Raw genomic sequence first — 72,089 nt, forward strand, 5'->3', positions numbered from 1 at the left:
CTATACTTAATGAAGATGGTGTTGCCATCTTATTGAAGACTATACCTTCAAAATTTGATGTCCATCCACATGTCAAGGTGCACCCCTACATCAAAGGGGTCCTGGAGTATATTTAGGAGAAGCATCTAGCTCATCTACATCATTACTGATGTCATCCAGGACTATATCCAAAGGCTATATAAAGCCCATGTAGCACTCACACTAGGAATGAAGCAATGAAGTTATTTCTCATATTATGAATGGCTCAAATCTCTTCCCACCTTGATTTCTTTCATGGTATCAGAGCATTAGGGTCCTAGAATTCTCAAAGGTCTGGTGCTGGTGGGTGCTTTTTGAAGGGAAGGGAAGGTGCACCACCAACGTAGTGCCATTAATAGCATAGTCAAAGAGAGAAAGCTGGATGCTCATTGTACAAAAGAGGCACATGCTCCTCCATTACTGACTTGCAAAACAAGCATAGAGCAGTGTGAGACGTTGTGAGCAAGGAGAAGAAGTAGCTCCTACAATAGCAGCTCGGGTAGAGCTCGCAGCCATACAACAACGATTCAGCCAAGCGAGGGCTCTGAAGATCAGCGAGACAGAATCTTTGAAATAGTGAGCGGCAGCTCAAGGTAGCAGATGCAACATCAAGACGAGAGAGAGAGCACCGAGAGAACACCACCATCATCACCAATGTCACCACCATCACCGCACTTTGCTGCCACATGTTTGCAAACAAAGTTTTTTTTAAAAAAGGAGACGAGGATTATTTTCTTGCTTTTAAAAGGTTCCAACCTTTATCTTACTAAGGCTTAGTTCACATACACACTGAAATCGAAACCCTTTTGTAAGAATGCATTCACACCCAATCTTATCTTATCTGAGGGGCTTCTTTCCCTCGCCGCCACTTTCGTGAAGGCTCTCGAGCATTTAAAAGTTTGCTCCCGTCAAGTTTTTATTTATATTTTTATTTCATCATTGCATTGAGATTGAGCATATTCATTGCAAGAAAAGGACTACACATCATTGTCAACAGTTTAGACTGCCTCTGAAAATGTCTCGGAGGTAAGACCTACCCAAAATTAGTACACAAATGTTGTCTACCCTTATCCACCCATGTCACCAGCCCAAGCCTTGTTGTGGAATGCACTTGTTGTCTGGAGAGCTTTGTTAAAAATGTGGCTCTACCTTGTGTGCATACCCATTTGTTTTCCATACCCTAGATGTACGAGAAGAGTACACACACACCCCTTTTGTTGTTGTTAGGGGGGCTCTATCTCATCGTATTAGGGAAAGATTGTTATCAGGCCAAGCCTAGTTGTCGGGTGTAGTTGTTGTGGGCAACTTATGTCATTATCAAAGTTTAGTTAAGGGGGGTGTTAGAAGTAAGCCCAATTTGTTGTGTATGTGTGGGAACTAGCCCTAAATAGGTCGTGAACACTTCTGTGTTTATGTGTTTGTGAACCACCTCTTAGAGGGGCCACAATAATATCTAGATATTTGTGTATGAGTGACCTAAGTAATGATGTCATGGGAGAAATAAATCTAGTCGTATCCAATGTACCTTGTAAGGCTATATATCTAGCCTTTGTTTAATGAAAAAATAACTTGCATCTTTTATCTATCATGTGTATTGCAATCTTATCACAATGTAGCCCTTTGTGGTCCTCCTATTCTCCCTCTCTCTCAATTTCTTTCTTTGAGCTTCCATAGCTACTGCTCTCCGAACCAACAGTAGTTTATGACTATAAGGCGCAAGACTTGACGACACATACTTTGACAAGGCTAAGGTAAGCTCTTAACTTGAACATCTTTAGAGCACTTGGCAAAAGCACAAACCAACTTGTAGCAAATTTGTTTCTCTCATAGTACTATTAGAGCTATGCCTTTTAAAATATAATCACAATGATACTACAAAGAATCCAAATTTAAGTGTGCTATTAATAATATCTACTTAATCTCAAGGATATTCAAGATGCGCTTATCGAAATTGATGACATAAACAAGGATAAAGAGATGCATTGTGCCACAAGAAACTCGTGACATATTCATGTCTCAAGGATATACACAATATGCTTATATGACATAGCCAAGAATAAAAAGATGGCACAAGAAATTCTAAACATAGTTTAAAGAGATAGTACCTAGACTTTGTTAGTTCTATTCCAATACAAGAAAAGTTTCCTTCATTTGATGGCTTATCCTCACTCGTCCACACTGGAATTTGAAACAAGGGTCATTGGAGACCCCTACATAACAAGGGTGTCATTGGAGACCCCTACATAACAAGGGGTAGTTGGGGTGAGAGATAGAGAGAACTCCCTTCTATGCGTTTGTACCACTCGAGCTTTAAAGGTTGCATAGAGGGACGTTTTTCAATGCAATTCTTATCATTCAACTTAGCCACCCAATCACTATTTAAAGTTTAAACCCTCGAGTAGTTTTGCACCCCCCCACAATGCACCCAATCATTAGTAATGGCCGGCATCAATTCCAAGGATGTCCTTATAACCATCATGTAAAATATTTATAAAACTACACTAAATTAGTCAATGCCAAGGAAAACAAAAACATCCTTTAGTCTAATTTTCACTAAACTATTTGTAATTTTGCTTGGCCTTGAATTTAAAGAAGGAATTTTCGTTATCAAATCTATTAGCCTATACATTTTTCCAATAAACATTGAAAGTTATCCATTTTTTCCACTAGTTAGAAAAAAAGTTTATTGTGCTGATAGTGCACAAAATGTCGAGGTTATCTAGAACTTGGAAGTTGGAAATTTCTAGAAGGACTTGTAAAGTAGGACATAGAGTTTGTTGATTTGATTTTGTAACTTAGTGAGGGACTGGTTATAAAGTTTTTCTAGAAATATATATATATATATATAATTACTGTTCCAAAAAAAACTTGGAAGCTAGCAACATTGTTGATTTTTTCCTCCCGAGTTTTGCCCCACCTTGGACTTCAAAATTTTAAAACTTAAACGTAGCCTTGTCCACATTTATAAATGTGGATTTTCTTTTTTTTAAAGGTTAAAATGAAATTTGAAGCTCCGCATCACACCTAGATGTTAGTATCTACAAGTTGGCCCTTTAATTGTATATAATATAATGAATTCAATATGGATGCATTGATATAGAACTTGCCAAGGTTGAATTTTTATGAGGGTAGCTAGGTTGGTAGAGTAGCTTGTACTCTTCAAGCTGAGGTAGTTATGTGTCATTGTTTACATCAAAATGGGAGGACCATTCAACCTAATGGCTTTACATATAATAGGAACAAGCATATGTCGACCATAATGTGAAAATGAATATTATACGACCATTCAAGTCCCGCCGTTGGTTGTATATGCCCTTGTGTTGCATTCTACCAATGTTAATCTTTCTCTCTCTCTCTCTCTCTCTCTCTCTCTCTCTCTCTCTCTCTCTCTCTCTCTCTCTCTCTCTCTCTCTCTAAAAAAATCAATTAATAAATCACAAATGGTGCCTCCATTATCAATGTTGAATGCACTACTCACATTTAGCATTTTACTACCTTCATACCCAACGATAACCTATAGCACATATATATTTGTCATGTCTTATTATTGCCTCCTTTGATCATTCTACTCGTACACACTTTTAAAACCAATATTGAGTAGCCATCGTCCTCGATACAAGATGAGTACACTTGCCATGGTACACATCAGATGTTTGATGCTACCTTTGAAATTTTTTATCGATAAAATATGAAACACTAACTTTATCAAAAGTTAAGGGATAATATTTTAGTAAAAAATAAGAGGCAATTCAAGAATTTATTTGTGCAATGAGCATTAAGTTAGGTATTTACTTCTTCAATTACATCCACCTCAAAAAAAATAGGAATATGTCAAAAGAACTGGAAATATCACACGAGTAATTCATCAAAACCTAGTAGCAATATGCACACTTTAACAAAAATATGGTTACATGAAGAAATCACATTGTGTGGACATATTTTACTTTAATCATAGTAGAATCTTATCTATGGGTCATCAAAGGGCATGATTTACAGTTGCATTCTTGCTCGACCATTCATCTCTGACATTTTTCAAGAAGCCCTAACCTTTATACATGGAAGGGATATCACTTTCCTTTTACACCTATGCTTATATATTTACTACTCGCATTTACACTTTATTATGTTGTTGTTGAACTTGTTATTGAGATTATAGGTCTTCTTAGATGGGCTTCGCTTATTTAGCTAACCAGCCCCAATGGAAGAAGGGATCACGGTTAACCTTAACAAAATTTAAGAATAAATAATGATACACATCAACATAGATTTTGGCCATCTTTTTTTCTTCATATTGGTCTCCAACTTTTAAAGCAACCCCCCCCCCCCAAAAAAAAAACTTTTGGTTGGCACTAACCATGGTTAACCTTGCACTATTTCAAGTGCAAGGTTAATGTCTTGTAACCCACCACAACTCTTACAATTTTCACGATATGTCAATTTCATCCCTTGTCATTATTGAGGGTTCTTATTCACCCTTCCAAAACTAAATTATTTTTTCACACTCAAAGGCATGCTACCCTCTCCAATATTGATGTGATTATTTTATCTTCTTCTCTGCCTCAAAGCTTTGAGACTCTAAAGGATTGTTGTCTTGCAATCCTCTTTGTTCCTCCATCCTTGTCATCTCCTTAAGCATCCTAGTATTCTTATTTATTTGTTCAAAGATCTTAAAATTTATAGTTGTGAACAATTTCTCATTTTTGTATCAGGGCAAGATTCAACATAGAATGGATGCCAGCCAAATGCTATGCAATCATGCACTTGTTGAAATATACAAGTGAACAGGGTGTGTGCGGGAATAAGCCCTTAGCAAGAGACTGTAAAAGAGAATCTGTAAATGAGAGAGAAGCTGTGAAAAGATGAGAAGTATCTACTGGGAGAGAATAAGGGTAGCATGAGAAGATTTAGGATGTGCGAAAATATTCTGGGAAGATGTGGAGAGAGAATCAAGCAAAAGAGGTGGAGTGAATCAAGGAGAGATCAGTGGGATTAGATGCTTGGATGATGTAAACTCTATAAATTGAGGCATTGGCCTAATGAGAATTTGGTGGTTTTTTATTATCCATGCCTACATTAAGCTATCAGTTAATTGCTCACTAATCTCATCTTAATCATCATCTAATCTCTTTGTTAATAATGTTGATTCTTGCATTTGATCTACCATAGCTCATCACATTGCTGCAAATTTAACATGGTATCAGAGCCTAGATTAGAATCCATCAAATTTATGAGACCATTATCTTGCTAATCACCTAGTTAATTAGAATTAGTAGATAATCAAATTTTTAGTCATTTTTCAACAAGCTTCCTATACCCACAGCTGGTGGAGGGGATTGATCTCCCTCCAGGCTCAACATTATGCAATAACCTCTTAGCCACACATAGCTACACTCCATATGCTTCAGCCCATCAAGACGAATCGCAAAACCACCCAGAGAAGCTGCAGATTTTTACGTTTTTTCAAGCGCCGTTTTTGTGGAAGCAAAAGTGAGATCCCCTCTCCACTAAAAGCAATTGGTCTAATTCCTCTTGGCCCAAGGGTTTTCAAGGGTGCTCTACAAGCTGGTGAAGATAGTTTTTGATTTCATCAAGTCTACCAGTGAGATCCAAGCTCTACATCAAATCTGTAGGTGACTTTGGTAAAATAGAGATTAAGCATTCAATGTTTGGTCAAATCTTGTATTTCTTGGCTTAATCCTCTACTAGACTAACTGCTATTGATGGCTTTGAAAGGAGTTGAGCTCATTTGAATTCTAAGGCCCCAGATCTGGACTCCTCGCATACTCTGTTTTCTACACGCAAAACAGAGGATTATTTTGCTAATCAATGATTAATCAATACTAATCACTATATTTTAATTGAGGGTTCAAATTGACCATTGGGTATCTGATACAGATCCTTATAACTTCAAATTGCAATTCGGAGATGGTTTGATACTCCAACCATTCAGTACAAATTTGTTACCCTTGGCTTTATGTAATATGAATTTATGCTGATAAATATGTTGTATTCATCACCTAAGAGTCACCTAAACACTAGATTGAGTTATAAAAGGGTAGACATTGCCCTTGAATCTTGAAATTGGATCAAGAGGTAAGACCCCCTTCACATCATTCATGAGCACGGCATAAGAGATAGCCAAATTTAATGGGGAGCAGTTTTATACATGGCAAACAAAAACCATGTATTTGCTCATGAGGAAAAATCTGTGGGGGCTAGTTGAGGGAAGAGATGAATGCCCAGAGGTGAGTAGGGAAAATGAGTGGAAGAACAGGAATGAGAAAGCATTAGGACTCATCGCACTCAGTTTAAATGATGAAATCATTCATCACATCATAGGGATACAATGGGCAAAAGATGCATGGGTTGAACTCAAAAAATTATTTGGCACTCAAGCAAAAAATTCAAAGATAAATCTGTTAATACAATTCTACAAACTTGATATGAAGGAAAGTGAACCTTTAATCACACACTTGAACAAATACACAACAACTGGCAGCCATTGGCAAAAAGGTAGAAGATGATGAGGCACTAGCAATGCTTCTGAAGAGTGTGAACAAAGGCAAATATGAAAACATTGTAGCAACCTTAAAGAATGTACCTGAATTGAAGCTGCATGAGATAGAAGGAGCTCTACTAGAGCAAGAGACCAAGGTCAAAGAGAAGAAATGGCTAGACTCAACAACTGGAGAGGAAAATGCATTCTTCACCGGAGGAGGATTCTCACGAGGACAAGGATGAGGAAGAGGCAGAGTAGGAGGAAGGACCTTCACTTGCCAAAACTGTGGGAAGCTAGGACACATGGCAAGATACTGCTACAGCAAACCCAGTGGAGAAGGAACGACATCAGTAAACTTCATGGAGAAGTGGAGTCAGATCATCTTTTCTGAGAGAGAGAGAGAGAGAGAGAGAGAGAGAGAGAGAGAGAGAAACCCCACAACCCAATGTAACGTGCCCCAACAAAGTAAAACCACCTCTGAGCCACCGATGATATAGGCCATGTGGTAGATGTATGTGTGAGCACTTTAGTCAAGGTCACGGGCACTTGTAGCAGCCTTGGACACATAGAGACAGAGAGTGTGTGTCAAGGACTATTAGTTTAGGGACTTGAGGCACTAGTCACGGGCTACCAAGTAAGAGGGAAACTTGGTATAGGGTCCAAGTGTGCTAGGATTATTCACTTGAGGGGAGGTGTTGAAATATACAAGTGAATAGGGTGTGTGCGGGAACAAGCCCTTAGCAAGAGGCTCTAAAAGGGAATATGTAAATGAGAGAGAAGCTGTGAAAAGGTGAGAAGTATCTACTGGGAGAGAATAAAGGGTAGCATGAGAAGATTTAGGATGTGTGGAGATATTCTGGGAAGAGGTGGAGAGAATCAAGGAGATATCAGTGGGATTAGATAAAGAGGGGGAGAGAATCAAGCAAAAGAGGTGGAGTGAATCAAGGAGAGATCAGTGGGATTAAATGAAGAGGTGGAGAGAATCAAGCAAAAGAGGTGGAGTGAATCAAGGAGAGATCAGTGGGATTAGATGCTTGGATGTAAACTCTATAAATTGAGGCATTGGCCTAATGAGAATTTGCTGGTTTTTTATTATCCATGCCTACATTAAGCTATCAAATTGCTCACTTATCTTGTCTTAATCATTATCTAATCTCTTTGTTAATGATGTTGATTCTTGCATTTGATCTACCACAGCTCATCACATTGCTACAAATTTAACAGCACTTTGCATGATAAGTCAAAGGAGTATGAAAACATTGGAGCCTTAAACTCCTTGATTGGATTCACAATGCGAGTTATACAACCATCACAACTTCACCTTGAACCTCATAACATTAAGTCACAAAGGAGAGGATTGGTCCGATAATATTGAAAAGGCTACATCATGGAGTTTATATAGAAGGGTATTTTATACGTGTAATGTAACTAGGTATGGACATGCTTATGATGCCAAGGACATGAAGTTGGATCCCTTTTTGCCACCCTCATTTGATGCATTGACTACCAATTACGTTATCAACTTGATGCCTATCACTCCAGTAAAAAGTCAATGGTGTACATTATCAACTCATTTAATGCATCGATTAGTCACTGCCTAAAAATGGTAATTTCAAGATGGAAGCAAACAACAGCCAATGCTATGATCAAATAGGCACCAATGGGTCAATTTCATCAATAAGCAATCTAGTGATAGGACAATTGTTGACCAAAAAAAAAAAAAGTAAGAATAACAGCTTGGTGACAATGGTGGAAGTGATGCATGCAAGGCTAAAGAAACAACAACACATAAGTTTTGGTAAATTTTTATTTAAAAAATGTATGGATAAATTTAACAAACAAAGAAAAAACAACATATAATTTTTCGTAATTTTTTTATTTAAACAATGTATCGATATCTATGAATTGATGTGCAAGCGCCCAAGATGGTTGCACATTGTGGAAGGTTCCTTCAAGAGTGTCAAAGTCAAACACTAAATGTTAATTAGAAGGTCAAATGAGAAAAACATGACATTCCAATGTCTAAGGATGGAAGTTTAAGAATGTCCACGAAGAACCCACTTCCCACAAAACATCATTGTGATTATCAATTGTAGAAATAGGCACCCACGATATAATTTTGGTATTTCTTGATTTGTGCCTAAGATGAGGTATTAGTGGTAAGAGATAAAATGCCCCTCTTGGATCCATTGCAGGGTGGAAAATGAAGCTCTCAGTGAAGTGGCAATGGAGCTCTCCATGAATTGGCAAGCAGAATGTTCGCCCACAAGTCGTGGTGTCAAAGAGGGTTGCCAAATTGGTGGGTACTACACTTGGGTTATAAGGCTTGGCAGAGGTTCCTAAAACAGAGAAGTCTTGGCAAAGGTTCTCATGAATTGGAGTTAAGTTGGTAGAGAAGTCTTCCTGTTGGAGAAGTGCACACACACGGGCACATAAGATTGTCTCTAAAACAATCTTATGATCTTAACTCCTCATGAAGTTGAATGCCAAGTAAATATCAAAGAAATCATTAAGAGAGGAAAAAAAAGTAGTTAAGTTGAAGAAGTTTTTATGTTAAGAAGTGCACACACACGAGAACACCTTTTGCCCATCGCCCATGCACATCACTTGTATATTTCACTACATCACAATGTTTTCACTTCTCATGTTTCATGGTACACACAACGCTTGCACCTATAACTAACATCATCAATGCCAACCCTCTAGGTGCATCTTTGGATGGGAGAAGGTCCGACGTGGACACAAGCCTATCCCATGGTACGATCCATCACCTAGAGAACCCTTGACCTTGTAGGTACCTCCAAAGTATTTGGTTCCAACTTAACATAAATAAAACTCATTCTGGCCATCATATTTTCCAACTTTGGTTCGAACTTAACATAAATAAAACTTGGCTTGGCCAACATATTTTCCACCAAGAAGCCCAATGTCTAAGCATCACACTATGAGATCGAGGGTATAATACCCTATCAAGCCAAGAAGCTTGGGGGACTTCCATCTACCCATGCCCATCATCCCATGGAGTCCTAGAGCCACCATCATTCCACCACTCACATGGTGTGGACTACATCTACCACAACTACCTAATCTTAAAGAGTCCATGCTACGTCCATAACCAAATGGAAGCTACATGAGAAGAGCCTCTACATCGCCTATTACTTTCCATGCTACCTCACCAAGTTGTGTGCCACCATCAGGCCTACCCAAAGCTTCCCATCCCTTTGCCTTGCATCTGGCCGAATCAATCCCAAACTATGCCAATTAACCTCAATCCGCTAACTTCATGGCATGTCCTAGACCATCCACACCTTCCACCCCTAGTAAACCATGGACTTGAGTGATGTAAAGATGCGGTCACCATTAGGAAGGGGGTATGTTAAAACCACTCTATAGTTTAACATGGTTTTTCTCGCATGGTATGCTACCATAAGGCACTTTACCATCTTACCCATGCAAATAGGCACCTTTCTCTTGTAAGATGGTGTTAGAACATATAAAAGTAGCCTCACCCTATGCTTAAACAATTTCACTGCCAACTTGCGTGTGCTGCCTTGGGTGATGCAAGGATGCAATCACCAATGGGAGTATGTTAACCACTCCGTAGGTTAACATGGCTTTGCTAGCCTAACCTATCTCATAAGATACTTCCCCTGTTACCCATGCAAATGGGCACCTATCTCTTGTAAGACGGCATTGAAACATATAAAGTGGCCTTACCTTATGTTTAATGTCAAATAGGAAAACTATACAGACTTAGTAACAGAGACCGGACCATTTTTAAGTTTGTTTCGATCTCTGTTATATGGTATATGTATACTATGCATATACATAGTTAGTTAAGACTAATAATAAAGACCAAACCATTTTTAAGTTTAATTAGCATAGTGTGAAAACTAGTCATTTGTATATGTCATTTTTTATAATAACTACACAATCATTCCCTTACCAATAGATTTCTTGTGAGCTCTCCTTTTTTCCTTCTTTTTTCTTTTCTTGCTTGCATGCTATTGAAACATGATTTCTTTTAATGGATGCATGCTAGTCTATAGGTGTGATTGTAGGTTTCCCTATTCCATTAGCAGCTTCTTTTCTCGCCTTTTTGTGAAGGACCATCTCTTCTTGCTTTTGTCTGATCTCCCTTCACCCTTTTTCAAGAATCATTCTGGTGTGATAGCGGAGTGAGGACACGACAGGACAAGCTAGCACACCCACAATGGGAAGTTGCATTTATGGCTCGCAGCAGCAGCAGGTAAGACCCAAAGACACATGCTTCAAAAAGGTTAAGGTAAGCTCTTGACTTAAACAAGGTAGTTCACATTCATTTCTCTCTTTTCAATGTCTAAAAATGTTAGTATTAAGGCTAGAGAAATTAAGAAGTCATTAAAGGTAGAAATGGTTAGTGGATGTGTGGAGTTCTCTAAGTTAGATTAGATTCCATTTCTCCTTGTGTGATGTCTACCCCACCTCTTTAAGATCTCAAGGTTATTCCCTTGGGAATCTTTCATGGCATTTTAGGTATGGATTAACTTGGTAGGAATGATGTTAACATTCATTATAAGATGGGTCATGTATCTTTCCTAGATACATCTATTGCCATATACATAGGCAGTGATGTGTGTGAACACACTTAGGACCGTCGGGGTACTTTTTCCCTCTTTAGGAGGTTTTTTCCCCTGGTTTGTATATACGCCCATTCTTCTAGGGCTAACTTATCTTTTGGACATTGACACAATCTAATACACTTTGTGTTGTGTGCATTCTTGCTTCTTCTTCTCCAAGCTTTGTGTGCTTTCCTGCAACCCTAATTCCAACAATTGGTATCAGAGCAGGCATCGACTCCTAGGGCTACGCCGCTAGCACCCTCCGACTCACGTTCTCCGATTGAGGTGAGCTTTCACGAGCGCTTGCAGGTCCCTATACTCTACAAATAAGCCCGTAGGACAATGCGTTCTCAGAATTTGCATCTGAGGTCGTTTCGGGCTCCGTTTTTGCATTTCAAGTTTTGCACAGGTGTTTTTGTCATTTTCTGCAGAAATTTCGACAGTGCAGTTTTCTGTAAAACAGGCATACGTGTTCTATATTGTGGACCGTGCTACATAGCACAAGTTGTCTCTCAGCAAAATGGTGTTGCTGAGAGAAAAAACAGGTCACTTATGGAGATGGCACGATGTATGGTCAAGAGCCAAGCTTTGCTACATGCCTTTTGGCTTGAGGCTGTCATGTGTGCTGCATATGTACTCAACAGGTGTCCCACTAAGGCCTTGTAGTCTATTACTCCATATGAAGCTTGGCATGGCAGGAAGCCTTCTATTGGTCACTTGCGTGTCTTTGGTTGCTTGGCCTATGCTTTAGTGCCTGTGCAACAACGTAGAAAATTGGATGATAAGACTGTCAAATGCATTTTTGTTGGTTACAGTGCTGAGAGCAAGGGTTACAGATTGTATCATCCATAGTCAAAGCGTATCTTGATTAGTTGAGATGTTGTTTCTGTGGAAGATGCTGTGCAGCCTTTGTTATCATGTACCAAAGAGACAAGTGTGAGCTCACGAGATGTATTTGATACGCTGTTGCCTCTATTTACAGGTGGGAATTCAAATGTAAGTTCTACTGAGGCAAATATTCAGCCTATGTAGATTTCAAACGATATCATAGATCAACCTATTTCTGATGCAGATTTACAGGATGTAATTCATGAGGATAGAGATGAAAATGAGCAGGCTAGAGGTATGCCTAAATGGCTAGTGCAAACCTTGCGTGATAGTAAGATTGATGCACCTATGACTAGTCGTACTCGTTCAGGTTTTCAGCATGCCTCTTATACATCAGATTGTTATGCTTTGGCTGTGTCTAGTATGTGTGAAGAGGAAGAACCTCTTTCATTTGATGAGGTACAAAATTCAGAAAATTGGTTGGCTACAATGCAAAGTGAATATGATGCTATAATCAAGAATGGTACATGGTCTTTGTGTGATTAAAAGGCCATTGGATGTAAGTGGGTTTTTAAATTGAAACGAAAGCCAGATGGCAGTGTTGATCGCTATAAGGCTAGACTTGTTGCAAAGGGTTATGCTCAAGAAAAGGGCATTGATTTTGATGAGACCTTTGCTCCCACTTGTCGTATGACTACCATTCGTAGCATTTGTGCATTGGCAGCTCATAATGGTTGGAATGTACATCAGTTGGACATAAAGACTACATTCTTGAATGGAGATTTGCATGAGGAGGTGTATGTATCGCAGCCTCGTGGTTTTGTTCAAAAAGGGCAGGAAAACAAAGTGTGCAGGTTGAAAAAGGCTTTATATGGTTTAAAGCAAGCTCCATGAGCTTGGTATGAAAAGATACATGCATATTTGACTGCACATGGTTTTCAAAATAGTCCAACAGAAAGCACTTTGTATGTTAAACGTGTGGATGATGTACATCTAATCATTGCTCTCTATGTCGATGACATGCTGCTCACCGGACCAAATGAAAGTCATATTGCTGATTTTAAGGCTGATTTGAATGCCTCTTTTGAGATGTCAGATTTGGGGCATTTGCATCATTATTTGGGGATACAATTTGAGCAATTGTGATGGAGGTATTGCTTTGTATCAGACAAAGTATATTGAGACATTATTGTGGAGATTCGGCCTTGAAGACTGCCAGCCTATTGCTACTCCAATGGAGACAGGTTTGAAGTTGAGTCTTCATGATGCTGGAGATCACTTTGATGTCACACTCTATCACACAGCTATTGGTTGCCTCATTTATGTATGCATTACGAGGCCGGACATTCAGTTTGCAGTCTCACAGGTGAGCAGGTTTATGCATAGCCCAGGGTCTCAACATTGGAAGGCAGTTAAATGCATCTTTCGCTACTTGAGTGGCACCATACATCTTGGGTTGTTTTATCCCAAGGGGGGATTGTTGCCGCCAAATTTGCATGCTTTTTCGGACTCAGATTGGGCTGGTTGCTATGACACAAGAGTGTCCACAAGTGGTTTTTGTTTCATGCTCGGTAGCTCATGCATATCTTGGTTGAGCAAGAAGCAACCTGCTGCCACTTCTAGTTGTGAAGCTGAGTACACGACAGCTTTCACAGCTACGGTTGAGTGTGTGTGGCTCAGACGGCTTATGGGGCTGACTTGGGTGTTGGCTGCCACCTCTATCTTCACTGATAGTCAGAGTGCATTGGCAGTTGAGAGAAACCTAGTTTTTCATGCTCGCACAAAGCACATTGAGGTGCACTATCACTATGTCAGGGAGAGACTCTCAGTAGGAGAGATCGGCTTGGCCTATGTGCCAACACAGGACAACCTCGCCGATCTTTTCACAAAGACGCTTCCTCGTGACAAGTTCGAAGCTTTCCGCAAAGATTTGGGCTTGCTCCCCTTTGTGGACTGATCTACTTCGGGCATGGCACTCCCCTATACATGAGTGCCAGCTCTCGTTCACACCATCACTCCCAGGGGGGATTTGTTGCCATATACATAGGCAGTGATGTGTGTGAACACACTTAGGACCGCCGGGGCACTTTTTCCCTCTTTAGGAGGTTTTTTCCCCCGGCTTGTATATACGCCCATCCTTCTAGGGCTAACTTATCTTTTGTACATTGACACAATCTAATACACTTTGTATTGTATGCATTCTTGCTTCTTCTTCTCCAAGCTTTGTGTGCTTTCCTGCAACCCTAATTCCAACAGCATCCTCTAGTAGAGTGTAAGGAAATGTGGTTCATGGTAAGGCCATGGTGTGGGAAGCTTCCCATCTGGACAAAGACCTTGAAAAAAAATTAGCCTTGTATGTTATGAAACTGAATAAAGTCGACAATGGTTCTTCAAAATGGGAACCTCAATGGCTTAGTGAGTATGTGGACCTATTTCTAGAAGAGCTTGCTGAATTTCTACCTCTTATAGAGAAGTTGATCATGAGATAAAGCTAGAGCCTAGTTCTCAACTAGTGGTGAGGAGATCTTACAAAATGTCAGCCCTAGAGGTAATTGAAATGAAGGAGAAACTCTCTCAACTGATTAATCAAGGGGATATTAAACCTAGTGTATCGCCCTATTACAAAGCATCCGTTCTCTTTTAGAAGAAAAGAGATACCCCTTATGGCTCTAAATGGACTACAAAGGCCTTTATCAATGCATCCTATTCCCCTCATATCAATGAGCTTTTTGACATGTTGCATGGTGCCAATTATTTCACCAAGATACACTTGAAATCAAGGTACTATGAAATTAGGATATAAGATCAGAACATTCCAAAAATTGTTTTCAATTCTTGGTATTGTCATTATGAATTCAAGGTAATGCCTTTTGGGTTAAATAATGCTCCAATTACTTTTAATAGATTAATATCTAGTATCTTTTGAGAGAGCAATTCTATGCTTTTGTGCTCATATTCTTTGATGATATCCTGGTGAGCATGAGATGCATGTGAGGAAGATTTTGGACACTCTAAGGCTACATAAGTTGTACTCAAGGAAGAGTAAATGTACCTTCTTCACAAACAACATTGAGTATCTTGGTCATGTAATTCAAGGGAAGGGTTTTTCATGTCTTTCAAGAACCTCCTTGCACTCTAGCAAGGAACCATAATACTAGTGGTTAGACCACTTATCTTGGATCATGAAAGTTCCTATTATAGAGAGGCTAAAGAGGGTAAGAGATGTGCCAATCCCTCTTGTTTGATCCATTTCTCTAGAGAGGCTAAGAGATGTGTCGATCCCTCTTGTTTGATCCATTTCTCTACTCTCTATAATTAACTAAAGTAATCCAATGGTTAAGCTAGAAATATTGAACTACCTTCTTCTCTAATCATGCTCAATCACACTCTCACTCAAGTAAGCAAGCATGCATAATTAACACACTCTATACACAAACACAAGAATGCACTCTACAAAGCAATCAAGCAAGAAGGTAAGATTAAGAAATCTTTACACTTGAGAAAAGATAGGATTCCCCCATTTACATTATCAAAAGTTATATATATTAACGGGCTTTTCCAGATTCCCAATTTAAGTGGGTGCCCAATTCCTATCTCTATCCATATATACAAGGCTTATGGCTATATTGAGGTATGCATCCAAACATCAAGCCTACAATGCCATACATTCACATTTTCTCCTTCACAGCATCCATGGAAAGCTTCAAAACTAGAATTTTCTCTTGCTTGGCATAGCCACTTCTTTGCTTTAGTCTCTCTGAAAGTACATGCAATCTACAGAGGAGGACTACCAATAGGGCCAAGCTCTCAGATCTCGTTGATTTGGTGTGCTCCACAGCTTCCAGCTTCTCTCCACACAGCTTCTTGCTTCTTTGTGGTTTCTTCTTCCCTTTTTCTCACAAACCCTAATGAGAGAAACCTAGGCTCTAATACCATGAACAGAGAATTGAGAATAGAGAATAACACAGGAGACACACCTAATGATTCACTTCTCTCATTCCACCAACACACAAGTAGAGAATCTCCATAGCTTTCCATTATTGTTCTCCACAAAACATAGCACTACATAATGATAAGTTCAAACTAAAATAAACCTAATGCTAATGTCCACACACTTGGCTAGTTAGGCACGATCATTATTTTCCACACACACTGCTAGGCTGTCCACTCACTAATGATATTCACCACTTCCGATGAGCTTATATTCTCAAAATTTTGAGAACTTCCTCTACTCTCTAATCAACTGAGTAATCCATTAAAAAGGTAATGGTTAAGCTAGAAAGCCTGAACCACCTTCTTCTCTCCAATCATGCTTAATCACACATATGAAAATATTGGGGAAGGAGAGAGAGTTAGGGCTCATACAAGCACACACACACACACTCACACAATAGTGGATAACACACACACAAAGGTGGAAGGCTGAAATCTCCTTCTTGTTCTCTCTTAAAAGAAGTTTACAAAAGATAAGTGAAACCCCAGCATAAGTATAAGTACTAGAGTAATATATACAAGCGATCCATAATGTGAACATGCTAAATAGGTGAGTTGGAAAGATAAGTATGCCGTAACTTGGTGGGTGTACTATATATAGGTGTAGTCTAGTTATAGAATCGCTTGCGAAGATTCGTCGTGTTGGCTACCAAACATGCCAGTGATGTAAATGTGGAACGGTAACTCAGGCACGTCGTGAGTGTCAGCTCTGGTTGAGCTTGACATCTCAACACTCCCCCTCAAGCTCAAATCCATCTCCAAGACTCCAAGCATGTTACAGAATCTATGAAGCTTCTCAATTCCCAAGGCCTTGGTGAAAATGTTAGCAACCTGCTCCTTTGTGTGCTAACGTACACGAGATCAATATCTCCTTCCAAGACCTTCTCTCCGATGAAGTGATAGTGGACCTATGTGTGTTTGGTCCAATTGTATGATACTAAGGTTGTCACAATAAATGACAACATGTTTGTCCACATGGAGCCTGAAATCTCCAAGTAGCTTTTGTAACCAAGCGATATGACATGCTACCATTGTAGCACCCCGGTACTTTGCCTCTAACAAGGCAACTACTGGCTAATTCTTATACTGCTCCAAGTAGCACCACCACTCCCAAAGGAAAACATAAATTTGGTATTAGATCTTCTATCCAAGATGCTACTACCCTAATCTTCATCAAAGTATCCATACACCTACAACTCTATACCATCCTCATAGAAGAGACCATAATCCTCTCTATATCTCACGTAACGTAGTGTATGCCTCACACCATCTAAATGCGGTTTTTGAGAGGAGCTTGCATAAACTCGGCTTGCCATTCTGATCTAGTGGTATAGAAATGGGCTTACAGCCAGCTAACCATACCATGTTTGGACAACATGTCCAATGCATACTAACTCTATGATAGCCATATTCTCTCAAGCATCTTGATGACCTCAATGCCAAGAAAGTATCTTAGCTCACCCAAATCCTTCATGTCAAACTTCTTCTTAAGGAGACCCTTCACATGCTTAACTTCCTGCTCATTATCACACCCAACAATCAAGTCATCCACATAAATGGTAATGATGATAATCCCCTTATCACTCTTTCGCATATAGAGTGAATGATATGCATCTTCCATATGAAAGTCAATGGTGACAAAATACTCTATGATTTTGTCATGCTTTGCGGCGCCTATTTCAGACTATACAAGGCTTTACGTAGCCTACACACATAATCTGGGTGACTCAAATTCACATAACCATGTGGCTAGTCCACATACACTTCTTCTTGTAACTCACCATCCAAGAATACATTGTTTACATCTATCCCAACCTTTTGATGTAGGCACTACAATTAAAGCTCTCATGTTTGCCATCATAGCAATGGGATTGAATGTTTCCTCATAATCAATGTCGTAGGTCCGAGCATAACCTTTAACAACCAATCTAGCTTTTTACCTGCTAATGTTTCCATCTAAGTTGTGCTTCCATCTGGGTTGTGCTTCACTTTTTACACCCACTTACAATTCTTTATCTATGGTTATATCCCAATTTGCATGCCCACCAACATCCTACATAACCTTTGCCATGTATGCATAATGGTGAACTACATAATCATCATACATCAATCTCTGAACATGGTTTTTCACCCTATTTGACCTGCATGGTCCTAGATATATCCTTGGTGTCCTCGTAGCTACCTTAGCCTTCTTTACACCGGGTATCCTAATAGCTGGAATCCCAACTTCTCGTCAAGGATCTGCTGAGCTACTAGACTCTCTATCAACAAATGAATACCCTGTTAAAATCTTAGGCATACCAAGGGGCTCATCAACCTTCTCTTTGCCTTTATGCAATGCACCTACTAAATTTGTAAGACTGACATGATGAAACCTAGTAGTCCATGATCTATCAATAGACCCACTCCTAGAGGACTCTCTCGGTCCACTCAACGGTTTTGATTGTTGATCTCCATTATGTGCACCCACCTGCTCTTATGCATCACCCCAATTGAGTCTTCAGTATTACGAGCTGCTCATTTTATCAAATATGACATCCTTGCTCACCCTCATCTCTCATATGACAGGGTTATAACATCTGTACCCCTTTTGCTCAAGGGAATAACTAATAAAAACACATCTTTTAGCCTTCAAATCTAGCTTTGTGTAGCTTATCAAGAATATGTACATATGCAATGCATCCAAAAAATTTTAGGCAGTAGGGAGTAGGGTGTGATGACTCCACTTGTCCTACTACCTCTTCAAGGCCCACCAACTAAGAGGAATAATTGATCACTTCTACCAGTTCTTACGAGATGAGGGAGAGGGGAGGCCAATGTGCTAAGAGATGAGGTATAGTCCACCATGAGAGTTTCTGCCCAATCTAGCAAATTCACCAAGTTTTCTCTATCATTAGCCTTTGTTTGAGTGGGGAGCTCAATGATCTCCACCCTATTACATTCTATATTAGTGAAGGAATATAACCAATTCCATAAGGGCTCAGCATCTTCTCCTTGAAGACCAAAGAGGTCCCATGTGTCATCTAAAAACACATCACCCCATTCTCCTTGAAATAAGTCCTTACCCATGTAGGCGATAACTGTGTCATGTAAAGGGAAGCTTCACCAAATCCTTCATATGACCCCTTTTCTAATGATAAGGGCACTTATCTATCTCCCATTCGGACCTACAAGCTGCCCCATCCCCATCAATCCTAGATTACCTAAGCCAATCGATGCCATGGAAAATTAGCAGTGTAGGCATACTTGGTTGGTGGGAGGTCCAACACCACAAAAGCCATGTAAAAGGTTAGCCCACCAAGTGATGACCGGAACATTGCTTACCAACCAAAGATGCATGACTTCCCTTTGATCAATCACTCTGATGGCAAAGGGAGTAGGGTTGGAGATACGTATACCTAGAGTTCTACGAGTGGCTTTAGGAATGATGTTCACTCCAAAGTTGCCATCCACTATGACATTAGAAATTTGGGTGCCACTTATTGTCACTATCACTCTCCGGGCTATGAAGCACACTCTCTGTGACCTGGTCTTGCCCACCACTAAGAGAAGGCCATGGGACATGCCTACCACTACATGTCGATCTTCCGACCTATGCTTGGCCCAGAGTAGACCACTGTTGCAAAATCCCTTGGAGTGTCTCGATAGCTTGTGGGCTTAAGCTACATAATTGAGAAAGAGTTAGCCCCACCTTCATGCCAGCCATAATTGTCTCCCATCCTTACAAGGAGGATCCACCATGGAAGAGGAAGTTCCATTAGCTCTAGGAGTGGGAATAATATATTAGTTGTCGGACTCCATTGTTGGCAGGGTATGAATAAACAAGCAACCACCTAGAGCATGGTCAGACAAGATAAGAGAGTGTCCTATCACTATTGGATTCTGTTACAAAATATGGTGTCGCATATTTATGTAATTGAGGGGGAGTGTTGGAAGTATAATTTGGTTAATATTAATTGAGGGGGAGTGTTGGAAGTATAATTTGGTTAATATTAATTGTGTAGGATATACACATAGATAGATGCTATCTTGGAAAGGTGACAACTCATGGATAAGGATGCCATATGTCAAAGAGTATTAGCTAGAGGCTATCTATATGAGAAGCCTCTCATTGTATGGTTGTAAGAATATTGCAATACATTTGGTTGAATGTGCTCATTGTTGGTGTCCACATCGTTTAGTCATGGATTCTCTTGATTGTTTTGATCCTCCCTAATCTAATCTCTCTCATTATGTGCAACACTCTACCAAGCCTATTCTTGGCACCTTAGATTCTCAACATGGTATGAGATCCATGCTAGGTTCATAGGATTTGGTAGAGAGTTTAAAGTATATTTTCATAGTGGTTTATTTGATTAGGGTTTTATGCATTTTGTTCTTTAATTTTTAGAAAATTAGCACACTCATTATCTTAGGGAGAGATTATTTATGAGATTACCTTGTTTAATGGTTTAATGGAAGGAGTGGAGGTCTCGCATGTTTGTCTTTTTTATCTCCACATTTTGCACAGCCTTCTATTTTTAGCCTTCCTTAATTCATGAAATTTCTATCATGGTATCAGAGCCTTTCTTTTTTCGTATGATTGCATGAGGTGGTCGCTTGTTGCTCTGTGCGGTGCAGAAGCCGTTGCATAAGGTAGAGGAGGCCTTTTTTTGAAAGTTGGGCAAGTAAGATGCGGATGTTTTCTTTGAAGGCGATGCATCAGAGTTTGAGTCTCATAAGTAGACGAGCACCGTGTATCCTATCAAATCTGCAGAAGAGCCAACCGAAAGTGCCTAATCGCAAGCAGCTGGGCTATGTTTCATTTAACCTTAGGCAAAGGCTTTGTAAAGACTTTGACTAAGGCTCCATCAGCTAATCCATTCGTGTAGAAGCTACTATGTATCAGACGTGTATCAGAGTCTGTTGCCTAAGTCAGAACTCGTGGAAACTTGTAGAAGAAGACGCGGCCAGCTCGGTGATTCAAGGGTCTGCAGCTTGGCGAACCTTAGTTCTGTTCCACGAACTTTAGGCCTGTTTAGCTCCACGTATTCTCTCTATCCTGAATCCCTCCATTCTTTCTTGGTGAGAGACAAAGATAATATGAGCCTTGTTTTTCTCATGATTTGAGCCAAGAGGGAGGAACTTTTCTTAAGCCCCTCAACAAAGTGGTGATTAAGCCCCTGTTTCATCAACTTGCAATAAATGTAAGCAAACCGGGCATATTCCATCTAAGTGTCCGAATGCTACATCAACCTCTATTAGCTCAGAAGTCAATTATGCAACTAAGCGTACATAAGATTCTCTATTTTGAGAGTCTCTATTCTGAATCACCACTCTAAACCAACCTTGTAAGCCTATCTCTATAAAGGCATTCCCACTCATAGATTAAGGGGGATGTGCTAATTAAGTTTGCTCATGAAAGATGAGCAAAATAGTATGTTGGAATACTAAATAAATCTTTTAGCCTCACATTAGGATTTATTAAAAACTTATGCTAATGTTAAATTTCTCTTATCAAACTTCTTCAAAGGGGTGAGAATTAAAAAGAATAGATGAAAAGACTAATAATAATTGGATGAATGCTCACTCTAAATAGAAATTTAGTGAATCTTTAGCCTCAGTATATTACCTTGATACCGAAGGAATATTCTTAAGAGCTTTAGGATGATACAAGATGTATGTGCTTTTTAAAAGAATCCCTAACTTCTTTAAGTCATGGCTTGTCCCAAGAGGTGTGGTAAATTCATTTAAGTCATGCCTTGTCCCTGAGAGGGTGGTAAATTCATTTAAAAAAGGCAAGAAAATCTCAAAAAAACATATGTTGGAATACTAAATAAATCTTTTAGCCTCACATTAGGATTTATTAAAAACTTATGCTAATGTTAAATTTCTCTTATCAAACTTCTTCAAAGGGGTGAGAATTAAAAAGAATAGATGAAAAGACTAATAATAATTGGATGAATGCTCACTCTATTAGTGAATCTTTAGCCTCAGGATTTATTAAAAGCTTATGCTAATGTTAAATTTCTCTGGTCAACAAACTTCTTCAAAGTGGTGAGTATTAAGAAGAATGGATGAAAAGTCTAACAATGATTGGATGAATGCTCACCCTATCAATTTGAAGATAGTTAAAGATTGTTATGTTATCAGAGCAAATTTATCCCATAATGCACAACTTATATGAGAAGGTAATGCCTGCTTTTGCTGGCCAACCCCAAATGGAGACCTATCTACCATGCTTTATACATTAAAGTTATTGTGATCATCTTGTTTGTATGGCAACATATTTCTAAAAGCTAGAAACCTTCAATCCTCATTCCATGCACCTTATGGGTTGTTAAATTGATAGCTAGCTCCTTAACACAAGAATCAATATGATGCATAGTGTGCTATATGTTTTGTTTGTGGGTGTGCCACAAACTTATTGAGGTAACTCTATAGTTTGTAATGGTGATGAAAGATATGATCGTACCTAAATAGTACATTGTGTGTTTGTTGGTAAGCATTAAAGGATCCAAGTGGGACATATGAATTAAAGGATCCAAGTGGGACATATGAATTAAAGGATCCAAGTGGGACATAGTACATTGTGTGTTTGTTGGTAAGCATTAAAGGATCCAAGTGGGACATATGAATAAATTACCTTCAAACATTATCTTTAGTTCCTATTTCTTCTTAGATGCAAGTTAAAGTATCTCTCCACCTATCCTATAATCAATTACACACACCTACCAAGCACATACCTCAAACCAAAGATGTAACTTTTGAGATTTGGGTCAACCCAACACAATCAAGATTCTTTTTAATTCAAAATTTCATAAAGTTTCAACTTCTAAATTTAAACTTGGAATCATCACGTGCATCAAACCACTACTAAATACCCAAATATTTTACACCTTGATACTCAATTATAAAATTATTATTTACAAAACCTGTATTCTCTCATACATAAAAAAGCATCTATATTTTGTGGATATGAAAATCATAGGCATAATGTTTTGTTGCCTCCAAATCTGTGAAATTTCTACTCACTTGTTTGTCTTGCTCCATTATCAAAGAGAAGGAATGGATAATATAGATTGTTTTACTTCAAAATTTCATAAAGTTTTAACTTCTAAATTTTAATTTGGAATCATCATGTGCATCAAACCACTACCAAATAACCAAACATTTTACACCTTGATAATCAATTATAAATTTATTATTACAAAACCTATATTCTTTCATACATAAAAAGCATTTGTATTTTGGGGATATAAAAAGCATAGTCACCATGTTTTGTTGCCTCCAAATCTGTGAAACTTCTACTCACTTATTCATCTCACTCCATTATCAAAGAGCAAGGAATGGCTAATATAACACATGCAAGCATAGTTATGGGTCTAGCGATTCAACATAATTCATGGATTAATTTGCTTCACAAAGGAGCAATTAGCAATTCAAAAGCAATGACAATACACTTTTGGATGACAAAGACTCACAAGATTTTAGAACTTCATTTGTATATTTCCCCCCTTAAAACATTCCCCTTAGGCTTTAAAAGCAATGACGATTGCCCAAAAATGATGAATGAAGGCAATGGATTTTTTCTTTGGAAGTACCCCTCCCAAAATCTCTAGCCAGAGGTTGCGACCCTCCCCCCTTTTACTACCCATTTCCCCACACCTCTCTCTTCTTTAAGGATCATATCTCACTTTTTATTATATATATATATTTTTCTAAGAAAACCCATATTTTTGGCAACCATTCAACCCTCATTTGCCCTAATTGATCACATTTTAAGTGAATACCATAGGTAATAGGAATGGAAATCTTAGCTAAAATTCCCTCCTTTTATTTGAGCCATATTAAAAAAAACAAGCGGGAGGTTAAGGATCAAAGCATGTAAAGGTGAATAAAAAATATTCCAATAACTAGCTCCTATACAATATACCTACTAAAGTGTGATTAGAAGCATGAGTCGAAAGGTGAGTAGTCGGCACATAAGTGGTTGTTACATAGAGTTAAAGTCATTTATTATGTATGTCCTCCCTTTGTTTTGATTTCCTTGGTCTTGTTATGACACTATTTCAATAAAGTGAGGCACATAAATTGTTTTTCATTTTGATATGCTCGAACCTTGTCCATGACACTTCTAGCCCTTACACTTTTGCAAGTTGAAACAATTTGAGGCCTTTGGCAGGAAGACATGGTGTAGGCTTAGACATCCGAAATAAAAAAGAAGTTAAGAGAGCTAGCACATCTTTAGCCCATAAAAGAAATTTGTTTGGAAGGAACAAGTTTGAAGCTAATGGAAAAAAACATGTAATTCTAGAGTGGTGTTGAGCTTTGTCATAACATGCCATTTTTCTCCTTTTCAAAAATGCGAGCAAGTGTCTAGCATTGGCTCTAGTTGTGGAAATTGTAATTCCCCATTGCAAGAGAATAGCAATGCAAGGAGAAAGTGATAGAAATTTCATGAATTAAGGAAGGCTAAAAATAGAAGGCTGTGCAAAACCGTGGAGAGAAAAAAGACAAACATGCATACAAGAATAAATCTTGATTATTACGTTGTTCAAATACAATGGGCTCCTCTTACTTACTTTAGAAATGAAGCCTCATGCCCTTATATAGGCAAGTTGTGCATGGGTTAGGTGTCCCAAGCTAAGTTTACACACTCCTTATCTAGACCCTATTCACATGCCATATATTTTTTAACACCCCCCCTCAATGCTAGCCATGTCAATACTCATGGTATAAACTGGGTGGCATTGGCTGACATGATAAGATCCCCCTTACAAGAATAAGATCCCCCTCAATGCTAGCCATGTCAATACTCATGTTATAAACTGGGTGGCATTGGCTGACATGATAAGATCCCCCTTACAAGAATAAATCTTGATTATTACGTTGTTCAAATACAACGGGCTCCTCTTACTTACTTTAGAAATGAAGCCTCATGCCCTTATATAGGCAAGTTGTGCATGGGTTAGGTGTCCCAAGCTAAGTTTACACACACTCCTTATCTAGACCCTGCTCACATGCCATATATTTTTTAACAGAAAGTGCCATGTTTGAGATGTCATGAATGTGGAGCATGGCTACATCATTGTGGAGGGAGGACATGGGCTTGTAATGGGATATATGGGATGGAGCCTAGAACGGTTTTGAAGATTAGGGGTCAGCATTGTTCCAACCACCATATTGAAGAGTGACACATTGAGATATTGAAGAGTGGAGCTTTGCATCCTATTTGAAGAGTGACCTATATGTACTATAACGAAAGCGCTTGCACCATTCGAGAGTGGCCCACTGACATGTATGTACCACCATGTTTTTTTTCTCTCGGTGAGATGATGTGAGTCTAAAGGCTGGGCTAAGCTTTGTATTCAAGACTTGCATATAGGCAACATGGGTACACCACCATGGTGGCAAGTAACCATGGCAAGTACTTCTACAACCATGTTCAAGAGTGAACCATTCATTGACTTATGCACACCATACCAAGGCTGTAGTACCATTGGATAGGTGAGGGAAGAGGTTGGTAGTGAAAGGTTGGGAGGGGATTGTCTCAAATATGAGTCCCAATGAAGGGGAAGCAAAAGTCTGTGAGAAAAGGAGAAAAACCCTCCACACCTCTCTTCGTCTTTTCTTCTTCATCTTCTCTTCACTCAAATAAGAAGAAGAAAATCAGCTCTACTACAGAAGCACCCAGCCGAAGGAAAGCTTTATAGCCTCTTTGGCCATGGAGTCCCTCTGCCCCGTCATCGCTGTTGTGGCAGCTCCAAGTAACCCTCTTCCCCCCCTCTTTTTTATTCTTAAAACTGATTCAAAAAATCGCTTGTTTTAAGTTGGAAAACTTTGTCTGCCTAGTCGACCTCTCAGAGACAATGGACTACTGCAGATAACCCTAAGCAAACCCTTAAAGACCCATTTGATCCCCCTTCAAAGAATATCAACTGAGATTAATGGGCAAGTGTTATCTTGTTCTATTTGAGGGAAAAACCCAGCAAAAGCCTGCAGAAATTTCCTTCAATACGTTCATTTCTCAGAGAAACCATACAGAAAAGAGTAGCAATTTCATTTCCTCCCCCCCCGCCCCTCCTCCCGGCGTTTTTGCTATTGAATTTTGGGGTTGCGATTAATAGTTAGCAGAAAAAGAGAAAAGGGATTCCCGCATGCACAAAATGCAACAAGATGACTGCTATTCCTCTCCACTTGTAAACGTATAAAGGTTTTCTGTGCGATTTTGAGGTTTTCTTAATTTTAATATTTTAGGTGTTCTGTAAAATAACCATCTAAGGGAAAAATCGATCAGAAAAGAAATGCAGAATTGCATGCATTCAACAGTTTGGGGTTTTGGAACAAGAAAACCCTAGAAATGGAGAGGATCAGTATTCGCGTCTCTCTGTTTTTTGTACTTGCAGACAATTCATCTCTATGCTCAATGCCTGGGTTGTCCGTCAGATCCGCTTTCAACACTGGCTCACCTTTGCAGCAGCGACCCCCTTTCCACCTGCAGTCTGCCATTTGCAGATCCGCTAAGACCAACCATGCTGCTGCTGTTTCTACTTCCGAGAGTAAGTTCCTAATCGTCTCGTTCATTACATCGCCCTCGCTCCGTTCCCAAGCATGCATGTCCGCCGCCTCTTGAGCTATGTCAGTGCCCTTAATTATAAGTGCACTCATTTTTGGACTGGTCTGCATTTTGAGCAGAAATAAGTGAAGTAGAAAAGGAGCCAGAATCGAAGGAGAACAATACCTTGCTTTCCCCCAGTTCTTTTGAGGTAAGCTTCTATGCTTACATGCATTGTCGAGATCATAAATCTCTATATCTAGGATAGACTATAACTATTCACACACTTTGCCAGGTTCAATCCTTACTCATGGAGGTCTGTGATGAGACAAGTATTGCAGAGCTGGAGCTCAAGGTTGGGACTTGAAGTACTCAGTTCTCCACAAAGTTTGTTTGGCCAAACATTCCAAGCATACAGGTTTGCATGTTAATACTCTGTGTGATCTGGCGTGTCTAGGTGGGTTCTTTCAAGCTGCATATGAAGAGGGACGTTGGGAAATTAAAGGGGTCGGCTTCAGCTGTGCCTGTGGCGCCACCTGTACCTAGCAAGCCTATGGTGGAGTCAGTGGCACCAGTGACCTCAGCTCCAATTGCTGCTCCACCAGCGCCAAAGTCCCCCTTGGTATCAGCTGCAGCACTACTAGCAAGTCCTGCCTCAAAATGGGGCTCAAGGTTTGGGCTTTTGGAAGCGGCAGCAGATGAAGGGCTGCTTTTTGTGACCTCCCCCAAGGTAGCTTCTTTGCCAGAGTCATTACCGTTCCGGAATTCTAGATAATTATGGTTTGTTTATTGCGAGATTTATGGGGTGGGAATGTCGCTGCAACATGCCAAATCAATCGGGTGGGGAATTTTTTGTGCTACCTCAGTCTTGTGATTGCGAGCACTGACGCAGTAAGTTTGTGTCCAGGTGGGCTTGTTCTGGAGGTCCCGCATGGTGAAAGGAAAAAGTGGTCGCCCATTGTGCGAGGAGGTACGGATTCAGTACATGTAAAGCACGTATGGCATTAGTATGTGCCTTCTATACTGCGAAAAGTTGGCCCAATGTAGAGTAGTATTCATGTGCTATGTGTGCATGTGTGCCCATGTTGAGATTCTTGAGTTCTTTTAATGCAGTGATGATATCTTTGCACTTGCAGGGTCAAATTGTTAAAAAAGGTCAAGTGGTCTGCTATGTGGAACAGCTTGGGACACAGCAACCTGTTGAGGTATAATTGGGAGATTGGTTTTCTCGTAGGGCTGTTTATCTGCAACTCTTTGATGATTTAGTGAACCTCTTTGTACCCCCTGTATTCAACCTGCATTCTGTATATGCCTCCACTCCCCCCCAACTCCCCCCCCCCCTTTCCCGGCCTCCCTTTTCTGTTTTCATTCAGGTACTCCCTCAAGGGACATGTCTGCCCCCTGTTCCCCTCCGACTGCTTGCCCACTTGCCCTCTTATGTGGCACCACCCTCAGCCCTCATGGTCCCCACAGCCCCCTCCAGCCTGAGGGTGGGCTTCTCGGCATGGCAATTCAGCTCCATGGAGTATGGCTGCATGACATCCTCATGCACCATGTGCAGGAAGATTGAGGACAAAGAGCCAACCACTCTTGTCAAACAATCTAGAAGTGTGTGCCTCAACATTGTGTGAGCATTTGTTTACCTGCATGTGTGCATGTACCAGGTGAGTGCATGCATGTACTTGTGTGGGCATGCATATACATCTGTTTGATATGTTTTTTTTTTGGTGGATTTTTTAAAAAGGTTGTCAATGTCTTGATTCCTTGAATTATAATTGTCGGTTGTGTTGCTCCTACAGTTTTTGAAATGCACGATTAATTGATCTAATTCTGTTTTGTTTTTAATTTAGATTTGTTGATCTTATGTAGTGTTTAAATCCAGTCTTTGAAACATGCAGGCTGAAAATTCTGGGGAAGTTGTGAAGATTTTATGTAAAGATGGAGGTGAGGATCTAAGGGAAAACATTGAGGCTGAATGATTTTTTTAATAATTCTGGCAACACTTTATTTTGTGTTTGATTTGGAGTCTGTAATTAGCAGAAATTAACTGTGTGTGTGTGTGTGTGTGTGTGTGTGCAGAGCCTGTGGGTTATGGTGACCCGCTCATTGCAATCCGGCCATCATTTCCTGGCATCAAGTAAATAGCAATCGGTATGAAGAGACTCTGATGATTTTATTGAAAGGTTGGTGCATCTCATGAGTGTATCATTAAACGGCTAAGAGTACATTTTTTCCTGTTTGGAAGAGAAATAAATTTTTTCCAAAATTGCTTCATCTACGGTGTTTCTTTCCCACGTTGGTTAAATGTTTGGTTTGACAGCACACCTGTGTCACGTGAACTAGGCAAGGTTCAGCCTTGTGGGCATATTCATATGGATGAATATGGGATAAAATGCTATATTACAGTTGGCTTTTCCCTTACCAGTTACACATGGTAGGTGTTTGCATGTGGATGAAATACTTCTTTCAATGGGCTTTGTTTTATCCCATTACATATGTGATCATCATTTTCAACCAAGGAGTGGTAGTTCTAATGGTCATTTTGCTACACCAGCCAACAAGTACTTCACTAGACAATGCTGGAAACTCCAATGACCTGGAAAAATGGTAGGAGAAATCATAAGTGTCATCTATTGACATGCAACGTGGCATTTTATTGATGGCCTCATTTTTTGGGGGGATAAACTCATGAAAAGCCGTGAGTCTCTGCGTAGAGTAAAAATGTGGATTTTTTTCTTTAACGAATGGCAATTTAGTTAAATTTCATATTCAAGAGTACTACACATTTGTGCTTTAATGACGATGGCCTTGTAATAAGTGAATTATTCTCCTCTTCAGCGGAGTGAGGCATTGACCCATTTGCCTTTGGGTTTACAACCACTTGGCATGTGTGCTCCGCTTGGGTCTCGGAATTTTGTACCGAGCCCAAGAGGGTACACAGCATAAGAACTCGCATGCACACAATTTCGAAAACTGAAGTAGCATCGATTCCATTCATTCTCATCGCACAAGAGAATCCAACCAAGTAGGGAAAATCAAAACAAAAGTACGCTGTATTTTGTACGTGCTTATGGAAGGTTCTTATAAGAACTTTCAATCATCCATCATCGTATAAGTTGGAAAAAGAAAAGCATTGTCTGTCCCACCCAATCGTACGTTAGCACGATGGTGACCACGCTCCTCTTATTCTTGTTTGCTTGAGGGCCTCTCACTAGTGAGCTTGCATCCAACCTCAGGCTAGTAGAGAAAATCAAAACAAGTATGTTACATTTTGTACATGCTTATGGAAGGCTCTTATAAGAACTTTCAATCATCAATTATCATGTAAGTTGGAAAATGGAAAGCATTGGACTCATTTGGCTTACCCTACCGTAAGTCAATACGTTGGTCATCATGCTCCTTATTCTTGTTTTATGTCTCAGTGCTTGGATTATGAAGTCTATCGAGCCAAGGAGCAATAAATTTTTTAATGCATCTTTCTATGCATAAAATCAAAATTGATGAGAATAACTCTTTTGAAATAAAAATAAAATTTTTAATGCATCTTTTTATGCATAAATTCAAAATTTGATGAAAGTAACGCTTTTATAAAAAAAAATTTTATGCATCAAATTCAATTCTAATGAAAGTAACACTTATATAATAAAAAAAATCTTTTATGTATCTTTATGCGTAAAAATCAATTTTGATGAAAGTAACACTTTTATAATCAAAAATATTTTCAATATGAGTTTTTCTATGCATAGATCGTTTTATTGGATGATCTCTCACTAGTGAGCTTGTTTGTCCCAAGGTCATTGATCTTGACCTCACTCAAGCTAAACGGAAGAATTTGAGACAGGCTTGGTTAGGTCTTAGACTCGTCACTTAGATTCGTCATGTGTGAACATCCTTGCTATCCTCGCTAATCTTATTGGTTGACTTTGATTTCAATCCTTATTTAGTTTTACTATATATGATAATTGTGTGAAGACATCATTGTAATATTTTGAGACGATTTTAAAGTTTTCACTATGCATTTCATGAAAAAAAGAAATCCTCATAGTACTTTGATATATTCATTTTCATTATTCTTTAACTCACCCACTCAGTTATTCCACTTTAATAGAGCAACTATTGTGATTAAACAATACTCTTAGCTATTCCACTTTAAAAGAGTAGTGATTGAACATTACTCTTAATATGATAACTTGCATGGTATCTTTAACAAGGAACAATAAGACCTAGTTTAGGAGAAGATAATCCTTTTTTATGCTCGCATAACAATACCACAACAAAGAAACATGATGTCCTTAGAACCAATCATGTATGCCAGATTGTTTGCTAAGTGAGAAATGGATTTTGTTGGATCCTTTACTCGTGCATCAAAAACACACGAGTGTGATATATCATCATGGCTATATACTATGTAACCAAATAAGCCAAGGCCAAGGTCACAATTAAGGTTGACTGTTAAGTAACTCTATGAGAACGTTATCACAAGCTTTAGATGTTCCCTCGGAACTCATAACAAATCGAGGGACTCATTTCTTAAGTGATGTGGAGGAGTTTCTTCTAGAAGAATTTATAGTTGTCCAAACCATAAGTCTACCCCTTATTATTTGTAGACAAATGGACAAGTTGAGAGCACAAATAAGGCCTTATATGCAGCGCTCAAGAAAATAGTTAAAGCTTCTAGGACATCCTAGAAAGAAAAGCTTTCATTAACATTATGGGCATTTCGAATCGCTTACAAAATGTACTATGCATTATAATTTGATGTTCGGACTAGATACAATTTTCCAATAAAGAATATGATTCCAACTTTGATATAGCAAAAAACAAATGGAATGGATTGGCCATGAGTTCTTTCAATGACATAGAACTTGAAAAAATAGATAAGGCCAGGTTGCACTCATTATTGGTTGTGTATGTTGAAAACAAAAGAAGAAAAAGATGGTTCGATTTGAAAATAAAAAACAAGAGGTTCTAAGTATGAGACTTGGTCATGCTTTGTAACCTCAAGAAAAACAAACAAAAACTCAAGCTCAGAGGGATGGGTTCTTTTAGAATCTATGAGTTGATTTGAGGAGAAGTTGTTTGGACGGGGTCCAAATAGAAGGATTCCTAAACGGAAGTAAACTTAGAAAGTTTTATGGATCTCTCTACTATGAACAACTCAAATCCATCCAGCAAGTTGAGGACACAAAAAAGGAGGAAATAGAAATGAAAAAAGAGACTTGATGAGCAGCCAAGGATCGCGATGAGAAAGCTAAATAGTGGAGAGGTATTCTATGTGTCCACATGGCTATTATAGACACTAATGACGAAGAAGAAGTGGTGAAGCCCGTAAGGATTTGCTTAGAATTTTCTACCATCAAAAAGAGTATAGCCAAACTTGCTCCATTAGACATTGGAGCAAGAAGAAACCTAATTTCCTTGTTTGGCAAACTCGTCCTTGCCTACAAAGGCCTTATTTGAGAATTTTCTTGGATGATTTTTTCAGGGACCAAGGGTATGCCCAAGGAGATGGTGTTTGGGGCACTTCTTATTGGTCTTGCCATCCTCTCAAGTCTCCGACTCAATCCCTTCAAGTGTCATTTATTGGTAGAAAATGGAGCTCTCTTAGCCCTTGTGATTTCACAAGAGGGGCTCTATCCCTTGACCCCCCACCACCAGAAGATCCTTGTTATCCCTCGATTGCCATCTCGTACTAATTCTAAAGGGGTACAAGAGCTTCTTGGGCATACTAGCTACATCAATGCCAATTTGTGAGGATGTATGCCAAAGTCTCCTTCTCTGGTGATTACTAATCATCAGACCTTGAAGTATCTAATTAACAAGGCTTTTGTGGTGTTGGATCTCCCACCGGCGTTGCCTACACTATGCTAATGGAAGACCATGGCTAAGATTGGCTTAGGTAATCCAGGAATGGGGATGGGACAACTTGCAAGTCCCAATGGGAGACATGTACTCTTGTCATTAGAAAAGGGGCATATCAAGTGTCTAGTGGAGCTTCCCTTTACACGACATAATTTTAGCCTAGATAGGTAATGAATTATTTTAGGGAGAATGGGGTGATGTGTTTTTAGATGACACATGGGACCCTTTGGCCTTGAAGAGGAAGATGTTGAGCCCTTATAGAATTAATAGGGTGGAGATCACTGAGCTCCCCACTCAAGAGAAGGCTGATGATGGAGAAAAATTGGTGAATTTGGTGGATTGGGCAAAAACTCTCATGGTGGACTAGACCTCATCTTTGAGCACATTGGCCTCCCCACTCCCTTGGCCCATAAGAACTGGTAGAAGTGATCAATTATCACCATTGTACTCGATTGGTGAGCCTTGAAGAGGCAGTAGAACAAGCAGAGTCATCACACCCTACTCCCTACCTTGCTCCTTTGCAGTCGGATAGAGGAACAAACAACACATTGCAAGTTCAAGGAGGAAGCTTTGCCAGTGGAGGAGTCTCCCTTAGCATGGCGGCTAGAAGAGCTCAGCGGCTCACCAAGGATTTCCCTCTTAAGACGCGGCTAGTCCATGATCCCCTTTCTCCTCATGAGGCTGGAGCATGGGCTGCTCCCACCTCTTATCAAGATAAGGTTAAGAAACTCAATTTAGGCATCGAGGAGGATCCCCTTTCTCCTCATGAGGCTGGAGCAGCGGCTGCACCCATGACTTACCAAGTTAAGGTTAAGGAACTCAATTTAAATTTAGGCACCAAGGAGGATCCCTATCTAGTCGTGGTGGCGGCATGGGTGCGGGAGGATGCAACCACACTAGAGCGGCTCAAATCTTGCTTCTTCCAACATTGAGGAGTTTTTGCATGGATTTAGAATGACCTCTCTGGCATCGACCTCACGTACGCACCCATAGGATACCACTTAAGGAGAGGAGCGATAAGAAAGGGGATTTGTCGCATGAACCCCAAATACTTAGAATTAGTGAAGAAGGAGATGGAGAAGATAGAGGAGGTTGGCATCATTGTCCCCATTGAGCACTTCAAATGGATTTCTCTCATAGTAGTCATCCCCAAGAAGAAGACTAACAAGATTCGCATATGTGTGGACATCCGGCCACTCAATCAAAGCAGCATCAAGGATTCCTTCCCTCTCCCATTGATCCAGGGAGTCCTAGAAGATGTGGTAGGCCATGTTCTATACTCTTTCATGGATGGATTTAGTGGGTACAATTAGGTAGCCATAGATCTGCCCGACCAACTAAAAACAACATTTGCCACCACAGAGTGGGGCGCATATGCCTATGTGATGATGCCCTTTGGGTTGTGCAATGCCCTAGTGTCTTTCTAGAATATAGCCACAAAGATATTCAAGGAATATCTTAATGATTTTTTTGAGAATTTTCTTGGATGATTTTTCAGGGACCAAAGGGTATGCCCAAGGAGATGGTGTTTGGGGCACTTCTTATTGGTCTCCTCTTTCCTCTCGGGTCTTCGACTCAATCCCTTCAAGTGTCATTTCTTGGTCACACATGTAGCTCTCTTAGTCCTTGTGATTTCACAAGAGGGGCTCTATCCCCTTAACCCCCACCAGAGAAGATCCTTGTTATCCCTTGATTACCACTAATTCCAAAGGGGTATAAGAGCTTCTTGGGCATACTAGCTATATCAATGCCAATTTATGAGGATGTATGCCAATGTCTCCTTCTCTCTCACTTGGCTTCTTCATAAGGATCCATTTCAATGGGTGGTGGATTAGGAGAAATGCTTTTCCATACTCAAGCACATATTGGTATGCTCCAGTGCTCATTACCCCGAATCGGTGTATCATTTTTCATGTTCACACATAGCAGTGCTCAACAAGATGTGCTCAGCTAGATGACACCCTCAAGATGGACTGGCCTATGCACTATGCTAGCCACATCAACTCAATCGAGCTGAGCGTAATTACTCCACTATCGAGAGGGACAGTTATGCTATTGTTTTATGCCCTTTATAAAATTTTTCATTATTTATTGGCACCCATTTTGTGGTAATTACTAATCATTAGGCCTTGAAGTATCTCAAGTGGGATGAGTCGCACATCTAGAGGTTGCTATTTCATTTTAAAGAGTTTAACTTCAATATTATGGTGCCGTTGAGGAAAGAGCATGTGATGGCCGATCATCTTTCAAGAGTAACTATTGGGGAGCCTTCTTTGCCCCTCCTTTTGCCATTTGTGATGACCTTTCAAACAACATGTTGTTTGCTATAGTTGCCACTCCCACTTAGTGTAAGGATATTATGGTGCTATTGACAACATGGCCCAATTCCCTAAATCAATGAGCCCCAAAGAGAAGCATAGACTTCTCATCAAGAGCCGATCATACCAATTCATCATGGGTCAACTCTACAAGATGGGGAGGGATGAGGTTCTTTGCATGCATCAACCCTCATGATGTGAACTTATATGTGACGAAGGTCGAGTTGGTAGTAGCCATTTTCCAGGGCACATCACAACAAAGAAGATTATGCACTCTAGGCTGTAGTGGCCTTCACTTTTTATAGATTGTAAGAACCATGTGTGCTCCTGTGATGTGTGCTAGAGATCGTGTCGTCCCAAGCCCACATGCAGGCATTTCTCTCCACTGCACATCTCCACCCCGTGGGAGCCCTTTCAGAGATGGGGCATAGACTTTATGGGGCGTATCACTCGCAAAATCTCATTCAAGAATCTTTTTATACATTCTTGTGGCTATATATTATTCCACCAATTGGGTAGAGGAAAAGGCCACGAGGTACAACACAGTGACAATGCCGGCCATAGTGGCCAAATTCTTCTAAGAGAACATTTTTACTAGATTTGGGTGCCCGACGATTCGTTCCTTGTTTAGAACTTGTAAGTTTTTGAAGAAGACAAATTGGTTGACATTTTTCCTAGAGGAGCACTTCAACTAGCCACCCTAGACGGCAAGGTGCTCCCCCTAATCAATGGCTCCCAGATGAGGAAATATCGGTCGCCTGGTGAGTGGTAAGGGGCTTCCCTATGCATTATTATCATTATTCTTATTTTTTTTCTTATTATTGGTTCACTTGAGACAATTTAGCAAGTTCACCTTACTTCCCCACTACCTACCCCCAAAAGTCCCACATTGCTAACCACAAAAGTCTTGCACCATGGCTAAAGTGTTGGTCCTAATCTTTTTTATCTAACAACTTGTTGAAAAATTTTGTAGATGTTGCCCAGAAGTGGTCCAAATGATTCTGTTGGATCCATTGCTGAGAATGCCTCAAACCATTGATATTCTCTATTTTCAAGTCTATTATCAAGTCTTGGTCACCTTTTATAGATGTTGCCTAGAAGCGGTCCCAATGATTGTGTTGGTGGACCCATTGTTGAGAATGCCTCAAACCATTGGTCTTCCCTATTTTCAAGTCTATTATCAAGTCTTGGTTACCTTTGCATATGTAAATGTGCCTCTCATGTGTACGGCCTTTTGAGGATCATAGTATATAAACCTCTTCTCTAGAAATCCATCACCATGAATGAGTGGTGGAAGTTCAAGGAAGCTTAACCCAAACACCAAATGGTTTATTTGTATTCTCATCGATAAGATTTACCTTGAGGTTCATTCCTATAAGTGGTGGGCTTCCCTAGACCTCCCAGTAGTCCTTTTGGTGATTATTCTGACACTAGAACCATCATCCAAGGTTGTGGTGACCCTTCTTCCCTTTGTGCATGACATATAGCACGACATTCATTTCATTGCTTTCAAAATAGTGGTCTAACTTGTTCGTGGGAACTTTTGGTAGTCCTTTGGTATTGGGTATAGAAGCAACACACTCACTAGATCTGATTCTAGCTCTACTATATGGGTTCTTAAATTACCATTCATCTTGTCGGATAAGTATCTCCCAAGTTGAGAAATTACTTACAAAGAGAGCTTATTGGGACTTGGACTTCCAAGGATAAGAAGGTTGTAAGGCTTGGCCGATATTCACATGCACTCGTAGGACTTGTAGTCATATTGGAAATGTGGCAGTGCCTCTAAAGGGCACGAATTGCATATCAGCTTGGAGAAAATAGTGTGTTTACCCATTGGAGACACTTCCTCTAATTCCTTATTCACTGCATCTAATAATGCTCAATTTGGTGAAATTGGTTCTAGAGTTGGGGGACTCGAGCACTGACTCTTTCTCAGGCATTTGGAGGATGGTTAGGTATGGTCAAGGCCTTTGGCAAGCTGTGAGGTTCCCTTATGTAGATGGAGGTATTTTATCTATCAATGATATTCCAAGAACTTATTCCTAGAATATTATGTTTACTGAGCGAGACTTGCACTTTGTCTACACCTCAGGTGGAGTGTGTGTGTTTTGGGTTTGTATACCATTTGCAGTGAATTGAGAAATGATTGGAACTTGAGTGCATCTGGCCATCTTATAGTGCGATGAAATGATTGAATCTTAAGTTCATACAGTCATCTTATAGTGCGATGAAATGATTAGTGGGGTGGTGAATTAGCAAAGCTATTAATAGTCATTCAACTACCAATGAACTTGAGACAAGTGAGACAAAGGCAAAGTGAAACGATTTAAAAGAGAGAATATTATTGAGAGTACCACACTTAGTGTTTATAAAGTAGAATTGAACTGTTCAAGCTTGAGATCTAAAGGTAAAGAGTGAAATTCAAAAATGATATCTAAGACTTGAGAGACTAGTCAATTCATTCAGAGATGATTCTTCAAAAAATCAAAAGTGAGATCATACAGTGTGATCTTAGGGTGCTGTGAAACCATTATAATGTGATCTTACAGTGTCATGAAACGAGTGCTGTGAAGTAATAACGAGTAGTGACCTCTCTCTCTCTCTCTCTCTCTCTCTCTCTCTCTCTCTCTCTCTCTCGCTGGTGGAGTTTGTGTTCCACAAAGTAGAGAGTTGGATGATTCAAGCTTGAGATCTAAAGAATAAAAGTGACAAGTACTCAAATGATATCCAAGGCTTAAGAGAGCATCCAATGTCATCAGGCTGTGTGTGGCAGAGTTGAAGATGTCACCAAAATCGTCCCCCATCTCGGTTTGTGATCCACTGTAGCCGGACATTTGAGAAGATGAAGTGGACATTTGAGAAGATGCAGTCGACATAGATATTCATTGTAAGCAATTGATCTTCCACATGGAGGCCCACCGTACTACTTTGGTGCACTGCTCACATAACCCGGTTTGTAGTGTAATTTTCCTGGCTTAAATTTAGAAATCCTAGTTGGAATCTCACATTGCCTTTAATTTTAAGGGATAAAATTTATACATTTTAGTTATAAATCCCAACATTTGTATGATTTTTAGTGGTTTTCAAGTCTAAATCTTGATTAAGCCTAAGCATTACCTTTAATTTTAAGGGTTAAAAAACTTTAGTGTAGTGCTCACATAACCCGATTTGTAGTGTAATTTTCTCGGCTGAAATTTAGAAATCCCAGTTGGAATCTCACGTTGCCTTTAATTGTAAGGGATAAAATTTGTACATTTTAGTTATAAATCCTAACATTTGTATATTTTTAGTGATTTTCAAGTCTAAATCCGGGTGAAGTCTAAGCATTGCATTTAATTGTAAGGGTTGAAAAAGTCTTTTTTTTAAAGTTAAAACGGTGGAATATATTAAAAAAAATGTGGTTACAAGATCCCATGTGGAAGGTCCATGGGGAGACACTATGACCTGATGAACCCTTCAGAAAAAGGGGTAAAAACGGGTAAAAACTCTGAAACAAAAACAGAAACTGTGCTAAATCATATCATGAACAGTTCGGCCAGCTAGCAACAGTAAAGGTAAAAGGAACAACAGAGACACTGTAGTAGAAAAATTTTGATGTATCAGTTCGAAAGACAAATCCTGATGAGGCACTCGGCGGCCAGCCCCTCTTCTATTCCGGGAGAGAGGATGGTTAAACATAATGAGCAGAAGATTGAGGCCAAGAAACACTGAAGCATAAAAACTCTGATATACCCGTTTGACAGACAAATCCTGAAGCACAGACTGAGGCACTAGGCAGTGGCCAGCCAGCCCCAGTTGGAGCTTGACTGTCTTCTATTCCAGGCGAGAGGCTGGTAAAATATCATGAGCAGAAGATTGAGGCCATGAGGGCTTAAAGAACCCCACAGAAGCTTTCTGAAGCCTGGACGTAGTACTCGGAATTCTGCAGCCTTCTTTGACATTCCAGATGAAGCCCTTGTATCATAGCTTGCTTTGTTTGGCCATGCGAGGAGACATGGAATCTCTTCCATTTCCTCCAAGGTAGGTCTTGCCACCAGTCCACCTCCATGGGAACACCACTCGGCTAAAGCTGATGGATTAGCTTGAGTACACTGTCAAGAAAAAGATAAAAGTGGTGATTAGTTTTAACTTCATATAGCGCTTCATTACGTTGCTTCCATACATGCCAAAGAAACAGAATTCTGACGGACTACCACGTTAAGGGGTCCAGAGAGTGGCATTCTCCTAGGAGGACTTCTTTCCAACTCAAAGGGATTTTCCTAAATTTTTTAAAGGCATTGTTCAGAACATCCAAGAATTGTTTAGTGTCTGGGCAAGAGAAGAAGAGATGGGGGACAGTTTCCAGCTTGGTATTACAGCAGGGACAAAGGCCGTTCCCATGTCCAAACTTCAGGGCCTTCTCAAGGGTCCAGGTTGCTTTGTGCATGACTAGCCAGGCCAAAATGGCGTGTTTTCTTTCATGAGCGAAGGCCCAAATAAGCTTAAATCGGAAGGCCCATTGATGTTTGTTCCAGGCCAAGGACCATCTCTTATTGAGCTTAAGAATCAGATTTCTTGCATGAAAAGTGTTAGGTAACTTGACAAGATTACTGGAGTCGCCCCACCGGATGGCTTTAGAAAAGGTAATACAATCACAAATCAACCTCGGGGGAATGGAAACCTTAAGAGCATTACACCTCTGAATGACCAACTCAACTCCACCACGGGACAAGATGAATTTATTACAGATTTGTTCCCTGTTTAACATGCCAGTTGAGTCACATAAGTCACCCCAAACCTTTATACCAGCTTTGAAACAAGAAAGACTGGTCTGGACCTGTTCATTGGAGATCGGAGACACGAGATGCCTAAACCACACAGAGTCAGCAGCATAGGCATACCTACCTCTCTTAGTAAAGGTTTGGAAACAAAAGAGCTTTTTGTATTTCATCCACGACTCCCACATCCTACAGCACAGTTTGCTGCCTATAGGGGAGAGATAGGCCTTTGAGAACAAAACTTCATTGAGAGAGAAACCCTTCCAAGATCTTTTACCTTTGAGCCAAAATTTATTAATATCCCTTTTGAGTAAGTCTGCCCAAACATCATTAGACAAGATGGCTCTTTGCACCCATTTAGCTGCAAGCTTCTCAGCAAGCAACCCAATGTTGATGATGCCAAGACCCCCTTGCTCTTTTTCCAAGCAACATGACTGAAAAGCTACTTTGCTAATCCTCTTACTTTCCAGAGATCCCCCCCACAGATAATTCCCCAAGATCGAGTTAAGGGATTGGAGTTGGGTCTCAGAGGGTCTCCAACAGGCCAGGAAGTAAACAACAGAGGGGATAATGAAGTGATTGAGGACAAAGGCTCTTGAAGCCACCCCTGTGTTGATGTGACTCCATTTCTTGACCTGATTCTTGAGTTTATCAAGCACATAGTCCCACCTTTTTTTGGAAGAGATGTTGAAGCCCATGGGGATTCCTAGAAGTCTGAATACAACACCATCCGGGATACTCTTACAACCAGCGGACAGGATCGAGGGGGGGGCACCCCTTCAAAGACTCTGAAGCTGGTCTTGGAGTGGTTTATCTGCGAGTCACTGGCAAGGCAAAAGGTGTCCAGGCAGGTCATAAAGTGGGTAGCAGTCTGCACTTCATTCCGGAGCAGCACATTCGTGTCATCAGCAAAAAGCTGCAGGCATAAAGGATCAGCCCTGTTGGGGATCTCAATACCCTTGATATTATTATCAGTTATCTCCTTGTTAACAAGCCACCCTAGAGCATCCGCAACAATAGCAAAAAGAAGAGGGGACAGGGGACAGCCTTGCCTTATAGATTTCCTCAGAGGAAAGGCACCAGTGAGAGACCCATTGACAGCCACCTTGGAAGAAGCATATATCCTGACTAGCAGAATCAACCCCTATATGGATGAGTGGATCCTCAAGGAGCAAAAGGGCTTTATAAAGGGAAGGTATATTCTAGATGCTATCATTAGTCTTTGGGAGGGTATGGAGCATGCTGAAAACTCTGGTCAGAACTACATCTTCCTCAAAATAGACTTTGATAAAGCCTATGATAGAATAGACTGGTCGTTCCTCTTCCAATCCCTTCAAGATATTGGCCTCAATAGGAAATTCATAAAGTATGTCCAAAAAGTCATTTTTTTTGAGCAAGTCTTTGGTGGAGAACCAATCCTAGAAGTTGCAATCCGAAGCATAGTACATGAATTGCAGGAGTAGACCACAATCAGTATCAGAATCCAGTCCGAAGTGGACTACTGTAGCAAGCGGCCTACAGGATCTAGAGCCCGAAAATGGTTTGCGGAACTACAGTTAAGAATAGCCAGTGGGTCCAAAGGTCAGAGTCGTGGACTGTAGTGGATTAAAGTCACTAGATTTGATATCCAGTTGAAGGTCCTAGTCTCCCTCCAATTTTGATGTTCATTTCTTAACTAGGTAGGAGTGGAGGATTGGTCAGAGACAAAGCGTTCCTTAGTCAGATCGTCTGACGGTGAACGAAGGAATACCATCCGTAGTTTGGACCCCTTTCAGCATCCACTGATCCGAACTGACATCCCGACATGTGGATGAAGAAATAAAAGTAAGAGCACCCCAGAGGCCCTAAGGATGCAACACAAATTCTCTCTCCTTTCTCAGTTAGTGCATTGTTCATTCAACTATATTACACAACTCTTAATGCTTTTTATTGATGCTTTTCATTCAATTCTCTATGCACGTAATGACGAGGGTCTAGGATGCGACTTGGATCTCGGTATTGCACGGAGCTCTCTTTAGGTGTGCTTAGTCTTGCATCAGTGTAGATTGTTGTATATGGGAGCCTACATTCTTGTCATTAAATTCATTTTTAATTGATGGGGGAAAAGAAGAAGAAAAATAAATGCTCCTATTGTGGGGTGAGAGGGCATGACAAACCCAAGAGTCCTCTTCGTCCATGTTCATCATACAAGGAGGTTGGGCATAGAAGCAAATATTGTTCACTTGGATTGGATAGAGCATGACAAACCTAAGTGTCCTCTTCATCCATGTTCATCCCCTTTCATGAGCATTGGAGAAGTTTGATGATCTTGCACATGCCGTATCACATAGATCAATGCATAGGGCTAAGTCAACTTGGAAGCTTATCATGCATCTTTGGATAGAGCACATGGATGGTTTCATATGCATGGACCAAGAGCGGAGAGCACACATTATCACTTATGTTTCTTGGAGGCATTGCAATCAAAGATGGATGGGTTGTATGACATCTTGGTAAAGAGAAAGCTTCTGAAGAAGCTGATGCACATATGTCAGGATTTAGTGGTGGATAATGAGAATGATAGTAGAGATAATGAGAGTGATGTTGACCTTGATAGCCAGGATGTTGCGATGGATATGGTGAGAGTTGAGGGTGCATGGGAGGATCAGGAAGGCCAACAAGGCCACGAGGAGTCCTAGCTTTGCACATCAGATATTTCCCATGGTTAAGGAGCTAGTTCTTGCTAGCCTTGATCCAGATATGATGAATCTCTTTCACTCTATTTATTGGTGATCGAGTTCTTCATGTGGATAATGATCTAGAGGATCCGGATATCTTGACTCTTTCTCCATACATAGATATTTCTTTCTTGGAGTCTATGCATGGTACAATGGCGGTTCATCTTGAATCTATTTTCGATTCTCTTAATATTCTAGTGCTTAGTCTGGATATCTATCTGGATGTTGTGCCAGATCCGAAGCGAGATGTTCTAGATGATTATATTTTCATGGTTGAGTACGAGTTTATTCTTGATCGTATTCCAGATAGTTTCAGAGTTGATGATGTTGATTTGGATAACCTAGAGAGTCCGGATATTTCAGTCATAAATCTGGATTTTCTAGTTTCACATAATATTGATCTTTATGCCGATCATGTTGATAATGATTATACAACTTTTGCTCTCTCAATTATCATGATGATGTTGTTTCTCATGATATTATTTTTTATGATGCTATGGTGATCCATGATGATATTCATGATTTTATGCATCATGGAATCTAGGTTGATGGATTTTTCCATGTGATGGAAGGTTTATGCCATTATTTTGTGAGGCATGATGGGGGCTCATTTGCCTATCCATGAAAAAGTGGGTTTACAGATATTCACAGAAGATATATTCACTTTGTTGTCTATGATGGGTGACAAGACATGCTGGATATTTTCATATTCTCTTTCATATGATGGTTATTCATGCATATGCTTATGGATTATATGCTGCAACAAGAGTTTTTCTATGCTATTGGCATTCATACATTTATGGTTCTACATGTTTATTTTCTTTGATGAGGATGATCTCAAGCTTTGAGATATTTTTCTTGAGGGTAATCCTTATGCTATTATGCAACGCATAGGGAGGAAGGAGTAGATTTATGATATCGCTTTGATTGGTGACACACATGTTCTTCATGAAGATATTTATGTGAATCATAATCATGATGATCATTTTTTTAATGAGGATATCTATTATGATGTTGTATCTGAGTTTGAGTATTATGATGCTTTAGATATACTCTTGCTCTAGTACCTTTGGTGGATCATTCTCGTATGATTGTATTCTCTTTGATGGCAGACGCTTAGATCCTATTTGGCATGGTTTTATGGTGGTGATCTTTCATCATGTGCTTCATTGACTTATTCTTTTAGTGGTGTGCCTTTCTTGGCATGTGTCCTAGCTATTGGAGGATCGACATTGTTATATGTACCAATTATTAGAGGTTCTTATCGACATATCTTTATGGTGATTAGGCTTTTTTTTGCCTATAATGTAGATGTTGGAGCGTCATTGACATATCTTTTCATGGATAGGCGGTGTTATGGCTATGATGTATCCACTCCATATGCCAGTGGAGTGGGGACATGATCATTGATACATGGTTTTATGTTTTCATTTTATATGATCATGTATGGTTGACATTATATTTAATGGGTTCCTTGCCCTGGCAGTATGCCAAAAATTGGTGGATGTACTTTGCACACACGTACACTATGATGATGGACTGTAATGTGTAGGTCCTATTACTCAATTCCAGAATGGGTCTTCATCTGGGTAAAGTTAAGTTACAATGGATGGCCGAATATCTTCCAAACTTAGCCCCGCCACATTTGAATTAATGACACTAGATGGTGTGAAACTACCAAAACCAATGAATGGTTTTCGATTAAAGCCTTATTTTGGATAGTTACCAGAACCAGTGTCATCTGTTCTAGTGTACACTATTTTTGTCATGCACATATCACGTGTCTTCGTCCACGTTATCATGCATTGGTTCATGTATATCCAAATTGGGCTATCATTATCACATTGTGGAGTGCCTTTCTTTTACTTCAGTTCGTTCACCTTACCGCCCTGTCCTTTTTCGAATGTTATGCGCCTTCATTATTGTCATCATCATGAATTCGTGTGTAGATATTTTGGCCATTTAGATATCACTACCACATTTTAACGTCTTCATCACCCACTTTTCATCTTTCATTTATGCTCTTTTACTATCTTCTGTTTCGTTACTCTCGCTACACTGGCTCTCACTGCTTTCTTTGCTTACAATGCCCATTCGCAGCCATGGTTGAGTTTGAGAAACTCACAACAGTTCTCGAAGTTAATCTCAACCTTAACCGAGTTTGGTTGGACAAGGTGGGCCTACTAGAATTCGCTTCGTTGTTGTGGAATCCTCAAGTGCTCAGCACATATGTTTTAGAGCAGTTGTGCTAGAGGTACATAAGAACAACATAGTCAAAACAACTCTGAGCAATACTTTATTTACTGTAGAATATGTCTCTCAAGTCTTCGGGTTTCCTTTGGAAGGGGTTGTGGAGGTTTCACCAACTTTAGATGATAAGGACATGGAGTTCTACTTTGGCTCCAAGGGTGCGGAAAAGGAGTACAAGTTGAACAATCATAAAAGAGACTCCGAACATGCTGCGCTTCAGATTTTTAATTGAGATGATTATTTTAAAACATAAAGTTACATAGATGTCCAGAAGGGCCGTGGGCCTGTATCTTTATGCTTCTCTGCAAGAAAACCAATTGCATGGGCACACATTTTATTTCAACAAATTGAAGGAAAAACTCCATAGTATTGGGCCAAATTCATAGACCCAGATCGGTCCGTATATTTAGTTCATGCATCTGGGAGTTCTGGAGAACATTCAAAATCCTAATACTGCTGCTAGGGGTGCCTTTGAATTTTTTCACAAAGATAAAAAGAATAAGAAGAATCAAGTGAAGGAGGAAGTTTCAAAAGGAACCCAGGAAGATCAACCTTGGAAGGAATCCGACGAAGGATTTGCACTTTCCAATCTAGGCTACTACAAAGAGGAGCTCTGGCCCAGTTTCTTCTTTTTCAGACACTATGGAGGAAGTGGATCCAGTCATGCTGCAAGATACCTGCAAATATATTTCCTAGTGTGCCAAAAGAATGATAGTCCTTCAGACTGGCATAGAATCAACAAAAGAGGAGCTGTGAAAAGCATGCCAAAAGAATGATGATAGTCCTTTAGACTGGCATAGAATCAACAAAAGAGGAGCTGTGAAAGAAGATCTACAAAATCTCTCCATCTTCCAGGAGAGGGTACAAACTCTGGAGAGGCAGAGCAGGTTCATTTTCACATCATTGAGCTCTAGGACAAAGAGCTATCTCACAGGCCAAGTAGGTAATGGTGCAGATGCAGTGGTGGGGTAGTCTAGCAAAAATACATGAATGCTGAGCTGAAAAGTCATCTCATGAGCCAGCAAATGTTTGTCATGCAACAACATGAGGCCTAAGCCAAGGCAGATCGGGCAAGCTCGCAAGTCCTGTAGAGCAAAGTCAATGCTCTTGAAGCTAATGATGATCAAGAAGTATATGAGTTGTCCCACAAGCGAGGTGGATACCTATGAAGTTCACATTCAGGAACTCCTGGACACCTTATATGCAAGATATATTAAAGAATTCAAAAAAATATTGAAATGGCACGCCACTCGGATAAGCTCCATTCAGCGACAACATAATGAGGAATCCGGTGCGCAGGCGAATCCAACAGTAGTGGCGGAGAAAATGGAGCTCTTGGTCCTATTTAGCATTAGAGCCAGCAAGCTAAGACACTCTCAGAAGGATCAAGGGTAAACATCAAGTGATCCTAAGGGCAAGGGCAAGTAGATATATGCTCAAATATAGATACTGCTTTAGCCCAACTCTATATGCAGTATATTGTGAAGATACTCACTTGACAAAGAAAGAAGAGATGTAATATGCTTAGTTTGGGAGTGCTCAAGAAAGTAAAGAGGTGCAATCAAAGCTTTTAAAATTTGCAAAGTCTGGCAATGTTATTAGACAGTGGGCAAGAATCCCTAAGGAACAACCACAACCAAACAAAGCTTCTACCTCTGAAGCATCTAGTTCTCAACCAATTGCAATGGGCCTTTAACTAACTATAACAAAGTATGACTCTACACGTGTGACTGTAAGGATTTTAAACTCAGAGGATCAAGAGTATTAATCTATGTTTCTAGATTAATAGAATAACTTTTTGATGCTAAGAATTAACATGATTATATGCTTTTTATATTGTTTAATTGACAAGTGTTTTGTTTTTTGTTTGTCTAAACAATTTAGAATTGTCAATTTTTTCGTGTTGCATATGGTAGAGTTAAAAGCCTTTTAAAGCACAAGATGGTATAGAATTCTTCCATGCACATTGTTATACCAAGAGGGAATTTCTATAATTTGAACGTTCTAGTGTAGCACAAGACTATGTAGAATAGCCCTAGGGCTATTCTACTATGCACCATTCTGTATCACAAATGTGTATAGAATGGCCCTATGGCCATTCTACCATCCACCTAATTTTTCTATAGTATAAGAGGCTATAGAATAGCCCTAAGACCATGCCACTATGCACACTATTCTTCTGTTCTAGCACAAGAGAGTCTAGAATGGCCCTAGGGCTATTCTACCATGCATAATGTTGTTCTAGTGTAGCACAAAGGTTATCCTAGGGCCATTCTTCCATACACCCTAGTATTCTAGTCTAGCACTAGAGGTTCTAGCCTTGCTTCTACCATGCACTCTATTGTTTTAGTGCAGCATAAGGTGGTCTAGAATGTCCCTAGATCCATAAGGATAAGCTCCACCTTGCCATTACAGGTAGACCTATGGATGTGTTGCTGCTATAGGAGCACAAATTGGATATTTTTCAGTGTGGTAAAACTAGTAAGATCCTCTTTGGACAAATGTTTTGGTCTGATGTACAAGCAACCAAACGTGGGGTATGCATTTCAGTGTTGATAATGATGGTACATTCACAATACATTCTTTGGAAAGTTGGAACTTGGAAGAACTAAAAGATCTTATGTTACACACTCCTAGGTAATATTTTAGAACTTGAAACTTGTCTACATGTAATTGGATCTCATCAAATTCTCCACTACCATGTTCTTGCAATTCTTAGGATCCGACGAGGGCGGCCTAAGTTGTCCAATGCAAAATGCTCTCTCTCTCTCTCTCTCTCTCTCTCTCTCTCTCTCTCTCTCTCTCTCTCTCTCTCTCTCTCTCTCTCTCTCTCTCTCTCTCTCTCTCGCATAGCCAAATGTTTCCTCTGCATGCTTCTCCTAAAACACAAAGAGATATGGCACTGGCAATGCATGCTGTCTCTAGTGCTCCTTGTGTGCGTGAGTAGGAGCAATGAGATGTTTTGGATATGGAAAAACCATCACCAAAATGTGGACTCTCATGACCATGCGCATGCAAGGAGAAGGGTCACAATAGTTCTATAAACTGACGACGAGCAATCTTGTGGGACAAGAGTCCTATCCCTTGGCCCCGGTGCAATAGAACCCAACTCTAGCAGTAGCTATAGGGGTTATCCACCAATAAATAATTCAGGCATGTATGGTGATCGATCACAAGTCCAATAGCTATGGATAGATCTCAAGCCTGTGAGTTTGTCTTTTCCTCACAAGCTTGAGAATGTGGGCCTTTTTGCAGTCAACACTCCTTTTTCGATGGTTAACTCACACTTTTCTCGTGATCGAAATTCTCTCTCTCTCACTAACTCACTCTCTCCTACACACTCTTACATCATACTCTCTCTCTCTCTCTCTCTCTCTCTCTCTCTCTCTCTCTCTCTCTCTCTCGCCCATTGACATACACTCTTACACACATGTAGATCATACACACACACATGCATGAACAAACTCTTGCAAGAGTTTCAAAAATTATGGTTGAGATGGCAAGATTCAAACCTATAACCTCCTTCTACCCACCCAATGCACCTACTGCTACACTACACCACGGTTGATGCTTAGCTAGCTTAAGATATGTGTTATAATGTAAAAAACATATGGTTTTTTGAAGAAGAAAAAAAGGGGGCCGGAGCCCCAAAAAGTGGTGGCGGGCCCGGTCTCCTTTCCATTGTGTTAATAAGACAAAATTGGGAGCTTGAGATCTATCCCAATCCAAGTACAACTTTCTCTGGGTGGAAGAATCTGGCCTACTTATGTCTTTTGCCATGATTTTGGTAAATCTGGATCTTTGCATCCTCCCTTAGAGCCCTAGATCTGATCATACTTGGCTTGGCAGAGCTAGGAGCATGCTAGTTTGTATTTGTATGATCAATTGGAACCTTGTTATATCTCTTTGTTCAATGCATGCCGGGGTTCGTGAAATGAGGCAAGCTGATTTGATGGCGGGGATCGATCTTCCCCCACGACTCCGTCCTTGATAGTCTGGAGTTGGTAAGCCATTTAGCTATGTAGCAGTCTTTTGTTATATGTCTTGACTTCCTTGAAAAGATGCAGGGGAGAAGAGAGCTTGAGCTCTTGCAAGCACAAACACACTCAAAAAACCCTAACACACAGGGTGAGAGACTGAAAATCTTCTTCTTCTTCTTTACACAACACTCAACACACCATATACAAAGATAAGTGTATACACCATATGAAAAGGTACACAACCAAATACATACTAGGGTTCTCTATAGTGTGAACCCAACTAAAGCGCTATAACTATGCCAGTCTCTAGAATGGCTGTCACACTCACTCTTGCAAGCACAAACACACTCACAAAACCCTAACACACAGGGTGAGAGGCTGAAAATCTTCTTCTTCTTCTTTACACAACACTCAACACACCATATACAAAGATAAGTGTATACACCATATGAAAAGGTACACAACCAAATACATACTAGGGTTCTCTATAGTGTGAACCCAACTAAAGCGCTATAACTATGCCAGTCTCTAGAATGGTTGTCACACAGCCTGTCATCCCACTGGCCACATGTCACCCATGATCTCACCAACCATGCCAGTGGTGTAAGTGTGGGGCCTATCCCTAGGTGGGTCATTAGTGGTGTAAGTGTGGGGCCTATCCCCAGGCGGGTCATCAGTGTCCACCGCCTCACTAGATGAGCTCGATATCTCAACACTCCACCTAGAGCTAACTCCATCTCATGTACACCAAAAGTGAAGCCCTGAATCTGCGGAGCTTCTCTGTACCCAATGCTTTGGTGAAGATGTCAGCGACCTAATCCTGTGTGCTGACATAAACAAGGTCAACGTCTCCTGCCAAGACCTTCTCTCTCTGACAAAATGGTAGTGCACCTCTATATGCTTCGTGCGAGCATGAAAAACTGGGTTCCTGGCCAACTGTATACTCCTAATGTTGTCACAGAAAATGATAACTTGTCTGTCCACTGATAGACCCAAATCTGCAAGTAGCTTTCTCAACCAAGCTACCTCACATGCTGCCATAGCAGCACCTCTGTACTCTGCCTCTGTACTGGATAGAGCAACTGTAGGCTACTTCTTACTACTCCAAGTCACAGCAGCACTCCCCAAAGAAAACATGAAGCCACTAGTAGATCTTCTATCTAAGATACTACCAGCCCAATTAGCATCTGTGTACCCATGTACACATATCTCTGTCCCAGTTTCATAATAAATAGTCCACAATGCAAAGTAGACTTCACATACCTCAGTATGCGTCTCAATGCATCCAAATGCGACTTCCGAGGAACCTGCATAAACTGACTCACCAACCCAACAGCATAGCTCAATTATGGTCTGGTGATCGTCTTGTAGATCAAGCTTCCTACTATGCGCCTATACATAGTAGGATCCTCCAGAATCTCTCCAAAATCTGCACACTCAACTTGCCATTCTGATCCAATGGCACTGAGATAGGCTTACAGCCTGTCATACCATACTTGGACAACATGTCCAAGCCATACTGTCTCTGCAGTAATCCAATACCATGTGGTGACCTAATCACCTCAATGCCCAAGAAATATCTGAGCTCCCCCAGATCCTTCATCTCAAACTTCTATCTAAGCAAGATCTTTACATCAAAGATCTCTGCATCATGGTCCCCCGTAATGATCAGGTCATCTACATAGATGACAACAAGCATAACCCCTCTATCACTGTGTCTAACATACAACGAGAAATCTGCATTGGCTACATGAAAGCCAATAGTGACAAGATATTTAAAAATCTTGTATGACCATGCCCTTGGTGCTTGTTTTAAGCCATACAAGGCTTTCTTCAACCTGCACACATGCTCGGGGTGACTCACATCCTCATAACCAGGTGGCTGCAACACATACACCTCTTCTTGCAAATCCCCATGCAAGAATGCATTCTTTACATCCATCTAATGTAAAGACCATTGCTTTGACGCAGCCACTGCTATCACAACTCTCAATGTTGCCATCTTGGCAACTGGGCTGAAAGTTTTCTCATAATCAATGCCATATGTCTGCACATATCCTTTGGCTACCAATCTAGCCTTGTACCTGCTTATGCTTCCATCACTGTTATGTTTTACTTTGTACACCCACTTGCATCCAATGGCTTTCTTGCCTTCAAGCAATTGCACTAAATCCCAAGTCTCATTTCCATATAGTGCATCCATCTCCTCATTCATAGCTTTCTCCCAACACACATTTCCAACTGCCTCATCAATGCATGTGGGCTCTACAACCTGTACAACTTTTGCCATGTATGCATAGTGATGTGCTGTGACATGAAATTAAGCAAAGATTAAAGAGATGAATCTATGATTAAGAAAAAATAAAGGTGATTACCATTAAGAAAGTGATTATCAAGATTCATATGAAAGGTTTCCATGAGATTGGCTCATATTCACTTATATACTAGGTCACTCTTTCACACTAAACTTATTAATGTCCGTGGGCATGCCTAATCCTAGTCCTAACCTTTGGTCCCTTTCACATCTTCTTCATCCCTTGGCCTTGGGCCCAAATTGACTTGAGTCCTTTTTTACTTTGTTACAAACCATCCCCACCCAAGAGGTTTTGTTCTCTTGTACAAACTTGCATGGATGAAGTATACCATCAAGGACTCATATCAAGTAGCATGCTCATGCATGAACCATGTATATTGGAGCCAAAAAAAGAACATATGTATGGCTGTAAACTGCCCTCAATGCCCTCAAATCAAGCCATATCATGTACTCCATAATGACATATACACTTCATGAAGCTTCCACAGATTTTGCATCCAAAACCAAAAGGTATAGGGTTGTCCAAACAATGATTTTTAGAAATTCCAGCAACCCATAATCACTATTTTTATGCACCAATGAATTACTCAAACACAGCCAAAGGACAACCTATCAAAAACTTTGACCTCGTGGATCAAAAGGCAAACCGAGAGACCAATGATCAAGCCTCCTCAAGCACCAATAGCCACCTGGATCAAAAGGATAGCTACTATAATCTCTAACCCATACAATTAGGCTACCATATATATCGAGGTCGAAAGGAAAGCATACTAGTATATCCATCAATCTGAAACATAAATCTGATATGCCATGTGCAAGAGTACCTCCATCAATCCGAAACATAAATATGATATGCCATGTGCAAGAGTACCTCCATCATCCAAGGGCAATACACCAAAACCATGGCGTATGATATAGTCTTGCACCATGCATCTCACATGACAAGTAATGTATCCAAAAGTGAATTCCCTAATCCCATAAACCATAGAATCACTTTGGCATCCACAAAATCTAAAAATTCATACCTCAAACTCCATGTCCGTTATGAACTTTAGTATCATCCTTAAAATCCCCTTGAAGATCTCCACTCATAGACATGCTCCTCCTCATGATGAACGGTAGTACCTGTTGATAATCATGGATCAAGCTATCCCAACGACAAAACGTCTACCTAATGATAAACCAATCTTACAATAATCACAATACTAATATAGGGTGGATAAAAATGAAGAAAACTCATAATGAGTGTGCGCTAGTTAAGATGGACTCATGTACAATTAGACACCAAGATGAATTAGCTTGGATACATAAAGAGACTTGAGATAAGTGCAAGTGATATGATTCATTGCTTGAAATGGCCTCCTTTTATATGAGGAGGTACGCCCTTGGGCTTATACATCAATGTGGGATAAATCCTTTTGCTCATGTGGCCGCATGCTATGCTTTGCACTTTCTTGCCTACTCATTCTCACTCCCTACCTCTTCCTTGTGCTCTTTGGCACCACATTTCTCAACACCCCCCCTTGGTGCCAAATCTTTTGGGCTACTCAAGGTGGTCGGATGTGAGGTTTTACAACATATTTTCACCCCCCCTTGATGGTGACTTGACCTATATTTGAGGCCTAGAGGTCATCTCGAAGAGTGAGGTCTCCCCCTTGATAGAGCCTTGTCTTTGAGGTCTAGAGGTCTCTTCTAAGGAGTAGGGTCACAACAATCATTACCCCCTCTGGGTGCTCAACTGGCTACTCTCAGTTGACAGGTAGATACATATAACAAATGAGATGAAATGATAAGATGGATGTTTACTCATATGGTAACCCCTCTTTTACAACAGATGGCTAGGGTAGTGGTGGTAGCTTCTTTGTTGCTCATGTTGATGTTGGTGTCGTGTTTGGTAGCCTCTCGATTGCTATGACCCTTCTGAAAGATCCATGTCCCCTCTACGCAATGAATTCTAGGGTGCTAGCAGCGGAAGTAGCATTTCTTGCGTAGGGCAGAGTCTCTCAATGAATTCTAGGGTGCTAGCAGCAGAAGTAGCATTTCTTGCGTAGGGCAAAGTCTCTCACTCGGGGCCTCGCCCACACACACACACACACACACAACACCACATGAGGCTCAAAATGGGCTTCAAATATAAGGCCTATCTCTCCTCTCCCATCCAGAGGATAGGAATGTGTTTTTATGCATGTAAGAATATCTCTTGCCCGTCTCGGAGATGGGTCATGCCACTAGTTTCTTTAAAAGACTAAACACTAGAGTGTGAGATCAGGGAGTGAAGTGTGAGTTACTACAGGTGACGTGCGCGGCGATGATCGTGCGTGAGTGGGGCATCGTCTCACATGTGTGAATGCATGCCTCCGTACTTTGAGGGGGGTGACAGATTGCATGCATGGAGGGCAACTGGACGCAACATCCAGAGGAAGATGTTGGAGGTTGGGGAGACTAGGGAAACGAATGCTCCGAAGAAATGAGGAGAGAGAGAGAGAGAGAGAGAGATGATGGTGGGTAGCTCACGCACAAATTTGTCTCTACTGCATCTGTTCTATAATCTTTCAAATTTGTAGCAGTGGGGACACTGCCTCTTGTGGCTTGTTTTCTCCTCCTACCTTATCGCCATTTGTGGGCAGCACCCCCCCGATGACAAAGATCCCCTCTATAAGACTTGTGTAAAAGTTATGGGAAAACCAATTGCATCCATGGTGGCAACTATTTTACAAGCTATAATCTTGTTGTATATGGTGCACAAAGCCATCCAAGAGCAAGGGCCTATATGATGCTTGGATAGAATGGGCCAGCCACTAAATAACTGCGGACCGGACTGCTGCCCAGCCATTGAGCCTAAGCGGCACTGCTGAATGTCAGAAGTGACGCACATTATCACTAGTTAATAGGTCATTACTCTATAAATCTGGCGTGTTTAGAACACGGTGATATCTTTGTACTACACTAGGACTACGAGTGAGTAGTATAAAAGGATGTAAGCCAAACATTGTAAAGTTTGTTGTTGATAAGGATTTGTAAGATTAATATCTCTGTATATTCTTATCTCTTTGCAATAAGGGAATATTCTTATCTCTGTATATTCTTATCTCTTTGCAATAAGGGAATATCACCTTTTGTGTCATCTCTATGTATCTCCCAGGTCAGTCCATCTATCTGTTTAATTGTCTTGTCTTTTATCATTTCTAGCAATTCTATGTATTAATTCTTTCGGTATTCCTTTACACAACGATCGGGATCATCCACACGAGTCTAGTAGTCTTAGTAGTTGAATTTGTTGCACAGTTGCCTGTATTAATTCTTTCGGGATTCCTTTACACAAGGATCGGGATCATCCACACGAGTCTAGTAGTCTTAGTAGTTGAATCTGTATAGTCGATAGGCTGTGGTTGTTCGTCTTATGCCCGATCCGTATCCAACTAGTGTATGTTGTGTGTATAACCAAAGCCACTCAAGCAGGGTGCTTTGGACAACAGTCAGTCCTTAATAAACAAAAGCCCTCAGGCATCTCTAAACTTGAAGGGATATCACATTGCATGCACCCTGCTGACTACATTGCATGCACCCTGCTGACTACAGCTAACACACACGTGCTTGGCAACCAGAACGCTCACCACCTGTCCAATCAGGGGCCTTTTCAATAGTTCCTAGCTCATAGTACGTGGAAATATATTCACTTATAAAAATCAAGATGGACTCTCCATTGAAGATCAGCAAGATCAACTAACAGATCCATACAAAAGAGCCATGGACTCATCTGTTGAGGACCAGCAAGGTCAATCAACCAGATCCATGCCCGAGTTCAGAAAACAACTCTAACACCTTGTTCCATTTTCTTTATATCGACGTACGCGTGGGTAGCTTCGCGGGGTGACCCAGAGCCCCCGAGCACCGTATGGTCAGCACCCTCTAGGATCCTTTGCAGGTCACCTAGCGCTTCACTCATAGGCTGCTTCCTTGGTCCCTCATCCACCGTACTTGGAAGCTCACCATTTAAATCGAACCGAGGCTGGTCAAGACCTCGGTCGACCTTGCTACTACGCGAGACGTCCTCTGTTGACTCTCCGCCAACTGTTGCAACTTTATCACTTAGGTCTCCACGACCTCATTCACAAGATGGTCAAAATGCTTCCCCAGCATTCTTGACATAAAACAGGTCATACATACAGTTTCTGACGAACTCTCATCTTTCCACATTGTTCCACATCATTTCTCGTTATTCCACATTCTTCTACATCAATTCACATTGCTTAATCCACATCCAATCATATGTATTCCCATCGTCCATCAATTCTCATCTAGTCACATCATATTACATCTCATCACATCTATCCTCATCTAGTTACATCATATTACATCTCATCACATCTATCCTCATTACATCTCATCCATTCACATCTACCCATATCCATATCACATTACATCACATCCATTCACATTGCATCTCATCCATTCACATCTATCTCGATTCACATCACATCTCATCCATTCACATCTATGCCAATTCACAGCACATCACATCTCATCCATTCACATCTATCCCGATTCTCATCACATCACATCACATCTATTTCACATCACATCTCATCCATTCACATCTCATCATATCACATCACATCCATTTCACATCATATCTCATCCATTCACATCTACCCAATCCACATCACATCACATCACATCACATCCATTCTCATCACATCTCATCCATTCATATCTATCTACATCACGTCACATTTATATCCATTTACATCTCATCGTATCTATTCACATCACATCACATCCATTTCACATCATATCTCATCCATTCACATCTACCCAATCCGCATCACATCACATCACATCCATTCGCATCACATCTCATCCATTCATATCTATTTACATCACGTCACATTTATATCCATTTACATCTCATCGTATCTATTCACATCTATCACATTCATTGCATTCCCATCCCATCACATACATTCTATCCACATTACATCACATCCACATCTATCCACATCATATCTCATTCATTCCATCCACATTACATCCACATCATATCTCATTCATTCCATCCACATTACATTACATCCACATCTATCCATATCTCATCACATCCATACACATCCCATCTCATTCATCCACATCATATCTCATTCATTCCATCCACATTACATCACATCCACATTATATCTCATTCATTCCATCCACATTACATTACATCCACATCTATCCATATCTCATCACATCCATACACATCCCATCTCATTCATCCACATCCATCCAGTCATTCACATGCACGTCTATCCACATCCATCCATTCATTTACATTCACATCTATCACTTCACATCTTATTCTCATCCATTTACATCACATCACACTCGTACGTATCATCACATCTCATTCACATCTATTCACATTCACATCCACATATATTCACATCACATTACATTACATCTATTCTCATTCACATCCACATATATTCACATCACATTACATTTCATCCACATCCACATCCATTTACATCACATCACATCTTATCACATCCACATCCACATCCATTTACATCACATCACATCCTTTCACATATCCTCACATCTCATTCTCATCTCTTCATTCACATCCACATCCATTTACATCACATCCTTTCACATATCCTCACATCTCATTCTCATCTCTTCATTCACATCCACATCCATTTACATCACATCACATCTTATCACATCCACATCCACATCCACATCCATTTACATCACATCACATCCTTTCACATATCCTCACATATCCTCACATCTCATTCTCATCGCTTCATTCATTTTTAGTAACATTTTTCATTTTCGATACCGATGGAACTTTTCTAAACTTCCGCCAATTGCTTGGCCTAGTTAAAGGTACTTTTTCTTTCCGGATATTTTCATATTCATTCTCAATTTTCTCAAGTGAAATATATTTAATATTCTTCTTTTGAGTAAAAGATTCGTGGGATTTACAAAAATCAATTCTACCCATATTTTCCAATAATGCTCAAAATTTCACTTTTGATAAATACTCATAAATTATTTGAATTATGCTAAAAATTTCTCTTATCATGGGAATTCTTCTTTTTGCATTTAATTGATTGAATTCCAAATGTCATGGGAATTCCTCTTTTATCTAAAATTTCTCTTTTCTTTAATAAAAATATACATTATTCTAAATATGCCAAGAATTTCACTTTTACCATTTAAATAATTGAATTTCAAATGTCATGGAAATTCCTCTTTTATCATAAAATAAATTTATCTAAAATTTCTCTTTTCTTTAATAAAAATATCCATTATTTCAAATATGCCAAGAATTCTACTTTTACCATTTAAATGATTGAATTCCAAATGTTATGAAAATTTCTCTTTTATCATTTAAATTTTTTCCTACATAAAATAAATTTATCTAAAATTTTTCTTTAAATAAAAATATTCATTATTTTAATATACCAAAATTTCTCTTTTTTCATTTAATTACATGGATCTCCATTATCATGGAAATTCTCCTTTTTGCATAAAAATAAAATTACCAAAAATTTCTCTTTTCTTTAATTAATTAATTATGTATAAATACTAAAAATTAGTTTTTCATGAATGTGATAAAAATCATTCTTTTAGCATAGGATGACTAATCCTAGAATATGATAGGAAGTCCTCTTTTCACATTATGCATAAAATGAGTTATGTATTAATTTCTAAAAATTTTACCATAGCTTCGCTCTATTACTGATAATTTTTAATATTTCTAGAAAGAATAAGACTTTGTAATACAATTATGATAGAATAACTATCCTTAGACTTAAATCCAATTTATGGAATTAAATAATAAGTTTACCATAATTTTATTAGCATAAAAGCATAAAAAAACTATTTTCTTAATCTCTAGCTTAACTAGCATAGAGTTTGATTTTTGAATTGAGAATTTATCAATGAGAAGAATCCATTTGATAAAGAATTAGTCATAGGAATGACTATTCTTTTGGGAAGAGAGAGATATACATAAAAAGCATCCTAAAATTAAGCACAAAGATTAACTTTTTTTATGATTAATCATAAGAATTCTTATAGAAAGCTTGATTTGCATTGAAAATAATTAATTTGAAACTTCTCAAGCTTGAGAGGGGTTGAGAAGTGAAATCTTTTGAAAATATTAATGAAAATCATGAAATTACTTCTTACCTCTTCTTACCTCTAGATTTGGCTTGCTTCTTTATCTTAGAAGGAAGCTCCCAACCAATCAATTGGTTTAGTATGTTGAGAAGAAAGCTCCAAGGATTGTTGAAGAGAGAAAGAAGCTCCAAGCCCTCCAAAAGTAGAGGATTTTTTAAGGGAATAAAAAATATCATTATTTTAATGTAATAGAACCCAGAATTTTCCAAGCTCAGTCTCAATTTGGACAAGATTTGGACCAATTTGGCTTCCTTTTTTATTTGGTTTGATCCAGGAGAGAGGAGAGATAAAAATATCACAATTGTTTTGAATTAAAAACTCATCCACATGTGTGAATTAGACGCCTACCTCAAGAGTCTCCCCCTCCTTATTACCAAGGTGTCGAAAATTCATCATTTCTCCAAAATATCTCATTTTTTTAGTAATATCTGTTAATTTTTAACTAATAAACCTTGTACTCAGTCAACTCTTCATCTTATGTGAGCATTTACTCATTTTTGGGTATTTTCTATTATTCTTTGGATTTATCTCATCCCAACACTTGGATTAATTCTATTGGTCCATAGGAACCTTAATTGGACCATAATCCAGAAATTTCTAAAAATCTAGACCCTAGGCTAAGGTCCCTTATATCATTTTTAATTGATTCCTAATGCACATTGGAAAGTTCATTTTGAACTTCTGTTTCAGGAAAAACCATTTTAGACACTAGGAGGATTTTTATATCCAAAGATATCTCAGTTTTGGATTATCTCTCTCTAGGCCAAAACAAGGTAAAACAAGATCTTTCTCCTATTTCAGAGAGGGGAATAATTACAAGAATAGAAAGGGAGGTTCTTACACCTTTACGCCTCAAAAGCTGGAGGGAGGAATCTCACATTTTTCTTCTACTTGTCGACTCTCTGATCTTTGCTTGTGCACACGTACGCTTACATATTTATTTGGTTGCAACATTTTTACAAGGGATTTACTCTTTTTTTTCACACACACCGTTAGTATGCTCAGTTTGGCCACTTTTACAAGGGTTACAAATTTTTTATCAATAATTTTTATCGATGAAAGTTGCATTGTTGATGCTTGTGCCGGCACACATGTTGATGGTGATAGTGTCCATGTCGGTGTCGAACACCGTGCATGTCGATGATGCCCATGTTGGTGCATCCCATAGAGATAATGCACTACTATTTATGTGAACAAGCTCTTATATGAGCCCGTGTGAACAACTTCTTAGGAGGATAATAGGAGATAAGGTCTTATTTTTCGTCTTCTTAAAAACAAAAAAACTATCCGGTTCGTGGTGGTGATGATCCCACCGATTGATGCGCTGCTATACCATGGCTTTGTCCACACTACGGAGATCGATGGTAACTCTATGAGCGAGTATGAAGGCACAGGCGACTGTGACAGCACCAAGCAGCAGAAGTCATTCGCTTCATTACTAGAGGTCGTTAGTTGTGTTGCACACAGTGGGGATTGAGAGAAGAGTATCTACACTATAGACAATAGGAGAGCGCTCTGCTCGTCCATTTCAATTCAGCAGATGAGCCCTCCTGCCTCAGAGATCTGCTTCTCCGAGGTGCTGTCCATCCCCCACTTTAGTACCTTGTTCCTTCCGGTATGTGTCCCACTTTGATAGCCTCCATCAGAGAGGGCTAGCCTTCTTTTTTTTTACTGTAGGGATCCACTTCCCGCCCCTTGAAGACCCTTACTCATCTCAGGAGCTTGTGTTGTTCTCATCCTCCTGCTTCTGAGCTTTGGCAACACCCCTCCGCGTGTCTAGGTTCTTGCAACCGGCCTCGATCCACACTGTCTAGGTTCTCATCCTGCTTCTGAGCTTTGGCAACACCCCTCGCCGTGTCTAGGTTCTTGCAACTGGCCTCCATCCACAATTTTTGAGTCTGTCGCTTGCAGCCTTTCCTCTAGCGATGCCCCTCTTTTGTGTGAACGCTACAACCTCTCAGACTCTCTCGGTTTGATGTTGGATGTGCTTACAGGCTTGATGGCACAACTACCCTCGATTACAAAGGCCAAAACACCTCTGCTATTGCCATAGGCATGGCACACTCGTGCTTTCTTTGCCCTTGGGTTTGTAGGATTCACTCTCCTTGTGTGCTATAGACAAACCCTTGATGGTGGTCACTTTTCTTTCTCTTACAAAGAGACACAACTCAAAAGAGTGGGAAGGATTGAGATGCGAGAAGAAAAAATAATCCTAAATGCTAATGAGTTTCCTAATTATGTCCTAATATTACAAATCAATTTCTAGTGAACTGAACTAAACTTGAGAGTTGGACCTAGGCTCTGATACCATGTTGACAATTATGGATCAAGCTCTCATAAAGACAAAACATCTACCTAATGATAAACTAGTCCTACACTAATCACAACACTAATCTAGGGTGGATAAAAATGAAGAAAACTCATAATGAGTGTGTGCTAATTAAGATGCACTCATGTACAATTAGACACTAAGATGAATTAGCTTAGATACATAAAGAGACTTGAGATAAGTGCAAGTGATATGATTCATTGCTTGAAATGGTTCCCTTTTATATGAAGAGGTATACCCTTGGGCTTGTACATCAATGTGGAATAAATCTTTTTGCTCATGTGGCTGCATGCTATGCTTTGCACTTTCTTGGCTACTCATTCTCACTCCCTACCTCTTCCTTGTGCTCTTTGGCACACCATTTCTCAAAAGTACCATGATCATCAACATCAACCCACCAACATATCACCAACATGTGTAAACAATCTCATCATGAGAAAATTCTCCTTTATTTGCATTATGATCCACATCCTCTAAGCCTTCATAGTCAAATAACTGACAATCATATGTCTTCCAAACCGGACTCAAAAATGGATCATACAATGCATTCTCATGAACCTTCCATGAGCCACTCAATGCATCACCCAATGCATGATCATCCAAATCATGGTCATCACGTGTATCATCAACAAATGAGTCATCATCCCATTCATCAAGAACAAATGAGTACTCATCCAAAATGTCATCAATGACCATATCCTCATGAACTCATGGTATCATATCATGAGATGAAAATTCCTCAAAAATCAAAGTACTTATGAAAGCTATCCAATCATACTCATTTTCATCTCGTGTATCCCCTTTGACCATGGATACATTGGTGACTTGTAGAGAAAGACTCGGCAATAAAGTATCTTCATCTTCTTGTTGCTGTCCAGAAATTATAGCAAGCATGTTCCCCAATTCAACACCCAACATAATGTGTGCATAAAGGCCCACATAGTCACACTCCATGCATTGGCCAAATATAAAAGTGAATGGAGATCCTCGATTGCTTTTGGCAAAGCCCAAATCTATCAACATTGAGTGTATAATAGATCTTATATCCCCACTCAAATTAATAGGGAAACCAAGAGTCAACACCAACAATTTACATACATTGATCCTCCTTATCTTGGCTTCTCTTGTAGTAGCTTCAGCATCAAGCATCGTGCATTGCCTTTCTCCAATCACTCCTTTTGAAGGCATGAGTGTTTGACAATATGGCTCATTGATAGACAAGGGTGGAGGGTATCTTTTGATTGCACATATGCATTGAAGAGGAACCATACATAGGCATACTTGATCCATATGTATCAACTTGTTGCATAGGCATACCAAATACATTCACCCCGCCTTGTTGCATCGGCATCCCCAACACACTTGTCTTATATGCACCACTTTGATGCATAGGCATACCATACATATAAGTTCCACCTTGTTGCATTGAATATGGAGGTAAGTTCCCCTTTCCAAACATAGAACTTTGATCCCAATCTCCTTGTTGCAAATGAGCTTAAGAGATAAATGTTGTGTTTACATGAGTAGCACTAACAAAGGGTTCATAGGCTTGTGGTTTGTCAACCATGGCTTGAAAGCTTTGGTCCCTTTTCTATCAAAGGAATTTTGCATAGATATCGTCAAACTGCTCAATTATCCACTATCATCAAGCATCGGCATTGCATTGCTCCTTATTGGCATTGTATCCAAATTCTCAAGTCCACTTGATCATCGTTCTCATCAAATTCATCCACAAGGTCGCATGCATTAATACCCTCTCACCGGGGTGCCAAGTTGGACCTCTTCTTCACTTTCGTAGATCTGATCCTCATTGCCGTTGACCCAATCCTCATTGTCATACATGCCCTCATAAAACGAATCATGACTACCATGAACATTATAGTCATAGATATCACGCTCATCATAGGCATGAACATCATAAGCATAAGCATGATTATCATAGGCATATGCATCACCACAAAAATCCATACCATCCCAATTTCCTTGAGAATCATAAGCATAGACCACCTCTTCCCCGTCATCCAAATTTCCTTGAGAATCATAAGCATAGACCACCTCGTTCACGTCACCCCCTATATATGTGGGATCTTCAAGGTTATGACTTCCCTCATTGAAGGTATAATTCTCAATGTAACCTTCTTCTTCAATGGTGTGAATCCCATTGTCAGTGTCCATGCTATAGCCATTGTTTATGTCAGTGCTATAGCCATCTTCCTCTCTGTAGTCACTAGCATCCTCACTATCATAGTCACCCATGACTCCCAAATAGTTTACCGAACCCAAAATTGCTTAACTATCTCCCGGTACAAGATTTGATTCAAGTTGTGATTCCGAAATTCGATTGACGAGGTTGAAATCTTGTCGTGAAGCTTATGGGATAAGGATTAAAGCCCAATGATTGTTTTCAAAACAGCCCTAAAACCTTTTCACTAAATTAGGGTTTAGTACTCTACTCTATGTGGTCAAAAACTGTCAAAATATCAAATAAGCCTTATTTTACTCAAACGGACTCCAAATTTGATGAAGTTTAGTTTTCCACATCCGCATTGGAGAGAAAAAATCGTACACCACCCTAGATCCCACTTTGGATGTGCGCTATACCTCTGTGTTTTAGAGTTTTTGAAGTACTACTGAAAATAAAAAATAGGCTATAAGATGACAAAAAATAGCCCAATTTTGATGATCTTTAGCTTGTTGGGATTGTCTTAAAAAGTACTATCAACTTCTCAAAAGTGTTGACCAAAGTCAAAGTGTAAGTCAACTCTGTTCACTTTTATCAAAAAGTCAACTATGCCTTTTTGACCAAGCAAATGAAACCGGAATCAAAGAGTTAAGGGCTTGATTGGAAGGTCTAATGAAGTACTAAGAGGATATGTAAAGACAGTTGTGACACAATCTAGGATTTATGATTGAATTAGCGTTTGGTAATTTTTGATAAACCCTAATTTCACCCTCGAAATGATGTCGAAATCAAGATCTTTAAGGCTTGATGTGAAGTACTTATGGAGCACTACAAGAGAGTCAAATCTCAATATAAGCAAACAAAATAATTGATTCCCATCAACTCCTCTTGTAATTGCCATCATAAAACATTCACAATGCATTAATAGGCATCCAAGATCATCTAATTAGTGTTCCAAATTGTATCCAATGCATAGCACTTTGCTCTTTGTAATGCATCCACTATCCAATGTGTCAACACTATGCCCAATGAGAATACATCATTTGCTACAATTGATAGTCGAAGTGAAGTTGAAGAAGCGCGTTGAAACTTGCTAATCTCCTAGCCAAGCTCTTCCAAACCTTGTACCCAAGTTTAAATTCTGAGAGCACAAGTTTGGGCCATGTCTTCACCACCAAGACCTAATTCCTCACCGTACTACTTTACCATGGCACTCATGGCCACTCCCCTAGTTCAAGACGTACTCCCCTTTGGCCACTCCACCTAGTGCCAAAGGTACCCTCTTACCATTCTAGATTCCACAAGCATTTTTGAATTTGAAATTGAATGTAATGAAAGCTTGTAAACCAAATATGTGAGAGAGTTCGCTTACAAGAATAGCATGAACTCATGCCAATATTATAATCTCAATCCCCATAATGTCCATGTGCTTCCACAACACCAAATAACCACCAAGCCATCAATCCAAACACAAGTATGCCTATGTCAAAAACATGGGCATTCAACACCTCCATGTATATACATATTGAGCATTCACAAAAGCATATCATGTGTCATTCCAAGCATTGATTCATGTTTCCATCATGAAGATTAGCTCCCATCAATCAAATAAACACATCCAACATGTGATTATGGCATTTATGAATATGATTGGAGCATATAATTCCACCATATGCTATTCAATTGACATGGAGATAGCCGTGAATAACATGTATTGCATCCAAATAACACCAAGAAGCAAGAATCCATAAATAACATGTATTGCATCCAAATGGCACCAAAAAGCAAGAATTTTTAAATTTTGCTCTAAGATTTGCCCAATGTCTCATATGAAAACTTGTCAATGCATAATGACGACAGTAGAGTGCTCATTAGCCACCACACGACAATGCAATTAGCTTGCAAGGGAAGATCAATAGCATGAAATTAGAGCTTCTTGATGAAAACCCCCAAATCTTGAACCATAGAATCAAAATGGATCTATTTCTTGCAAGAGTAAAGCATTATGATGCATGAGAAGCTTGACATGTCATAGCTCCCACTTCAAGAAATTCTATTTTTTTCCATGAAAACCCTAATCTCAAAAGAAGCAAGAAATTGAAGCATTGCATTGAGGCATTTGTTGCTTACACCTTTGATAAGGATTACCAAGCATTATTATAATGGATTATGATTAATAAGCTCCACTCACCACAAAAAAAAAAAAACGCAAGCTACTCCACAACGTCCTCACGACCAACAAAAACTCCAAGGGATGAAACATTGTAGGCTCTTGTGAATGTTACGCTTACTTTAAGCCTTAACCAAGCTAAAGCAAGCTCCAATGTAAGCAACAATGCCCAAGAATGGAGAAAAAAACGACGCACAACAACAGCAACCTCATGGCCAAAAAAAAACGTGTAAGAGGTCTTCCCAAAAAGCTCAAAATAGAGGCCATCGCTTGTTCCATTCATAATCACAAGCTATGGCAAGCTTAAACCTCAAGAAGGAAGCTTCATAGCTCTCAAAAATCAAGCAAAGAAGAGGAAGAAAGAAAAATAATTTAATTAAAAACATTAATCAACCCATGGCTCCAAAAGCTTAGGAAGTGAACAAAGAAAAGAAAATTTAACCATTCAAGGTCACTATATCCATCTTCTTAATCAAGAACATCAAGAAAATGCAAAAAATTCAAAAGAATTTCAAGAAAATTCAAGAGAATGGATCAAAAGCATAGCTTTGATACCAATGAAAGAAAGTAGCTAGTCTCATCAACCTAGAAAGCATGGATTAAGCAAAGATTAAATAGATTAACTTATAGTTAAGAAAAAATAAAAGTGATTACCATTAAAAAAGTGATTATCAAGATTCATATCAAAGGTTCCCATGAGATTGGCCCATATTCACTTATATACTAGGCCACCCTTTCACACTACACTTATTAATGTCCATGGACATACCCAATCCTAGTCCAAACCCTTGGCTCCTTTCACATCCCCTTCACCCCTTGGCCTTGGGTCCAAATTGACTTGAGTCCCTTTTTACTTTGTTACATTGATTGATACTTGATGAATCTGAAACTTTACTTTCATAGCCCCAGCTTGCTTGAAGTGTCAGACTCGCCACCTTATATAGGAACAATGAACAAAAACAAAACATGATCTAACTCACTTTCATACTCCTCATCTAAGTACACCTCACCTGCCTGTCCATCACTCTAGCGCATCAAGGTTTCAAGCGGAAGGGACAAAGGGTATTGCAATCGCACAACAGTAACCGGCTAGCCGTCCCCACAAGCACACTTTCCTCAAAAACATTCAAGTGATTTGCATTTCTGAAATCCTTCACCTGCCATAGCCACTGACAGTCATCACAAATCCAGCAGTACACTATTGGGTAATGCTTTGGCTGTATTTATTAGAGCACATGCGTTAGCTGACTTCAAAGTGTGCCTGCATAACCCTTTTTTTTTTTTTTTTGCAGCATCATAGATATGCAGTGGCAACCCATGCAAACCTAAGATACAAGCTTCCCTCGTCATTTCGAGTTAAAGATCTTTTAGCTTTGCAATGTTTTAAGACCGTCTTTTATCCCCAACCAAAAAAGATTCCTCAAGCATCAGTCCACCAACTGTGTCCATGCTTGTTTTTTCTTTCTCATTGCCTCAACCTTGTTTACCTCTTCCTGCATGTCTAAATCTGCGTAGATGTTAAACAAACAAATATACGCTGCAGCGTCCTTTTCATCCAATTGAACTGCATGTGCAAAGGCCTGTCTTCCAAGCTCCGCATCGCCCCACTTTCGACAAGCCCCCAACACAGTCTGCCACAACACAATAGCAGGATGGAATGGCATTTTCATGACTATCGCAAGTGCCTTACCTAAATGGCCTGCACGGCCAAGGAGATCAACCATGCAGCTGTGGTGCTCACAAGTTGGGATGATCCCGTAGTCTTTGCTCAAGGCCTCAAAGAACATCTCACCCTTATCCACTAGGCCTGCATGACTGCAGGAATTGAGAACACTGACAAATGTAACTAAATTTGGCTTTATACCTTCCCCTAACATTCTGTCAAAGTTAATAAAAACATTTTCACTTTCTCCAAACTGGGCATATCCTGTGATTAGTGCACTCCACGAGATTTCATCTCGAACTAGAATCTTGTCAAACACTACTTGTGCTTCTGCAAGCAAGCCACATTTAGCAAACATATCAACCAAAGCGTTGCTAATGAACGTGTCCCCTTCCAAACCTTTTCTAGCAATCTCAGCAAATATTTCTTGGCCCTTGTCTGTGGCTCCTGTGCTACCACAAGCTTTCAAGCCACAAACAAGCATGACATCATCTGAAGAGACATTCTCTTGTTGCATCTGTTCAAAACAGTGGAGTGCCTCCTCAGCACATCCATGTTCCGCGTATCCTGTGACTAGGGCAGTCCACGATACCACAGTTCGAACTCGAAGCTTGTCAGATACTTCCTGTGCTTCTGCAAGCAAGCCACATTTAGCATACATATCAACCAAGGCGCTGCCAACAACAAGGTCTCCTTCCAACCCTTTTCTGGTAATCTCAACATGTAAGTCCAGGCCCTCTTCTGTGGCTCCTATGCTGCCACAAGCTTTCAAGCTGCAAGCAAATGTGACATCATCAGGGGAAATGCCTTCATGTTCCATCTGTTCCAAACAGCCAAGTGCTTCCATGCCACACCCAAGTTCTGCATATCCTGTGATAAGAGCAGTCCACAAGAATACCGTCCGAACTGGAAGCTTGTTGCAAACTTCCTGTGCTTCTACAAGCAACCCACATTTAGCATACGTATCAACCAAGGTGCTGCCAACAACAACATCTCTATCCAACCCTTTTCTGACAATCCCACCATGTATGGCTCGCCCCTTGTCTGTGGCTCCTATGCTGCCACAAGCTTTCAAGCAGCAAACATATGTTACAGCATCCGGACATACGCCCTCGTGTTGCATCCGTTCAAGACAGTCAAGTGACTCTTCACAGATCTCGTGTCCCACATATCCTCCGATTAGCGCATTCCATGGGACTATGGTTCTAACTCGAAGTTGGTCAAACACTGCTTGGGCTTCTGCAAAAAAGCCACATTTAGCATACATGTCAACCAAGGTGCTGCCAACAAAAAGGTCTCTTTCAAAACCTTTTCTGGAAATCTCAGTGTGTATTTTCTGACCCTTGTGTGTCGCTCCTATACTGACGCAAGCTTTTAAGCTGCAAGCAAACGTAACAGCATCTAGAGAAGTGTCTTCGAGCTGTATCTGTTCCAAACAGTTGAGTGCCTCCTCACCATGCCCGTGTTCAGCATATCCTGAGATTAGTATATTCCATGCGACAATGTCTCGAACTGAAAGCTTGTCGAACACTTCTTGTGCTTCTGCAAGCATGTCACATTTAGCATATATATCGACCAAGGTGTTGACAACCACAAGGTTTCTTTCTAGTCCTTTCTGAATGATCGCAGCATGTATTTCCTGAATCTTGGATGCCGCTCCTATGCTGCCGCAAGCTTTCAAGCTGCAAGCAAATGTGATAACATCTGGAGAGACGCCCTCATGTTGCATCTGTTTGAAACAGTTGAGTGCCGCCTCCCCACGCCCAGCTTCCACATATCCTCCGATTAGTGCATTCCATGAGACTGTAGTTAGAACTGGAAGGGTGTCAAACACTTCCTGTGCTTTTGCAAGCAGGCCACATTTAGCATACATATCAACCAAGGTGTTTTCAACAATGAGGTCTCCTTCCAACCCCTTTTTGGTGATCTCCACGTGTATTTCTTGACCATTGTATGCGGCTCCTATGCTGCCACAAGCTTTCAAGCTGCAAGCAAACGTGACAGCATCTGGAGAAATGCCCTCATTTTGCATCCATTCCAAACAATTGAGTGCCTCTTCACCGTGCCCTTGTTCTGCATAACCTGTAACAAGTGCATTCCATGAGACTACATTTCGATTTGGAAGCTTGTCAAACACTTCCTGTGCTTTTGCAATCGAGCCGCATTTAGCATACATATCAACCAAGGTGCTACTTACAACAAGGTCTCTCTCTAATCCTATTCTTGTGATTTCAGCATGTAATTCTTGGCCCTTGACTGTGTCTCCTATGATACCACAAGCTTTCAAGTTGCAAGCAAATGTAACAGCATCTGGAGAGATTCCATCATGTACCATCTGTTCAAAGCAGTTGAGTGCCTCCTCACCATGCCCGTGTTCAACATATCCTGCTATTAGCGCAGTCCATGAGACAACATCTCGAACTCGGAGCATGTCAAACACTTCCCGTGCTTTTGCAATGGAGCTGCATTTGGCATACAGATCAATCAGGGTACTGCCAAGGAAAACATCACTTTCCAGCAAGCCGTTTCTCATGATCTGATTATGAATTTGACGGCCTATTTCCAGATCTTTCAGTTTAGTGCAAGCCTTCAATAAGGCCAGGAAAGAATACCTACTAGGATGCAAAGAATTATGCTCCTGCATTTTCAGGTACAGGGTGAGAGCATGATGTGGCTCTCCGTATTTAACATAACCTGTGATGAGAGAATTCCATGAACACTCATTTCGACACAGAAGCTGCTCAAAAACCTGCTGGGCATGGTTCATGCTTCCAACTTCCACCAACATCGAGACGAGGGGATTCCCGAGTGATGTATGGGCTTCCAGCCCATTTTTGCGCATGTGGGCATGCAAGCGCAGCGCATGCACTAGGTTTCTCTCTTTTCTGCAGATGTGCAAGATGCAAGCAAGGTCCTCGACAAAAGGCATGGGCGGCATCACTTTCTCCAAAGAAGCGAGGGCTGCTTCCTCTAAGCTAAGCATCTCCCAACTTCTTCTTTTTCTTCGCTCTGAAGGCTTAGCATGTTTTCAACATAGCTTGCATACATCCATGCAAACTCTTTGGTAAATCTCATACGGAAAAATCTGGGGGGCCTTAACAGAAAATAGGGCAGCCTCTGCGAGCGAGGCAAAACCCCCATCTCTGCTAAAATGAAATGAAATGGCAGAGGCCCGCTTACTCGGTTGTCCCGCCAGTAGGAGGGATCTCTGAAGAAGTCCTTCCATAAGCGCTCAGTATGTGCTCTTGGTGTTGAACTACCTGGTGCTCGAGCCGCTCTTTCGACAGAAAACCATCTCTGCTTAGCCATTGAACAGCAGCCTGAAAATGAATTGAATTCGAGCATATACTTGGAACCGAATTTACACGGGTCCATCGTTGGCAGTGGCACTACTTCTCGCATCCTTTCTGCTAGTGTTTTGATTATCATCATACAACAAAATCAACTAGTGCTAATCAAAACATATATACACCAAATCCCAAATTCTCAATACAAACCAAAAATTGCAGACCGCCAGTTAGTAGAGTGGTTAAGGTGGTTATGGAGAGTCACGAGATCATGCCCTCTCCAAGCGGTGGCATGCATGGGTGTGTGAATTCCAGCCAATTCCAAAAAAAAAAAGATTGGAAAATAAACCGTCGATCATTTGATGATTTTCCTTGTGGATCCACGAGGTATGGGTAGAGTTGCTTCTACAAGCTCTCATTGGTCAGTGGTCAGAAGGCGAGTGTAGCCGTGACGTGCCTTTAATGCCCTCTCGCTCGATTGCAAAGCTATATTAAGAAGATAGAGTTTCTAGGATTCATAAGGCAACACCTTGTTGTGAAAAGGGGCACCAAAAGTTTGTAAGCCAACAACCTTGTTTTTTTCAAAATACAAATTATATTTATTTTAGCTGTAATTGCATGATTTTCCTTGCAATCACATGCATGATTTTCCTTGCAATCTGTAACATGTTTTTTTTTATAGCAATACATCCGAAGGCCCCCCTCATGCAAGTCTATAGGTAGCAATCCACCAATGATGCTGCATCATCTCAAAACACAAATCTCTACAAGTACATCTTAAATTTGCCCTCGGCCTGGTCTATTGACAAATTCACATTTCGCTAAAGACAAGGGGCCAGGTAATCTAATAAAAAATGATGTGCCTCATCTACCCCGAGCATCTTACATACTATCTCTCTCTCTCTCTCTCTCTCTCTCTCTCTCTCTCACACACACACACACACACACACACACACACACACACACACACACACACACACACACACTCACACTTGAGATCCCAAAAAATCTAGGAGACGAAGGCGCTCTAGACGACGATGCATCTAATTACCAAGGATCTTCCTACTAGAGGAGTATCGGATCCGGTAATTCGGCTCATCAAACACTTAAGCGAGTGGAGGAGAGAGCTTCTGGTATGGTATGTTTGTCTGGAGAGAGATCTGCGTTCAAGCGAGACTAGTAGCAAAGAATCCATGGAAGACACACATATGGTTGATGAGCAAGTGGAGGAGAGAGTTTCAAACTCCCCCATACTATCTGGTGGTTTATTGAACTTTGCAAAAGAGTTATCTGGGATGTAACCGGCAAGAGGCCCACTCTGCTGACGAGTGAGCAACATTTTAAGGTTGCCAATAGTAGGAAGAGAAGTGGCACAAACATCACATTCTATATAGGCCTTTGTGCCAAGGGAAACCTTTACGCATTCTCAAGAGCCAATCTCTTATACTCCTAGGATAAAGAGGGATGCAAAAGTACCACCACAGAATGAGAGACATTTCCTATTTGAGACAATGGAAATATAAATGAAATTGTTCACTAATTTAGGAACACTTTAGCCTTACAAGAGGAGAAGAAGAAGAAGGCAATGGTATGGCTTGCACCTATAGCCACTCTTAGAAGAGCAAATCAACATACCATCACTCATCACCTACACAATCCTCAAGCATGCATGTAACAAAGAAGAGAAAGCATACAAGCAAGTAAACTCAAACTCAATTGTGAGAATGGGATTATCTATTTTCTCATTAATCAAATTATCTTACATACAAGAGACATATATATAATGCCTGGCCAGTCCAGGGGCCTAAAAGATAGTCTAAACTAATTACCTAGCCTATGTATATATGACCGACATTACACAAGTCGTAAGTTCGATTTTGACTATCTTTCAGCATAACACAAGTCGTAAGCTTGGAGATTTCCCTTTACTTGAAGCACATTACGCGGTATAATGGCTCATATGTGTTGCTACACGTTCGAGTATTGTTAAAAACCAATGTGACTATATATTAATAATAAATATATTATTTTATTTATTTTAGCTATAATTGCATTTGCAATCACATGCAACATGTAACATGTTTTTTTTTATCAATACATTCGAAGGTCCCCCTCATGCAAGTCTGTAGGTAGCAATCCACCAATGATGCTGCATCATCTCAAAACACAAATCTCTACAAGTATATCTTAAATTCGCCCTCGGTTTGGTCTATTGACAAATTCACATTTTGCTAAAGGTAGCGGGCTGAGTAATCACATACAAAATGATGTGTCTCATCTACCCCGATGTCGCCATTGGATCCTTTGGTGACATAATGCAAGGTAAACCCTCTCTCTCTCTCTCTCTCTCTCTCTCTCTTTGATTGTCTCTTTATAACTTCTTGATGGTATCTCTTTTGACAGATTGCTATATTTCTTGATCTCTTTGTTGCGAGAGTAAAACCCTCCTCTCAATGTGCTATAGACACATGGGCTTATAAGCAAGCAAATAAGCTTCTCTCTCTCTCTCTCTCTCTCTCTCTCTCTCTCTCTCTCTCTCTCAATTACATTATGCCTCTCGCGAACACAAGCGCACACACTCCATCTCTCTCTTGCATGGCCCTAT

General features: G+C 40.1%; 2 protein-coding genes across 4 annotated transcripts; one reads left to right on the plus strand and one right to left on the minus strand.

The window, feature by feature from the left end:
• Positions 1-25,404: 25,404 nt before the first annotated feature.
• LOC147636419 (uncharacterized) lies at positions 25,405-43,478 on the plus strand. Of its 3 annotated transcripts, none has more exons than XM_086801859.1 (10): positions 25,405-25,688; positions 26,328-26,480; positions 26,617-26,687; positions 26,772-26,831; positions 26,934-27,206; positions 27,384-27,446; positions 27,613-27,681; positions 28,375-28,420; positions 28,556-28,627; positions 28,797-29,242. In XM_086801859.1, exons 1-9 carry the CDS (start codon positions 25,646-25,648, stop codon positions 28,615-28,617), a joined length of 840 nt encoding a protein of 279 aa, XP_086657985.1. In that variant the 5' UTR covers positions 25,405-25,645; the 3' UTR covers positions 28,618-28,627; positions 28,797-29,242. The 3 variants fall into 3 exon arrangements, with proteins under 3 accessions (XP_086657985.1, XP_086657984.1, XP_086657983.1); XM_086801858.1 differs by lacking the exon at positions 28,797-29,242 and adding an exon at positions 43,445-43,478 and having other exon boundaries at positions 25,406-25,688; positions 28,556-28,659; XM_086801857.1 differs by having other exon boundaries at positions 25,407-25,688; positions 28,556-28,659.
• Positions 43,479-65,167: 21,689 nt separating this feature from the next.
• Positions 65,168-69,966, minus strand: LOC147636420 (pentatricopeptide repeat-containing protein At5g27110-like). The gene is made up of 2 exons (XM_086801860.1): positions 69,695-69,966; positions 65,168-69,604 (listed from the first exon to the last, which is right to left on the minus strand). Exon 2 carries the CDS (start codon positions 69,178-69,180, stop codon positions 65,962-65,964), a length of 3,219 nt encoding a protein of 1,072 aa, XP_086657986.1. The 5' UTR covers positions 69,181-69,604; positions 69,695-69,966; the 3' UTR covers positions 65,168-65,961.
• Between the last annotated feature and the right edge of the window lie 2,123 nt (positions 69,967-72,089).

This window comes from Cibotium barometz, chromosome 8 (assembly GCF_041138505.1).
Source record: "Cibotium barometz isolate CiBa-2024 chromosome 8, ASM4113850v1, whole genome shotgun sequence".
Lineage (NCBI taxonomy): Eukaryota > Viridiplantae > Streptophyta > Polypodiopsida > Cyatheales > Cibotiaceae > Cibotium > Cibotium barometz.

What these genes read in the sequence shown, in the direction of transcription:
- LOC147636419 (XM_086801859.1), top strand. Translation starts at nt 25,646, where the DNA reads ATGGAGTCCCTCTGCCCCGTCATCGCTGTTGTGGCAGCTCCAA. An exon ending in CGCTGTTGTGGCAGCTCCAA is followed by an intron (nt 25,689 to 26,327) that starts GTAACCCTCTTC and finishes TTGTACTTGCAG; the next exon opens with ACAATTCATCTCTATGCTCA. An exon ending in TGCTGTTTCTACTTCCGAGA is followed by an intron (nt 26,481 to 26,616) that starts GTAAGTTCCTAA and finishes CATTTTGAGCAG; the next exon opens with AAATAAGTGAAGTAGAAAAG.
- LOC147636420 (XM_086801860.1), bottom strand. Translation starts at nt 69,180, where the DNA reads ATGCTTAGCTTAGAGGAAGCAGCCCTCGCTTCTTTGGAGAAAGTGATG.